Here is a 70,228-nt window from a genome sequence, read left to right as displayed (position 1 = left end):
GCTGCAGTGCTAACCACTGCGCCACTGTGCTGCCCAAGTTTCTTCTGTTACATGCCATATGATTAGTGTGAACTGTTACCTCCTGAAGACATAATAGCTCAATAATATGTCCGCTTAAACAGCAGGGGAAGAGTTTATCTGAACACCATTATAGGATGAGCATATTAAAGTTGTTCAGGGTCCCAAACTCTCCTTCCAGATGGAACTGTGACTGACTTGTATTCCTGTCAATTTAGTGACTGTTTGCTGGTCACGATGTGGCCTCCTCTACAGTGGAGAGACCAACCCAGACTGCGGGTTTAATTTGTTCAACACTTGTGTCTAGGCCACAAGCATAGCCCTGAGCTTCCATTCGAGTTCTCCACCCTTCTCCCTCCCTGTCCTCAGCCTCCTACATTCCTGAAAAAGCTAGTCTAATGGTGACTATGAAACCATGTTGATTGTGTTTATATAAAAAAAAAGTCTGGTTCATTAATGTTTTTTAGGGAAGGAAATCTGCCATCCTTACCTGGTCTGGCCTACATGTGACTCCAGACCCACAGCAATGTGGTTGACTCTTAACTGCCCTTCTGAAATGGCCGAGCAAGCCACTCGGTTCAAGGGCAATTGGGGGATGGGCAATAAATGCTGGCCAAGCCAATGATGCCCACATCCCATGAACAAATTTTAAAAAGATAAATGGGCATTTTCTGGTTGGCAGGCTGTAAATGGTGGAGTGCTGCAAGGATCAGTGCTGGGGCCTCAGCTATTAACAATCTATATTAATGACTTAGATGAAGAGATAGAGTAATGTATCTAAATTTGCTGATGCATTCTCCCCTAGCTTTGTATGGTGTGGGGACACAGACATAGACAGGTTAAGGAGGTGGGCAATGCGGTGGTAGATGGAGTATGATGTGGGGAAGTGTGAGGTTATTCACTATAGTCATAGGAATAGGAAAACAGAATTTTTTTGAAAAGGTGTGAAACTCTTAAACAATGATCAGAGAGACAGGGTATACTCATAAAGAACAAAGTTAGCATGCAGGTTCAGCAAGCAATTAGGAGGGCAAGTGGTATTGAAAGGGGATTTGAGTGCAAGAACATGGGAGTCTAACTAGAATGGTACAGGGCTTTGAGACCACATCTGGAGTACTGTGCGTGGTTTTGGTTTCTGTATGTAAGGAAGGGTTTAGTTTAGAGATACAGCACTAAAACAGGCCCTTCAGCCCACTGAGTCTGTGCCGACCATCAACCACCCATTTATACTAATCCTACACTAATCCCATATTCCTACAACATCCCCAATTTACCTATTCATGGCCAATTTACCCATCAACCTGCAAGTCTTTGGCATACTTGCATTGGAGGAGGTACAGCGAAGGTTTCCTAGATTGATCCCCGATGAGGGACTGTGTAAATTGGACCTATACACTCGAGTTTAGAAGAATGAGGGGTGATCTCACTGAAACATACCAGATTCTTGAAGGGACCCCAAAGCAAAATGCTGGAAATGCTCAGAAGTCAGGCAGAATCTGTGGAGAGAAAACGTTTGATTTGTTGGTGTGAAAGGTTTTTCTCTGCACAGATGCTGCCTGGCCTGCTGAGTATTTCCAAGATTCTGAAGGGGCTTGACAGGGTTGATACCAAAGAGGTTGTTTCCTCTGACGAGGGTATCTCGAACACTGGGCACAGTCTCTGGTTAAGGGGGTCGGTGATTTAAGACTGAGTTGAGGAGAACTTCCTTCACTGAGGATTGTGCATCTTTGAAATTCTCTACCTCCAGGTTGGAGATGGTCCGTTAAGTTGAAGTAGATCAGCCATAATTGTACTGAATGGCAACACAGGCTTGACTGGCCCTACGGTCTACTCTTCCCTCCTCTTCCCTCTATTTCTCGCCTCACCCACTCCGCCCCAAACAGTTTTCTCCCTTTGTCCTGCAAAGGAGTGGGCCGCCATGTTACAACAGTAATGTTTACACAGCAGGCTGTTAACTGGTTCTTTCCTCACTTTGGGATGTGGGAAAGGAAGAGTGGGCGCCATTATTGGAGACTAGCTTTGTCCTGTCCTCTCCTGCTGTCCGTGCAGTTTCAATCTGTTTTCTGGGTTGACCACGAGGGTAGCCCCCACCCTAGTGGAACTGTGTATAGCACCCATGTCCCAACGCAGATCGAGGTGGGCTAGCTCTGTTCAGATCGAGCATTGGGCTGTGTTTGGGTTCAAAAAACTCTTGGGCCGCATAGAGTGGTGCATTTCACAGAGTGAAGAGGTGATTTGATTGCACTGTGACCTAGGAGTGGAAAGCATTTGAGGAGTCTCTTTCTGTCATTTACAAAAGAGCACAAGAAATACATCACGGAGTTCATTTTTGTTTTCTTGTTAATCTCGTGCATTCATTCTCAACATCAGTAGAGATACAGTCAGTAACACAGGGTGCTGGGGGGAGAGGGGTTACTGAGTGACAGTGTGAGGGAGCTGGATTAACATCAGTAGAGATACAGTCAGTAACACAGGGCGCTGGGGGGAGAGGGGTTACTGAGTGACAGTGTGAGGGAGCTGGATTAACATCAGTAGAGATACAGTCAGTAACACAGGGTGCTGGGGGGAGAGGGGTTACTGAGTGACAGTGTGAGGGAGCTGGATTAACATCAGTAGAGATACAGTCAGTAACACAGGGTGCTGGGGGGAGAGGGGTTACTGAGTGACAGTGTGAGGGAGCTGGATTAACATCAGTAGAGATACAGTCAGTAACACAGGGCGCTGGGGGGAGAGGGGTTACTGAGTGACAGTGTGAGGGAGCTGGATTAACATCAGTAGAGATAGTCAGTAACAGGGTGCTGGGGGGGGAGAGGGGTTACTGAGTGACAGTGTGAGGGAGCTGGATTAACATCAGTAGAGGTACAGTCAGTGACACAGTGATTCCCAAGTTGTTACTTTGCCCCATAGCCAATAACTGGGCCTCTGCATACAGGGGAGTGTTGTCAGTATAAAGTGCCATGCCCACACTCCTCACAAGCCCACACTAACACCACAGGGTAGCAGTTCACGAGCCTCGCCATCTTTTTATCCTGGACTTTTGTTTGAGTTTAACATGAGGATGAGGAAAAAGCCCCTTTAAACTATACCCACCGCCCAATTCCCGAGCCATGTTGGAGCTTTGTGTCTCTGAAACCCATTGCCACGCTGCACCCTGTCGATTGAGGAATCTCTCTCGCTCTCTGCCCCTCAATTGAAATTGTTGGATCGTTTGGAACAATTCCCAGCAGATGATGACCCTGGCTCTCCTTGTCTAGTGACTGGATAAACCTACCTCTCTGACCGAGCTTTTGGTCACCTGTTCTAATATCTCTTTCTGAAGCGAATTGGGATATTTTACGAGGTCGAAGGCGCTATGCAAATGCAAGTTGCAAGGAGGAGAGTGCGGTGGAGGAGTTTGAGGGAGGGAATTCCAGACTTTACGAACGCATGGATTAGGAGCTGGAGTAGGCCATTCAGCCCCTTTGAGTTTGCTCCCCCCATTCAATAAGATCATGGCTGATCTGATTCTGGCCTCAACTCCACTTTCCCATCTACCCCTGATACCCTTTGACACCCCCCCCCCCCCTTGTTAGTCAAGAATTTATCTGCCACTGCCTTAAAAATATTCAATGACCCAGCCTCCACCACTCTCTGGGGAAGATAGTTGCACAGACTCAACACTCTGAGAAAAATATTTCTCCTCATCCCCATCTTCAATGGGAGACCCCTTATTTTTAAACTGTGTCCCCTCGTTCTCGTCTCTCCCACAAGGGGAAACATCCTCTCAGCATCCATCCTGTCAAGTCCCCTCAGTCTCCGAGATGTTTCAATAAGATCACCTCATTCTTCTAGACCCTTCTAGACAATGGATAAAAACCCAACCTTTCCTCAAAGGATAACTCTGTCATCCCAGGTATCAGTCGAGTGAACTTTCTCTGAAATGCCTCTAACGCATTTATATCCTTTCTTAAATAAGGAGAATGAAACTGTACACAATCCTCCAGATGTGGTCTCACCGATACGGCAGCAAAACACCCTTACTTTGATATTCCATTCCCCTTGCAATAAATGATAACATTCCATTTGCCTTCTTAATCACTTGCTGTACCTGCGTACTAACCTTTTGTGATTCATGTACCAGGACACCCAGATCCCTCTGTACCGCATAGTTCTGCCGTCTCTCTCCATTTAAATAATATACAGCTTTTCTACTCTTCCTGTCAAAGTGGACAAGTTCACACTTGCCCAAATTATACTCCACTTGCCAAATTTTTGCTCACTCACTTAACCTATCTATAATCCCTTTGCAGACTCCTTATGTCCTCTTCGCAACTTACTTTCCTACCTATCTTTGTGTCTTCAACAAATTTAGCAACCATACATTGGGTTTTTTGAAGTTTTTGAGATAAATTGTAAATACTAGGGCTGATCCCTGTGGCTTAGGGTCCCCAGGCAGCTGAAGGCACGGCCGCCAATGGTGGAGCGATGGGAATAAGGGGGAGCACAGAGATCTCAGAGGGTTGTAGAGCTGACGCACTCCCCTTCCCGTTTACTCATCCCGTCGCCCATCCCGAAGGTGCTGACTCACGTCGTTGAGCGGGCCGGGGGTAAGGTGGTTGAGAAAGTATTTGTGCTGTTCTGTGCTGGCAGTAGTCCAACCTCCAGGGCCACGTGACTAAGACAAACTCACCAGCTGTCCTTGGGGGCCTTGTGTGAAAGAGGACAAGTAATTAGCACCATTTCGAGCTGAATGGAGGCCAGGTCTCTGTATTACGAGCCGTCGTGGCCAAGTAATGGGTAGAACCATAAACAGCTGCTGGATAAAGATGAACCAGGGACACCATCTGTTGGGCATTGTTTAGATCTACCCAGGCGTTTAAAGTGAGGAAGAGAGAGAGATTCCGCAATCAACAGGGTGCAGTGAGGCAATGCGTTTAAGAGATAAAAGGCCCAAAATGTTTCAGGAGTTGGGCCTTGGGTTCGCTGCGTCGAACTCAAGCAAAGGTCAAAGACCAAAAGGAGGCTCGTGAACCCGCCGACGGGTATTGTGCGTGTGGGTTTCTGAAGGGTGTGGGGAGGGCAATGCCAAGACAACCCAGCTCTACCTCACCACCACCTCTCTCAACTCCTCCCGTCTCTCAATTATCAGGCTGCTTGTCCGACATCCAGTACTGGGTGAGCAGCAATTTCCTCCAACTAAATATTGGGAAGACTGGAGCCATTGTCTTCGCTCCCCAACCACGAACTCCGCTCCCCTCGCCACTGACTCCATCGCTCTCCCTAGCAACTGTCTGAGGCTGAAACTTAGCAACCTCGTTGGCGTATTTCATCCTGTGAAGAACTTCTGACCACATATCCGTGCTGTTGCTAAGACTGCTTATTTCCCCGTTCCTTCGCTGTCGCTGGGTCCAAATCCTGGAACTCCCTTCCTAACAGCACTGTGGGTGTACCTACCCCACATGGACTGCAGCGGTTCAAGAAGGCAGCTCTCCACCACCTTCTCAAGGGCAATTAGGGATGGGCAATAAATGCTGGCCTGGCCAGCGACGCCCACATCCCATGAAAGAATAAAAAAGGACTCCAATCCTGCCTCAGCTCATCTGCTGCTGATACCCTCATTTGTTACCTCTAAACTTGACTATTCCATATGCTGCTGGTTGGTCTACCCCCTAAACTCGAGCTCATCCAAAACCTGCTGCTTGTGCCCCAACTCGCACCAAATCCCAATCACCCATCTTCCATGTGACCAACATTCACCCCCAGTTCAGCAACGCCTCGATTTTAAAATTCTCATCTTTGTTTTCAAATCCCTCCATGGTCTCGCCGATCTCTGCAACCTCCTTCAGCCCGACAACCCTCCGAGATCTCTGTGCTCCTCCAATTCTGACCCCTTGCGCATCCCCCGATTTCCATCGCTGCACCTTTTGGTGGCCGTGCCTGGAATTCCCTCCCTAAACCTCTCCGCCGCTCTCTCTCTCTCCTCCTTCAAGACGCTCCTTAAAACCGACCTCTTTGACCAAGCTTTGGGCCACCTGTCCCTAATATCTCCTGATATGGCTCGGTGTCAGATCCTTGTTTTATATGTTCCTGTGACATGCCTTGGGATGTTTATAAATGTTTAGAGATACAGCAATGAAACAGGCCCTTCGGCCCACCAAGTCTGTGCCGAACATCAACCACCCATTTATACTAATCCCATATTCCCAACAAACATCCCCACCTGTCCCTATATTTCCCTACCACCTACCAATACTGGTGACAGGTAAATTGGCCATTATAAATTATCAACCTGCAAGTCTTTTGGCTTGTGGGAGGAAACCGGAGCACCCGGAGAAAACCCACGCAGACACAGGGAGAACTTGCAAACTCCACACAGGCAGTACCCAGAATCGAACCCGGGTCCCTGGAGCTGTGAGGCTGCGGTGCTAACCACTGTGCCACTGTACGACGGTAAAGGCACTATATAAATATAAGTTGTTGTTGCTTAAGCAGCATTTTAAAGTAGGGGAGAGGTGTCATGGGAGTGTTTCATGGGGGACACTGCAGAGGAAGCTTTACTCTGTATCTAACCCCCCGTTTTTTAAAAATTTTTTTCCAAGGTGGCCTTTATTCCTCAGGCCCCCTTTATATACATACTTATATTTTTAAAATAACTTTATTAAAAACAGAAATAAACAAAAACTCAAATTAAAATGCCATTTTCTGCGTCGACAATGCACTCCAGTCCCTGCGGTGCCCACCGGTCGCGGAAGGCCTCAAGCGTACCGGCGGACACCGCATGTTCCTTCTCCAGGGACACCCGGGCGCGAACGTAACCGCGGAAGAGGGGCAGGCAGTCGGGGAGGACGGAACCCCCGACGGCCCGCAACCTGGACCTGTGAATTGCCACCTTGGCAAGGTTCAGGAGCAGACCGACGAGGAGATCCTCCTCCCGGCCCAAGCCCCTCCGCTCCGGGTGCCCAAAGATCAGGAGCGTGGGACTGAAGTGCAGCCAGAATTTGAGGAGCAGCCCCTTCAGATACTCAAAGAGGGGCTGCAACCTCGCACACTTATACGTGGAACACGGACTCGTCCAGGCCGCAGAAAGTACAGGCGGCCAGGGAGTCCGTGAACCTACTTAAAAGCCTATTGCATGGGACTGCTCTGTGCAGCACCCTCCACCCCAGGTCCCCGATGTAAAGGGGGAAGACTCCCGCGTAGAGAGACCTCTATCGGGGTTTCCCCTTGCCGCCAGATGGCAACGCGGACCGCCAGGGCGTGTCCGGCCGGCTGACGAGGGCGAGGAAGTGGAGAGTGTGCAGGAGCAGCCCGTACAGGAAACCCCTCCGCTCCGATTGGAATGGCACGGAGGGCATTTCTGAGAGGCGGCTCGGGTTGTGCGGGACCGGCTCCCGAGGAGGGTTTCGGGGCCTGGGTCCGATGAGCAGTTCTGGCCGAGCGGGGGTCAGCTCGGCCGGGATCGCTCCGCACTCCCGAGCCCCCTCGCCACCCGCAGTGAGGGGCGTCCCAGGGGTTTCGGCTACTCCTCCGCCCGCCGGACCGTCCCCGGAGTCGGCTGCCCGGACAGCCGAGGCGCTCTCCTCCGCCGGCGGGGGAACACCATGACTGGAGGCGACCATGTTCCAGACTCAGAATAGATCCCGGTAAAAGACAGGCAACTCCCTCAGAGAGGTGCAGCTAACGAACTCCACCGGGAGCTGCGTGTCGTCTTGAAGGCAGTGACACTGGCGGAAAAAATACGTTGCCAGCGCACACCATCTGGGAGGACGCTCGACGTACAGGTATCTCTGCAGGGTCCGAAGGCGGAGAGTCGCAGCCTGGGTGCGGACGCACACCAGCGACTGACCGCCCTCCTCAATCAGGAGACTTAGGACCGCGGCAGAGACCCAGTGTTTCCTCTTGCCCCAGAAGAAATCGACGAGTTTCTTCTGGATCTTGTTGGTAAATGCAGGGGGCGGGGCCAAAGTGACCAACCGGTTCCACAACATGGAGGCCACCAGTTGGTTTATGACCAACGCTCGGCCCCTGTAGGAAAGCACTCGGAGCAGTCCTGTCCAGCGCCCCAGCCGAGCGGTGACTTTCGCCTCCAACTCCTGCCAGTTTGCCGGCCAGGCTTCCTCAGCGGGGCTAAGGTGGACTCCCAGATAGAGGAGGTGCGTGGTGCTCCACGCAAAAGGTGTCATCTCCTCCGGCAGGGAGTCCACCCGCCACTGACCCACCAGGAGTCCGGAACATTTCTCCCAATTGATCCTCGCGGAGGACGCGGCAGAAAAGGTCTGCTGGCAGTCGCGCATCCTCCGCAAGTCAACGGGATCTGTGACTGCGAGGAGCACGTCGTTGGCGTAAGCCGAGAGGACGACCCGCATGGCCGGCTCGCGCAGAGCCAATCCCGTCAACCTCCTGCGAAGCAGGCACAGGTAGGGCTCCACGCAGATGGTATACAATTGGCCGGACATGGGGCATCCCTGACGCACTCCTCTCCCAAAGCAAAGGGGCGCTGTCAAGGACCCGTTAACTTTGACAAGACACTCTGCGGCGGCGTGTAAAAGTCGGACCCGGGCCACAAAATGCGGCCCGAGTCCGAAAGCGCGCAGAGTCCCGAAAAGGTAATCGTGATCCACCCTGTCGAACGCCTTCTCTTGATCGAGGGAGAGAAAGGGGACCGACTGACCAGTCCTCTGGGAAAGATGGATCAGGTCCCGGACCAGGTGGATGTTGTCCTGGATGGACCGGCCCGGGACCATGTAGGACTGGTCGGGGTGGATCATGTGGTCCAGCACGGGGTCCAGCACGGAGCCCAGGCGGGTAGACATAGCCCGGGCAAAGATCTTATAATCCGTGCTGAGGAGGGAGACCGGACACCAGTTTTTAAGCAGGCGGAGATCGCCCCTCTTCGGCAGCAGAACGATGACCGCCCTGCGCCACGAGAGGGGCATCTCCCCGGTCGCTAGGCTTTCCCCCAGGACCCGCGCGTAATCGTCCCCCGGGACGTCCCAGAACGCCCCGAGGAACTCCACGGTCAACCCATCCAGCCCTGGGGATTTGCCGCTTGAGAGCTGGTGGAGGGCATCAGTCAGCTCCGCCAACGTGAGCGGAGCCTCCAATCCTTCGGCGCCCTCCGGGCTGACCTGCTGCAGGGCTTCCCGCAAAACTCTGCGCGCATCCTCGCTGGACGGATCCGGAGAGAACAACGCACTGTAATAAGTACGGACCAGGAGGCCCATTCCCTCCGGATCCGTGATGGAGGATCCGTCGTTGGCCAGCAGCTCAATGAGCTGCTTACGGACCCCCCGCCATTTTTCCAGCGAGTAGAAGAAGGGTGAGGCGCGGTCCAAATCTTCCAGGATCTGGATCCGCGACCTCACGTACGCACCTCGGGACCCTATGAGCTGCAGGTCCCTCAGCGCGCCCTTCTTCTCTTTGTACGCCTGCCACAGGGCCGGGTCCACGACGGCATGACCGAGGCGGGACTCCAAGTCGAGCACCTCCCTCTCAAGGCGCCCAATCTCGGCTTCCCGCCTCTTGGTCGACCCCTTCGCATACTCCTGACAGAAGACGCGGATGTGAGTCTTGCCCACATCCCATCATAGCCTCAAGGAGGGGAAGCCCCCCTGCTTCCTTCTCCAGTTGGCACAGAATCGACAGAACGAGTCCCGAAATCGCTCGTCCTCCAGCAGCCGGTTGTTAAAGTGCCAGTATGCGGACCCCGCCCGCGTGCGGAGCGGAGTGAACTCTGCCCACACCAGGTGGTGGTCTGAGCACGGCACCAGCCGCATGGAGGCCGCCGAAACGCGGGAGATGTACGCCTGCGAAAAGTAAAGGCGGTCGATTCGCGACCCCCCTCCTCCAGACCTCCACGTGAAGGCGCTGGAGTCGGGATGGAGATTCCGCCAGACGTCCACCAAGTTAAGGGAGCTGATCAGTCCCCTCAACTTCTCCACCGACGCTTGGCCGCGCTGGGGACCGGAGCGATCCCCCACCTTGAGGGTGCAGTTAAAATCCCCCCTGAGGATGATGCACTCGCCGCTATCGATGGAGCTCAAGAGAGCGGACACTTCTTCAAAGAAGCGCGCTTGCAACGCGCCGGGCCTGGGCGCTTACACGTTCACAAAGTGGAGCGGCACGCTACCCAGGCGAACGGCGAGGTGGAGCGAGCGGCCCGGCACTAGCTCCTTGACCCCCAAGATCTCCGGCCGAAAAGTCAGGGCCAACAAGATAGCCACCCCACTAGAAATAGGGGTGAGGTGACTCATGTAGACCCCACCCTGCCACTCCAGGAGCCAGGTGGCTTCGTCTCCCGGAACGGTGTGGGTTTCCTGCAGAAAGCTCACCGCGTATCTCCCTTCCCTGAGGATTGAGAGATTGTGAAATCTGCGGTGAGCCCCCCTGCTGCCGTTGATGTTGAGGCTGGCTATGGTTATCTTCATGTCAAAGGTACTTAAAACCCATCACCAACACCTCACTGTGAGGAGGGCGTGGAAGTGCACCTGGCCTTCCACTCCCCCAGCAACCCATTGAGGAACACATTAAAACGGCGCCTCTCAACCAGTTTCACGCCCGCGCGCTTGCCCGCTTTCTTCAGGGCGGCACGGACGGACTGTATGATCAGCGCCAGATTCGACCAACGGCCGAGGGCCAGCTGAACTTTATCACGGCAACCCCTGCAAGCCGCGAGGAAATCCCGGAGTTCCGTCGTGGGGATGAGAGGAGATTCGGTGGGAGGCACGAGGGACTCCACCACCTCACTGGCGATGGAATCAAGGTTATCCTCCGTGCCCCACACCGAATCCCCATTCTCCTCCGGGTCGTCACTGCCAGCGGCCGACACATCCACCACACACTGTGGGGCGGACATCCCGGCCACGCCAGCTGAACCCACCCCCAGGATCGATGGCGGAGGAGTCCTCTCTGGGTTTTACTGTGAAACTGGAGCCTGTGGGCACCAGTAGTCCAGGACCCCCCTCCACCTCCGTCCCCAGGCCAATAAGTGGTCCAGGGGAGACAGAAGATCCCGACTCCGGAAATCCAGCCAGAGCCAAGATCGGATGCGGAGAGAGGAGGCCATCTCCCGCTCCGCCAGCACCCACAGGCCCAGCAGATGGGGCAGCATTCTCAGTTTTCACCAGGTCGGGTGTCTCCTGGTTGGTGGTGGACTCTGGCTGGGAGGGCTGACCCTCTGGGGCCTCGCCCTCCCCTTCACTCAGGGCACCCGACCCAGTAGCAGTGGCAGAATGGGCGGCGTTCCCAAGCTCCCCCACAACAAGCAGGGCTCCACTGGCTTCCCCTGGAGTGGCCACATGTACAGGTGTCTCCCCATCCACTCCATCCTGAGGAATAGGGAGCTCCTGCCCGGACCTTGCAGCCTTGATGTTGGTGGTGGTGGTAGGGGAAACCTGGGGACCTGAAACAAGAAACAGCTCCCCTCCAACAGATGGACCCTGCGCCTCAGGGCCCCTTGTCACCTCTGTGGAGGGGTGCCATCTCCTCTTTTCCCCAGTTGGGTGCAGAGGCTCAGAGACCTCCATGTCATCAGAGGCCTCCGCCTCCGCACTCTCTTTTTTTCTTATTCACCCTGGGCCTGAGCCCAGCCCTGGGGCAAGTTGACTCCCCGAGATCGGGCTTTGTGCTAAGCTCAGACTCGGGTTGTGTCAATACTAAACTAAACTAAACAATATGTCCTCTTGACGTTTATCTTTCCTCCGCGCCTTCCTTCCACTTGGACGTGCACTCTCCTCCCTGCCGGAGGCCGTGAAAACCACAGCCTCCGGTACCGACTGAATGGTATCTGGTGTAGGGGGGGGGGTGGGAGGAGGTGCAGCGTCGCCACCCTGGGCCGCCGAGTTGGAGTTGGCAGCCGGGAGGTTGCGGCAGTTCTAACGAACATGCCCCACCCCCTTACAGACATGGCACCACACCCCATCCAAGGTCCAGAAGACGCGGTAGGCCGTCCCCTGGAACTCTGTATTGAAGTGGCCCTCTGTAACCTCCTCCTGCGCCAGCTGCATGAATAGCTGGCGGCGGAAGGAGTACACATGCCGGAGGCTGTTCTCCCGAAGACCGAGCGGGACTGGGGTGAGCCCCGTCTTTACCTCCCCCAGATGGTGCAGGTGGGGAAGGAGGAGCTCACCAGGAATGAAGGGCGGGACGTTGGATAAAATGAGCCTTTGCGCAGTGGCCTCCAGGGGGTCCACTGGCAGAAAGGTCCCGCCCACGGTGAGCCCCTTGCTCAGAGCCAGGGACACCGCCCCCTCGGTCTTCAGGAAAAACACTGCCTTCCCATACATTCTAGAGGCTGCAACAGTGGCCGAAGGGCCGACAACCTCGGCCATTGCTTTCACACATGCCTCTATAGTCTTGTTCGGGTGGACGTAGCTCTTGACCCCATGCTTCGAAGTTAATAAAGCAAACGGTGACGGGGCAACAGGTGCAGCAGCAGCAGCCGCAGCAGCATATGAACGGGAAGGCCCCGCCACCGGCGAAGGAGGGCTTGCCATGGGTCTAAGAGCCACGTCCACCCCCAAGAAGCAAAGCAATTTTACTCAATTGAAACAAAACAAACAAACTTTAAACAAAGTGGAGTGGGAGTAGAGGAGGATAGGGGTAGGAAGGTAAAGGAAAAAGGGGGGATAGGTGACTGAGGCGACTGAGTGGAGGAAGGGAGAGAAAGGCTGAAAGGGATATTTGATCCAACTGCCAGTTGGAGCACCTTTGTAACAATTAGTCCAAAACTGTTTGTTGTCTTCCAGTTGGGGGAGGCTTCTTCGCCCGGGACGGCTGGAGCCGCCCGGTACTCTCCTCTTCTGCTTTTAACAAAAAAAGTCTTCACCCGGGCAACTCCAGCTGTCCCGAGCAGGCAGTTGGGATGGGGAGGGAGTTGTATACAAATACAGGGGCCCCCTACCGGATTTGGCAGCCCCACCCAAGTCTTCCGGCCTCTTCTCCCTCCCCCAAACAGTCCAAACTTAAGAGTTCTTCAGGTGCCCTGACACCCACCTCTGCAAAACAATTGCAGCCTTCCTTGCTGGTTTCTCTCCACTCTGCATTCACCTCTCTCCACTTTCTCCAATTTCTCCAGTCTCCTCTCTGCAGTTGCTGCAACACAGGTGCAGCTGCTCCCCCTGATTGCTGGCAGGAAGTGCTCCAAATTGCCCAGCCAATCCCCGTTTTTTTTTTTTTCGTTTTTTTTCTGGCTGCTGTCATCGGCTCTACCATCACCTGGCACGTTTCACAGCTCAGAATATCATTGTCGACTGATATAACTCTGTGTCCTCTCGCAGGGAGCTTTACTCTGTATCTAACCCCCATGCTGTACCTGTCCTGGAAGTGTTTGATGGGACAGTGTAGAGGGAGCTTTACTCTGTATCTAACCCTGTGTTGTACTTGTCCCAGGAGTGTTTGATGGGGACAGTGTAGAGGGAGCATTACTCTGTATCTAACCCCGTGCTGTACCTGTCCCGGGAGTGTTTGATGGGGACAGTGTAGAGGGAGCTTTACTCTGTATCTAACCCTGTGCTGTACTTGTCCCGGGAGTGTTTGATGGGGACAGTGTAGAGGGAGCTTTACTCTGTATCTAACCCTGTGCTGTACTTGTCCCGGGAGTGTTTGATGGAGACAGCGTAGAGGGAGCTTTTCTCTGTATCTAACACAGGTCAGACACAGAATTAAACCTTCCATTCTTCAAAACAGAATGACAGCAATAATCAAAATACCTGGTGCGCGGCACTGGGATGATCTCAAGGTGAACTCGAGCTCTGGGCAGCTTGTGACCCTCGATTACCCCCACACTTTGCCATGAACAGATTTCTCTTTCTGATTCTTGTAGAGGGCTCACGTTTCAGTGCTGCTTCTGAAGACGGGAAAGTTAATCAGGAAAGGTAATTAAACCTTTGTGCGGAAAAGCTAACAGTCATGAACCTGACACTTTGCATTGTCATCAAGCAGAAGGCTGACTATTATTAATCAGGCTGACAGATGTGAGCTCGGATTTACACGCCAATGATACAAGATGATCACAGACAGAGCTGTGAGTCAATGAGAAACACTCTCACCTCTGGGTTTGAGTCCCACTTGTCCATAAAATCAAGGTTGAAAACTGCCTGTGCCAGTGCTGAGGGAGTGCAGCACTGCCAGAGGTGCTGCCTTTCGATGAAATGTTCAACCAAGGCTCCCCCACCCCCCGTCTGTCCTCTCAGATCCCAATATTGGAAGGAAAGCAGGGGAGTTCTCCCTGATCTCCTGGCCAATATGTACCCTGCAACCAGCAGCACCAATTATCTGGTCCTTGACTCATTGCTGTTTGTGGGATCTTGCTGTGCGCAATTTGGGTGCTGTGTTTCCTACATGACAACAGCGACCACACTTCAAAAGAACTTCGTTGGCTGTAAAACACTTTGGGACGTCCTGAGGTTGTGAAAGGTGCTATATGAATGCAAGTCTCTCTCCTCTCATCTATCCCCTTGTAATATATTCTCCCGCTAACTAGTAAGTTTCTTGTGGCTTTGCCCGGGGGGGTTTATTGATAAACATCATTTTTCTTTACGTGCACAATGAGACGACGGAGATGGAAAAGGGATTTCAGAAACATGCTGCACAGCACCACATACTGGCTAAAGCTTATAACTACATTGTGACTGTTGACATAGCAAAATACAATGGGGAATGTTGGCAAATTAAGAGCGACCACAAACTGTGACAACAGGAAGTGAAGTTTGTGGGGAGGAAGCGCATACGTTTTTTTAATTGTATATAGATTTTTCTTCTCTCCAAGGGGCACTGATGCCTGAAATAGAAGCAAAGTACTGCAGATGCTGGAAATCTGAAATCAAACAGAAAGTGCTGGAAATATTCAGGTCTGGCAGCATCTGTGGAGAGAGAAACAGAGTAAACGTTTCAGGTCAGTGACCTTTCATCAATCTCAGTTTTGAAATTTTCAACTGACCCCCGGCCTCAGCAGCTTTTTGTGGGGGGTGGGGAGAGAGTTCCGGATTTCCACTCCCCTTTGTGTAAAGAAGTGCTTCCTGACATCACCCCTGAACAGCCTGGCTTTAACAGTTACTCCAGAGGGGATCTAACTAGAGTTTATTACCCCAGTCTTATCCCAACATGAGGCACTGGATAGTGGAAGCCAATGAATGATGGATTAAATTGATACAGACCCAGGTTAACTCCTGGACTGAGTTAGTGAATCTCCGCTAAACTAGAAACTCAGGGGGAAAGAGGAGAGATACTCGCCATTAATCCCGGGGCCCCTGCTCCCCAATGATCCCTGCTGGAATGTGCAATGTGTGTGCGTTTTCGTGTGGCTGCCGGGACGTTGAGGTGACTGTGATGCAGCACCTGGTCGAATATCTTCACACTTGATGGCTGGCCGCTTGGACGCGATACCAGAGGCTGATTGGAGCATGTTGAACTACTGCGCAGTTGGTAGCCTTGTAGTTGTGGTGCTGGCCCCAGCGATTGCCAGTTCGAATCCCACTGTGGCAACCGGTGAAATGGAATTCAATAAAATCAGGTCATTTTTATGCACTCCAACAACAACAATAACTTGCATTTATATAGTGCCTTTAACAGAGTAAGTCATTCCAGGGTGCTTCACAGGGCGGTTACCAGATAACATCTGACACTGAGCCACAAAAGGAGATGAAAACAAGGACAAGAATTTTTAAATCGAGGCATTGCTGGACTGGGAACCAACGTAGGTCAGCGAGCGCAGATGAAGAGGAGAGGGGGTGATGAGAAATAATGTGAGTTAGGAAAATGATATGAGCTAATGACAATCAGGAAGAGCACATCTGAACCATCCAACTTGTCTCAGACAACTGCTCTGCATTGATACTCATGATATAGACATGTGTCCTACTCTGGGGCAAAGTAACTTGGGAAATTCCTCTCAACCCCCTTATGCACTTGTCCACCCTGGCCCTGATTAATGTGATCAAGTATCTTCCTCTCGTACATGGTGACCTCTGCCCCAGGCAGAAAGAGCTCCATTTTCTCCGCACTTCCATTCAGTTTGCGTATCTTACTGTGTATCTTACCAGAAAAGAATAATAGGCAAGATAAGGGCTTATGGAGTTGGGTGTAATACATTGGTTAATGGACCAGAAGCAAAGAGTGGGCATACATGGGGCATTTTCAAGTTGGCAGGCATTAACTAGTGGGGGTGCCGCAAGGATCAGTGCTAAGGCCTCGACTATTTACACTCTATATTAGTGACTTAGACAAAGAGTAATGTATCTAAGTTTGCTGATGATGCAAAGGTAGGTGGAAAGTTAAGCTGCGAGGAGGACACAGACTGCAAAGAGATATAGACAGATTCAGTGAGTGGGCAACGAGGTGGCAGCTGGAGTATCATGTGGGGAAGGGTGAAATTATTCACTTTGGTCATAAGAATAGAAAAGCAGAATATTTTTTAAAAGGCGTGAAACTTGTAAGCGTTGATGTTCGTAGAGGCTTGGGTGTGCTTGTACAAGGAACGCAGCAAGTTAACATCCAGGTACAGCAAGTAGTTAGGAAGGCAAATGATATGTTGGCCTTTATTGCAAGGGGATTGGAGTACAGGAATAAGGTAGTATTGCTTCAATTGTACAGGGTTTTGGTGAGACCACATCTGGAGTATTGGGTGCAGTTTTGGTCTCCATATTTAAGAAAAGATATACTTGCATTGGAGGTGGTACAATGAAGGTTCCCTGGGATAAGGGGATTGTCCTATGGTGAGAGGCTGAGTAAATTGGGTCTATATTCTCTGGAATTTCGAAGAATGAGAGGCAATCTAATTGAAACATACAAGATTCTGAAGGGGCTGGATAGGGTAGACACAGAGATTGTTTCCGCTGGTCGGGGAATCTAGAACAGGGAAGGAAATCTGCCGTCCTTACCTGGTCTGGCCTACATGTGATTCCAGACCCACAGCAATGTGCCTGACTCTTAACTGTCCTCTGAAATGGCCTAGCAAGCCACTCAGTTGTCAAGGGCGATTAGGGACAGGCAACAAATGCTGGCCTTGCCAGCGATGCCCACATCCCATGAAAGAATAAAAAAAAGAGAACTAGTCAATTAACCTGCTCCTTTATAAACTAATGGCTATAAACTGAGAGAGGGGAATATGCAGCGAGACCTGGGTGTTCTCGTACACCAGTCGCTGAAGGTAAGCATGTAGGTGCAACAGGCGGTAAAAAGGGCAAATAGTATGTTGGCCTTCATAGCGAGAGGATTCAAGTACAGGAACAGGGATGTCTTGCTTCAATTATACAGGGCCTTGGTGAGGCCACAGCTGGAAGATTGTGTGCATTTTTGGTCTCCTTAACTGAGGAAGGATGTTCTTGCTATAGAGGGAGTGCAGCAAAGGTTTACCAGACTAATTCCTGGGATGGCGGGACTGACGTATGAGGAGAGATTGAGTCGGTTAGGATTATATTTGCTGGAGCTCAGAAGAGTGAGGGGGGGTCTCATAGAAACCTATAAAATTCTAACAGGACTTGACAGGGTAGGTGCAGGAAGGATGTTCCCGATGGTTGGGGAGTCCAGAACCAGGGGTCATAGTCTAAGGATACGGGGTAAACCTTTCAGGACTGAGATGAGGAGAAATTTCTTCACCCAGAGAATGGTGAGCCTGTGGAATTCACTACCACAGAAAGCAGTTGAGGCCAAAACATTGTATGTTTTCAAGAAGGAGTTAGATATAGCTCTTGGGGCGAAAGGAATCAAAGGATATGGGGGGGAAAGCGGGAACAGGTTACAGAGTTGGATGATCAGCCATGATCATAATGAATGGTGGAGCAGGCTCGAAGGGCCGAATGGCCTACTCCTCCTATTTTCTATTTTTAACTCTTCGCCCCCACTCCCTCTCTGTCCTCGGCCTCCCAAACTATTCCACTGAAAACTCAACGTAAACTCAAGGAGATACCCCTCAGCTTCCAATCAGGCACTCAGGACTCAACATCGAATTCATCAATTTCATGTCATAACCACCCCTCCCATTTTTTCAGACAGCAGCTGTTGGTATTGATTCTGCTGTTGCCATTTACACCTCCTCGAGCCCCATCTCTTCACTTGTCCCATTACTGTCTCCTTTTGCCTTACATCATTGTCTCTTTATCATTTAATCTCTCCTTTCCCCCCACCCCCCCCCCCCCAACCCCATCACAAACCTTCCCTTTCGTTCTTCCTCCACCCCCCCAACCCCTGCCAGTTTATCCCGAGTTCTACATTTGCTTATAAGCAGTTCATTTCTAACATCCTCCGGGCCTGACGAATGGTCATTAGCCTGAACTGTTACCTCTGTGTTTTTCTTTCTCTACCAGATGTTGCCTGCCCCGCTGAGTATTTCCAAAATTTTTTTTTTTGCTTTTTATTTCAGGTTTCCAGCACCCTCAGTCTTTTGCTTTTATTTAATAAACTTAATGGGCCGGGCAGGACTTTTTGACTGGGGCCCGACAGGATCTGAACTGTGTTAGATAACGTCAGTGAAAGAGAGAGAGAGAGGGAGGGAGGGAGAGAGAGAGAGTGCAAGCCTACTTGGCAGTCACCCAGAGCAGGTGAGCTGTGACCGAGAAAATCGAGATGGGCTTGTAAGTGAGTTTATTGCCAAAACAGACTTTCTATAATTACACAGCTTGTCAGCGAATAAGTTTAATTGTGTATCTTATTTAGAAGGCTTTTTGTTTCATCCATCACCACACGTCCTACCCTCCTGGAACAACGGCCCAGTTTATGAACAGGATACAATACTGTGTGTTTAGACAGTAATAAGGCCTGCATTTAGAACAAAATGTGACTATCACAACTGTGCAGGGTAAGCTCCCCCTTTCCTGAATTATGTATCTACAGCTGAGGGTTGTCACTGGCAGGGAATGAGAAACAGTCCTCATTACAGGCACCCAGTGCCACATTTAAGCAGAGTAAAGCTCCCTACACTGTCCCCATCAAACACTCCCAGGACAGGTACAGCACGGGGTTAGATACAGAGTAAAGCTCCCTCTACACTGTCCCATCAAACACTCCCAGGACAGGTACAGCACGGGGGTTAGATACAGAGTAAAGCTCCCTCTACACTGTCCCCATCAAACACTCCCAGCTTTTAAAAGAGGTTGAACCTCCCCTAAACATCTGCTGCTGGACGGGCAGGAATGAAGGGTTAATGTAATCTGTTTGCAAACGAGAATTGGGGGGAGTACACACAGGAATGAGCTATAACCCTGTGCCCGGGGTCTACGCGCTGTGCTCTTAACGTCACCTGTTAATCTGTTGCTGCCTGGGGAGCCTCTCAAATTTCACTGTTACAATAAGCCAGGAGTGTGTGCCAGAGCTGACTGTGTCACTGGGTGAGGCGAGGCTGACTGTTCTCACTCGTGAATGTGCGGCCGGGTCAGGCCACAGTGGGAGTGTTATCCAGCTGTTGGCGCGCCAGCGTGCGAGGAGGAGTGAAGACGCATCCAGCCCTCAATCTGATGAAGCATGGTGGGCTCGAAGTCAGGCGGGGGCGGGGGAGCCGGGGGGCGGGGGGGCAAGTTCTCGGTGGAGGAGCTTTACGGCTTCAACAACAACAAGAAGCCCAAGTGTGCCGGCCCGCCCATCAGGTTGGCCAAGGGGCAGAACCCCGGGCAGCGGGACGATGGCCTGCTCACTGAAGAAGCCAGGAAGGGTCTGGAACACCGGAGGCTCGAGTTGTTCCTGCAGGAGTGCCAGCTGTCGCTGGACGAAACCGTCGCCGTGCAGACGGGCATGTTGTACAGGTGAGGGTGATGACGGAAAACCAACCAGGAGGAGACCCATTCTGGACTCTCAGGTTCTGACCTCCTCTGACCTCTTGTCCATTCCTCCCCCTCAACCTCCTCACTCCGTTATTGGCAGCCGTGTCCTCAACTGCCTCGGCCTCGCACTCCGGAATTCCTTCTCCCAACATCTCCACCTCCCTCTTCTCCTTTCAGACCCTCCTCAAAACCCCAACTCTTTGAGCAAGCTTTTGGTTGCTCCTCCCCCAACATCTGCCCAATATCTCCTTTGTCTGGGTGTCCATGTTTTTTCTACGTTAAAGGGGGTATATAAACGTAAGTTGTTGTTATGAACCATTACATTGAATTCTATGGAACCTACAGTGCAGAAACAGGCCATTCGGCCCATCTGCTCCGTGCTGGTGTTTCTGCTCCACACAAACCTCCTCCCACCCCCTCTTCTCACCCTATCAGCACATCCTTCTATTCCTTTCTCCCTCATGTGTTTATCCAGCTTCCCCTTAAATGTATCGACACTATTCACCCCGACCACTCCCTGTGGGAGCGAGTTCCACATTCCCACCACTCTCTGGGTGAAGACGTTTCTCCGGAATTCCCCATTGGATTTATTAGTGACTGTCTTATATCGAAGGCCCCCTAGTTCTGGTCTCCCCCCCACAAGTGGAAACATCTTCTCTACGTCTACCCGACCGAAACCCCTTCATCATTTTAAAGCCCTCAATCAGGTCACCCCTCAGCCTTCTCTTTCCTAGAGAAAAGAGCCCCAGCCTTGTTCAATCTTTCCTGATAGTTATACTTCTCATTTCTAATATGCTTGTAAATCGTCTTTGCACCTTTATCAGTGCCTCTATTTCCTTTTGATAATATGCAGAACAGTCTTTTCACCAATTAAGGCAAAATATAAGATATGCAAATGATGGCCTGGAAAAGACCAGCAAATGCCATGAAACCTGTTCCTGAAATTAAACAGTGTGATTACCCCTTCCCCGTCCCTGCTGTCTATACTCCCCACCCACCAGCAACCGATTTCATCTCCTGACTTCAGCCACTTTCATCCTCAAATGTTCCAACACACACCGGCTCAGCCTCCCCCCCCCCCCCCACTCCCACCCTCTAAAAACCTCTGCCCACCTAAAACTCTGCACCAAGTCCCGTTCACCTGTCACTCGCTGATCTACACTGGACCCCCACCCCACCCCCCCCCCCCCGCCCCCCGCTCCCCCCAGTCTGGCAACGCCTCGATTTTGAAACTCTCATCTTTGTTTTCAAATCCCTCCATGGCCTCGCCCCTCCCTATCTCTGTAACCTCCCCCAGCCTCACCACCCTCCGAGATCTCTGCTGCTCCTCCAATTCCGGCCTCTTGAGCATCCCCCCGATTCCCATCGCTCCACCATTGGCGGCCGGGCCTTCAGCGGCCTGGGGGCCCCGAGCCCTGGAATTCCCTCCCTAAACCCTCTCCGCCTCTCTCTCTCCTCCTTTAAGACGTTCCTTAAAACCGACCTCTTTGACCAAGCTTTGGGTCACCCGTCCCTCATAATTATGTGGCTCGGTGTCAAATGTTGCCTGATAACTGCTCCTGTGAAGTGCCTGGGGATGTTTTACTCCACTGAGCTGCTATGTAAATATAAGTTGTTGTTGTTATGAGAGCCAAAACCCAGATTTTAAGGGAAAAAAACCTCCGTGAGAAAGGAAATTTGGGAAATTCACCTCCGACCCCTGAAGGCGATCAAATTTAAACAGGCAAGGTGACAACAGTGATCACCCAATATCCTGACTGCCTTTTGTACCTGGGGATAGTGAAAAGTGAGCGTGAAGCAGTCAGAATTAACTCAGTAATTTCCCTCACAAAATAATATAGTAATTACAAATAATGTTACTTGAGTAAAAAGTAAACCTCGAGTCACAGAGCCATTATGGCACAGAAGGAGGCCATTTGGCCCATCGAGTCCACATTCCAAACCTTAACTCTAGGGCACCTCAATACCTCATAGGGTACCAGCATGGTGCTGAATCATAATTATGTTATGTTCACCCCCAGTCTCCGCTGAATTTCTTCACCTCGCTCTGCGTGGCAGTAGCAATTGCCCTCAGTGCCCCCGAGGCGAGCCTTGTGGGGCAGCGGGTGGTGTTTGGCCGCGACGCCTCCCGTGGACGAATGGCCATGCGTATTGGACGGGTGGGTGGCTGCTGATTGTGCAAGGGCAGAGGCAGTGACCCCTGAGGGGAGGGCAGAGATAGACGACAATTGCGTACTCCCCTTCTTCAGCACAAGCGTTAACTCTCACACTCCGAGCCCCTCACAGCAAAAGCTAACAAGGGCGGCGCAGTGGTTAACACTGCAGCCTCACAGCTCCAGCAACCCGGGTTCGATTCCGGGCACTGCCTGTGCGGAGTTTGCAAGTTCTCCCTGTGACCGCGTGGGTTTCCTCCGGGTGCTCCCGTTTCCTCCCACAGCCAAAGACTTGCAGGTTGATAGGTAAATTTGTCATTATAAATTGCCCCTCGTATAGGTAGGGGAATTGAGGGAAGGTGGGAATGTGGTAGGAATATGGGATTAATGTAATGGAAAGGGTCATGGTCAGAGCTGGTCACTCGGATATTCGACTGCAGGAGGCAGCGCAGAGCCCAGCCACGGTCGGGGCTGTGCATCATGGGGGACAGAGAGGCTTGGGATTTTCATCTGGGGAGTCGATCTTTGTTAGACAGAGCAGGAAATGCAACAGGCTGGAGGGCGTGTAGGTTAGTTGTGTTGTGAGGGTGTGTTGTGAGGGGGGTGTAATTTGTTGCGAGGGAGTGTAGCATGTTTAGAGGGGGTCTCAGTTACACACACACACACTTTCCCACTCCCTCCCGTGCTATTTAATTGTAATTCTGAACTCAAGTGTGTCCTGACATCCTGTTTTCTTTTATTCTTTCGCTTCTAAACTGATTCTACCTCTTTCAAGATTTATTTATTTAAGCCCCTTTAAGAAGGGGAAATTTGCTACATCTTACACATGTTTCCGATGTATAAGATGCAACAAATTCCCCCTTCTTAAAGGGGCTTAAATAAGAAATTCACAAGCACTAGGAAATTGAAAGGAACTTAGCAGCACATCAAACTAAAACTCTGTCCCGGCTATTGATAATTTGATCTCTGTGTATCTCCCTGGATTCTGACAGTTTGGCGGCCGCGTGGATCCAGTAACCATGGTAATGTAGAGTAGGTAAACGGAGGATTCTCTATAACGAGTCCACAGAAATTGAGATTTTAATAAACCGACGTCTTTAACCTCATCTTACCCCAGGAGGATCTCAGAATAGAACATTGTGTTCATGGTCCTGCCGTCTTTCCCTGTCTCGTCTCCCACCAGAGGCCCCTCCAGCACCTCACAGCTCAGCCTCAGTTCCCTGTCATGTCTCTAACCCTCGAGCGTGATGAGGATCAGCGTTATCCTCACATCCTCACTGTCAGCTCCACCAATCTTCACTCAGACTCTCATTGTTTCTGCTCAGTGTGAGTCAGTGCACTCCCATTGCAGCACACAGTCTTCACTCCTGAGAATACCGAGTCCTCACTCTCGTCACGTCCTTGGCTCCTCACTATCCTCCCCATCTCCCTGCCCGCCTCCAGTCCTCTCTCCCCTCTCCTCCTCTCCATTTCCCTCCCTTCCCCTCTCCTGCAGAACTCTCTCCTCTCCTCCCCTCTGCTCTCCTCTCCTCCCTCTCTCTCTTCCCTCTCTCTCTTCCCTCTCTCTCTCCTCCTCTCTCTCCTCCTTCTCTCTCCTCCTTCTCTCTCCTTTCTCTTCTCTCTCTCTTCCCTCTCTCTCTCTCCTTCTCTGTTCACCTTCTCCTCTCCCCATTCTCCCTCCTGTCTCTCTCTCCCATTTCTCTTTCTCTCTTCCACTCTCACTCTCCTCTCTCTCTCTCATTCCCTCCCTCTCTCCCATTTCTCTCTTTCTCTCTCCTCTCTCTCCTCTTTCTCCCCTCTCCCCTCTCTCCTCCCTCTCTCTCCTGTCCCTCTCCCCCCGTTCTCTCCCTCCTCTCTCTCTCCCTCCTCTCTCTATCCTTCTCTGCAATGTATAGCTACAAGCCCCATGCCAGTGACCTGTTCACCAGCCCCCAGCGCCGGGTGCCCAGGGTTGATGGGGTGGGCACCCAGCGCAGGTTGGGTAGGGGCTCGCCGAGTGAGCAATCATCGCCCCCTCCTCGATGCCCAGCGTTGATGGGCAGAACTGTCCCACACCCAGAGAGGAATCTGGAGGAGTTCATCGCAATGCATGGGCTAGCGTCTGGAGACCCGGAGCAAGAGGGAGCAACAATGAAATACAGGTATGGGTAGAGATTAACCCCTTCCTCACTGTGAGGGCCTTTCCTGGGAACAATCTGTGAACAGGGGGGATAAAATTTGCTTTACTAATCTCCACCCTCCTACCCCTGTACCCTCGCACTATACTCCCTGTTAAAGAGGGAGTGTCTCACTATCAGAGACCTTGTTAAAGAGGGAGTGTCTCTCCATCAGGGACCCTTGTGAAAGAGGGAGTCTCCCTGTCAGGGACCCCAGTTAAGCAGGGAGTCTCTTTCCATCAGGGACCCCTGTTAAAGAGGGAGTCCCTCTCCGTCAGGGACCCCTGTTAAAGAGGGAGGCTCTACGTCAGGGACCCCTGTTAAAGAGGGAGACTCTCTCTGTCAGGGACCCCTGTTAAAGAGGGAGACTCTCTCTGTCAGAGACCCCTGTTAAAGAGGGAGTCTCTACGTCAGGGACCCTTGTTAAAGAGGGAGACTCTCTCTGTCAGAGACCCCTGTTAAAGAGGGAGTCTCTACGTCAGGGACCCCTGTTAAAGAGGGAGACTCTCTCTGTCAGGGACTCCTGTTAAAGAGGGAGTCTGTCCATCAGTGGCCCATTTTAATATGGGAATAGTTTAAAGCAGAGCAGTAAAAATCAAGGTGCAGCTCACCCCCAGACTCTGCCATGTGATGTTCAGCACTGAGATCCACCAACATGTCCTGGCAGGGAGTGTGATCATCCACCATAATCTCAACTCTGAGTGAGTGACAGAATCTGTCAGCCTCCTCTTCTGCCTTCCCTGTGTCACTATCTGTCTCTTCATGGCCCCTGGGTAGTGGGATTTGTATTTCCTCTTATGGGACTGGGGCTGCCCCAGCTATAAAAGGCCCCGATTCACAACACAGGGCCTGCAGTTCGAATAGAGGGGTTTCCATGCTGCTGTGAATTGTGGGATAGCCCTACTTCCATAATGTTCTGAAGGTCTCTAATCTCCCGTGACAGGAGTTACTGCTGGCAGCGGCGTCCCAGAAATTCAGCCTCAAATCCTGGAGACTCCAGGTGGGTGTGGGATGTCACGGGGAGTGGGAGTGGAGCTTTTAGGGTAATGGGGGTGGCATAATTCAGCTCAGAGACCCTGCTTACTGTCCAGTGCTTCCAGCTGGAAAAGGGGTGTCAGGAGTCAGCAGGGGAGCAGGCCCGACTGTGATGCCTGTGGATACAGGTGTGGTGCCGGAGGATCGGAGAACTGCTAATGTTGTACCTCTGTTTAAAAAGGGAGTGAGGGCTAGACCAAGTAATTACAGGCCAGTCAGTCTAACCTCAGTAGTGGGCAAATTATTGGAATCTATTCTGAGGGACAGGATAAACCATCACTTAGAAAGGCACAGATTAATCAAGGATAGTCAGCATGGATTTGTTAAGGGAAGATCTTGTTTGATCAACTTGATCAAATTTTTTGAAGAAGTAACAAGGAAGATAGATGAGGGTAGTGCAGTTGATGTGGTCTACCTGGATTTTAGCAAGGCTTTTGACAAGGTCCCACACGACAGACTGGTTAAAAAATAAAAGCCCATGGGATCTAGGGAAATGTAGCAAGGTGGAGACAAAATTGTCTCAGTGGCAGGAAACAAAGGGTAATTGTTGACGGCTGTTTTAGCGACTGGAAGGCTGTTTCCAGTGGTGTTCCGCAGGGCTCAGTACTGGGTCCCCTGCTTTTTGTGATGTATATTAACTATTTGGACATTAATGTAGGGGGCATGATGAAGACGGTTGCAGATGACACAAAGATTGGCCGTGTGTTAGATAGCGAGGAGGATAGCTTAGGCTGCAGGAAGATATTGATGGTCTGGTCAGATGGGCAGAAAAGTGGCAAATGGAATTCAACTTGGAGAAGTGTGAGGTGATGTATTTGGGGAGGTCAAACAAGGCAAAGGAATACACGATTAATGGGAAAATACTGAGATGTGTAGAGGAAGTGAGGGACCTTGGAGTGAATGTCCACAGATCCCTGAAGGTAGCAGGACAGGTCGATAAGGTGGTTAGGAAGGCATATGGAATCCTTTCCTTTATTAGCCGATGTATAGAATATAAGAGCAGGGAGGTTATGCTGGAACTGTATAACTCATTGGTTAGGGCACAACTAGAGTACTGTGTGCAGGTCTGGTCACCTCATTACAGAAAGGATGTAATTGCACTAGAGAGGGTACAGAGGAGATTTACGAGGATGTTGCCAGGACTGGAAAAATGCAGCTATGAGGAAAGATTGGATAGGCTGGGGTTGTTCTCCTTGGAACAGAGAAGACTAGGGGAGATCTGATTGAAATGTACAAAATTGTGAGGGGCCTGGATAGAGTGGAGGTGAAGGGTCTATTCACCTTAGCAGAGGGGTCAGTGACGAGGGGGCATAGATTTAAAGTGATTGGTAGAAAAATTAGAGGGGAGAGGAGGAAAATCTTTTCACCCAGAGGGTGGTGATGGTCTGGAACTCACTGCCTGAAAGGGTGGTTGAGGCAGAGACCCTCATTTAAAAGCAGTCTGGATATGTACCTCAAATGCCGTAAGCTGCAGGGCTACGGACCAAATACTGGAAGGTGGGATTAGGCTGGGTGGCTCATTTTTTGGCCAGTGCAGACACAATAGGCCAAGTGGCCTCTTTCTGTGCCATAAACTTTCGATGATTCTATGATTCAAAGTAAGCAGTTCAGGAGAAAAATTGTCAGGGGCACTTACAGAAATTGTGGTATTTTCACAATGTTCTTTGTACACTTTGGTTTATGAGTTCGAAAAGTCTGGGAGACGAGGGAGTAAAGACGGTTTGATTGACAGCCAACACTCAGCCAATGAGGTAATGAAGAGTCTGTTCACCTTCCAATTGGCTGTGAGAAGGCGGAGCTCTGTGAGGATGGTCGCGTCAAGCATCCAATGGCAGGAGTGAGGGGGCAGCTGTTGGAGGCACCAAGCACAGGGACAGGAGGAGGCCATTCAGCCCCTCGAGCGCCATTCAATGGTTGTATCCTAAATCTATTCATCCTTCTTGGCTCCATATATTTTTTATTTCATGAGATGTGGGCGTCGCTGGCCAGGCCAGCATTTATTGCCCATCCCTAATTGCCCTAGAGATGGTGGTGGTGAGCTGCCTTCTTGAACCGCTGCAGTCCATGTGGGGTAGGTCCACCCACAGTGCTGTTAGGGAGGGAGTTCCAGGATTTTGACTCTGCGACAGTGCAGGAACGGCCAATATAGTTCCAAGTCAGGATGGTGTGTGACTTGGAGGGTAACTTGCAGGTGGTGGTGTTCCCATGCGTCTGCTGCCCTTGTCCTTCTAGGTGGTAGAGGTCGATGGGTTTGGAAGGTGCTGTCGAAGGAGCCTTGGTGCGTTATGAATATTTAAGGTTGTAGATGGGGTGCCAATCAAGCGGGCTGCTTTGTCCTGGATGGTGTCGAGCTTCTTGAGTGTTGTTGGAGCTGCACCCATCCAGGCAAGTGGAGAGTATTCCATCACACTCCTGACTTGTGCCTTGTAGATGGTGGACAGGCTTTGGGGAGTCAGGAGGTGAGTTACTCACCACAGGATTCCTAGCCTCTGACTTGCTCTTGTAGCCACAGGTACTGTTACACACTTGACCAGCAATTTGCAACTTGCCAGCTGTTCTTTACGCCACAGATAAATGCCCTGTTAAACACTCCCAGGACAGGTACAGCACGGGGTTAGATACAGAGTCTGGGATGTGAGAGTTGCTGGAAAAGCATTTATTGCCCATTTCCATCACATTATTTGTTTTTTTTTTGCAGGAATCTGGGGAAATCTGGACTGCGAGTCTCTTGTGTGGGAATTGGTGAGTAACAGTGCACAGTGTTACATGGATGGGGGTGAGTGTGAGAGATAGGGCGGCACAGTGGCGCAGTGGTTAGCACTGCAGCCTCACAGCTCCAGGGACCCGGGTTCAATTCCGGGTGCTGCCTGTGCGGAGTTTGCAAGTTCTCCCTGTGACCGCGTGGGTTTTCTCCGGGTGCTCCGGTTTCCTCCCACTGCCAAAGACTTGCAGGTGATGGGTAAATTGGCCGTTGTAAATTGCCCCGAGTGGAGGGAGGTGATAGGGAATATGGGATTCGTGCAGGGTTAGTATAAATGGGTGGTTCTTGGTCGGCACAGACTCGGTGGGCCGAAGGGCCTGTTTCAGTGCTGTATCTCTAAATAAAAGATGAAGTAGTGTAAGGGTTAATATTAGCCACTGGAAGGTGGCAAAGGGAGGCAGGAGAGAGATTATATTCACTGAGGGTTTCGAAATTGTTCGTAAACACCTTCAGCACCACTGGAACATTCCTCCTGCAATGTTCCTTTATGTCAGACACATCGACAGGGCCTTTGATCAGGCTGCAGAACCAGTGTGGTTCTGTTAAGTATGGGAGGGTCGGAGGTCACAGGCTAGGCCGCTTGCCCACCTGGTCATCAGTTTGAATGCTACACCCACCCTCAGTGGCTCTCCGCGCAGGGATGGAGGGGAGGCGGGGATAGGGAGGGTGGATGTTGAGGTAGAGACAGGGTAGGGGAGATGGGCATGAGGTGGCAGGTCGGAGTGAGAGGAGGATTGTTGCGAGTGAGTGAGGTAGAGTGCACCCTCCGTGCCCGTTGTCACTTGGACCTGATCGTCCTGTTGTCTATTCTGTTACAGGGAGCTGGGTGACATTCGGATCCCAGATCTCGGAGCAGGTAAGTCGTTCACCAGACTAGATATCCACCTCGCTCGGGCTAATGGAGTCCCACACCTCTCCCATGCTCCATTCTGCCAATCATGGAACAGCTACAGCACACGATGAGGCCATTCAGCCCATCCAGCTCGCTGCAAGATCAACTCAGTTCTCCCCGGCCCTTCCCCGTAGCCCTGCAAATATTTCACTTCAGATAATTGTCTAATTCACTTTTGCAGGCCTCGATTCAACCTGCCTCCACCACACTCTCAGACAGTGCATTCCAGATCCTAAACACTCACTGAACCTGCCTCCACCACACTCTCAGACAGTGCATTCCAGATCCTAAACACTCACTGAACCTGCCTCCACCACACTCTCAGACAGTGCATTCCAGATCCTAAACACTCACTGAACCTGCCACCACCACACTCTCAGACAGTGCATTCCAGATCCGAAACACACACTGAACCTGCCTGCACCGCACTCTCAGACAGTGCATTCCAGATCCTAAACACTCACTGAACCTGCCTGCACCGCACTCTCAGACAGTGCATTCCAGATCCCAAACACTCACTGAACCTGCCTCCACCGCACTCTCAGACAGTGCATTCCAGATCCTAAACACTCACTGAACCTGCCTTCACCACACTCTCAGACAGTGCATTCCAGATCCTAAACACTCACTGAACCTGCCTGCACCGCACTCTCAGACAGTGCATTCCAGATCCCAAACACTCACTGAACCTGCCTCCACCGCACTCTCAGACAGTGCATTCCAGATCCCAAACACTCACTGAACCTGCCTCCACCGCACTCTCAGACAGTGCATTCCAGATCCTAAACACTCACTGAACCTGCCTCCACCGCACGCTCAGACAGTGCATTCCAGATCCTAAACACTCACTGAACCTGCCTCCACCGCACTCTCAGACAGTGCATTCCAGATCCTAAACACTCACTGAACCTGCCTCCACCGCACTCTCAGACAGTGCATTCCAGATCCTAAACACTCACTGAACCTGCCTTCACCACACTCTCAGACAGTGCATTCCAGATCCTAAACACTCACTGAACCTGCCTTCACCACACTCTCAGACAGTGCATTCCAGATCCGAAACACACACTGAACCTGCCTCCACCACACTCTCAGACAGTGCATTCCAGATCCTAAACACTCACTGAACCTGCCTCCACCGCACTCTCAGACAGTGCATTCCAGATCCTAAACACTCACTGAACGTGCCTCCACCACACTCTCAGACAGTGCATTCCAGATCCTAAACACCCACTGAACCTGCCTCCACCACAGTCTCAGACAGTGCATTCCAGATCCTAAACACTCACTGAACCTGCCTCCACCACACTCTCAGACAGTGCATTCCAGATCCTAAACACTCACTGAACCTGCCTCCACCACACTCTCAGACAGTGCATTCCAGATCCTAAACACTCACTGAACCTGCCTCCACCACACTCTCAGACAGTGCATTCCAGATCCTAAACACTCACTGAACCTGCCTCCACCACACTCTCAGACAGTGCATTCCAGATCCTAAACACTCACTGAACCTGCCTCCACCTCACTCTCAGACAGTGCATTCCAGATCCTAAACACACACTGAACCTGCCTCCACCACACTCTCAGACAGTGCATTCCAGATCCTAAACACTCACTGAACCTGCCTCCACCGCACTCTCAGACAGTGCATTCCAGATCCTAAACACTCACTGAACGTGCCTCCACCACACTCTCAGACAGTGCATTCCAGATCCTAAACACCCACTGAACCTGCCTCCACCACAGTCTCAGACAGTGCATTCCAGATCCTAAACACTCACTGAACCTGCCTCCACCACACTCTCAGACAGTGCATTCCAGATCCTAAACACTCACTGAACCTGCCTCCACCAAGCTCTCAGACAGTGCATTCCAGATCCTAAACACTCACTGAACCTGCCCCCACCACACTCTCAGACAGTACATTCCAGATCCTGAACACTGACTGAACCTGCCCCCACCACACTCTCAGACAGTGCATTCCAGATCCTAAACACTCACTGAACCTGCCTCCACCACACGCTCAGACAGTGCATTCCAGATCCTAAACACTCACTGAACCTGCCTCCACCGCACTCTCAGACAGTGCATTCCAGATCCTAAACACTCACTGAACCTGCCTCCACCGCACTCTCAGGCAGTGCTTTCCAGATCCTAAACACTCACTGAACCTGCCTCCACCGCACTCTCAGATAGTGCATTCCAGATCCTAAACACTCACTGAACCTGCCCCCACCACACTCTCAGACAGTGCATTCCAGATCCTGAACACTGACTGAACCTGCCCCCACCACACTCTCAGACAGTGCATTCCAGATCCTAAACACTCACTGAACCTGCCTCCACCACACGCTCAGACAGTGCATTCCAGATCCTAAACACTCACTGAACCTGCCTCCACCGCACTCTCAGACAGTGCATTCCAGATCCTAAACACTCACTGAACCTGCCTCCACCGCACTCTCAGGCAGTGCTTTCCAGATCCTAAACACTCACTGAACCTGCCTCCACCGCACTCTCAGACAGTGCATTCCAGATCCTAAACACTCACTGAACCTGCCTCCACCACACTCCCAGATAGTGCATTCCAGATCCTAAACACTCACTGAACCTGCCTCCACCACACTCTCAGACAGTGCATTCCAGATCCGAAACGCACACTGAACCTGCCTCCACCACACTCCCAGACAGTGCATTCCAGATCCGAAACGCACACTGAACCTGCCTCCACCACACTCCCAGACAGTGCATTCCAGATCCTAAACACTCACTGAACCTGCCTCCACCACACTCCCAGACAGTGCATTCCAGATCCTAAACACTCACTGAACCTGCCTCCACCACACTCCCAGACAGTGCATTCCAGATCCTAAACACTCACTGAACCTGCCTCCATCACACTCTCAGACAGTGCATTCCAGATCCTAAACACTCACTGAACCTGCCTCCACCACACTCCCAGACAGTGCATTCCAGATCCTAAACACTCACTGAACCTGTCTCCACCACACTCCCAGACAGTGCATTCCAGATCCTAAACACTCACTGAACCTGCCTCCACCACACTCCCAGACAGTGCATTCCAGATCCTAAACACTCACTGAACCTGCCTCCACCACACTCCCAGACAGTGCATTCCAGATCCTAAACACTCACTGAACCTGCCTCCACCACACTCTCAGACAGTGCATTCCAGATCCTAAACACTCACTGAACCTGCCTCCACCACACTCCCAGACAGTGCATTCCAGATCCTAAACACTCACTGAACCTGCCTCCACCACACTCCCAGACAGTGCATTCCAGATCCTAAACACTCACTGAACCTGCCTCCACCACACTCTCAGACAGTGCATTCCAGATCCTAAACACTCACTGAACCTGCCTCCACCACGCTCTCAGACAGTGCATTCCAGATCCGAAACGCACACTGAACCTGCCTCCACCACACTCCCAGACAGTGCATTCCAGATCCTAAACACTCACTGAACCTGCCTCCACCACACTCTCAGACAGTGCATTCCAGATCCTAAACACTCACTGAACCTGCCTCCACCACACTCTCAGACAGTGCATTCCAGATCCTAAACACTCACTGAACCTGCCTTCACCACACTGTCAGACAGTGCATTCCAGATCCTAAACACTCACTGAACCTGCCTCCACCACACTCTCAGACAGTGCATTCCAGATCCTAAACACTCACTGAACCTGCCTCCATCACACTCTCAGACAGTGCATTCCAGATCCTAAACACACACTGAACCTGCCTCCACCACACTCTCAGACAGTGCATTCCAGATCCTAAACACTCACTGAACCTGCCTCCACCACGCTCTCAGACAGTGCATTCCAGATCCGAAACGCACACTGAACCTGCCTCCACCACACTCCCAGACAGTGCATTCCAGATCCTAAACACTCACTGAACCTGCCTCCACCACACTCCCAGACAGTGCATTCCAGATCCTAAACACTCACTGAACCTGCCTCCATCACACTCTCAGACAGTGCATTCCACATCCTAACCACTTGCTGCAGGTAAAAAGTTTTCCTTTAGTTCTTTTGCCATTCACTTTAAATCATTGTCCTCTCGTTCTTGACCCCTCTGCCAATGGGAACGGTTTCTCCCTGTCTACTCTGTCTAGATCCCTCATGATTGTGAGCACCTCTATCAAATCTCCTCTCAACCTTCTCTTCTTGGAGGAGAACAGCCCCAGCTTCTCCAATCTATCCACGTAACTGAAGTTCCTCATCCCTGGAACCATTCTCGTGAATCTTTTCTGCACCCTCTCTAAAGCCTTCACATCCTTCCGAAAGTGCGGTGCCCAGAATTGGACACAATCCTCCAGTTGAGGCCGAACCAGTGTTTTAGAAAGGTTCACCATAACCTCCTCTGCCTTTATTTATAAAGCCCAGGATCCTGTATGCCTGAGAGTGTAGCCCTCTGTGTCAGAAGCTCGTAGGCGTGAGTCCATAATTCAGGCCGACACTCCCCCATGCAGTACTGAGGGAGTGCTGCGCTGTCGGAGGTGCCGTCTTTCAAACGAGATCGTAAACTGAGTGGATGCAAAAGATCCCACGGCCACTCTTACGAAGAAGCGCGAGGGAGTTCTCCCTCGTGTCCAAGGTCAATATATATCCCTCAATCAATACCTAAAGACAGATGTTCAGCTCATTAACATATTGCTGTCTGTGGGATCTTGCTGTGCGCAAATTGGCTGTCGCGTTGCCCACATTACCGCTGTGACTGAGCTTCAAGAAGTACCTCACTGGCTGTGAAGCCCCCTTGGGGTTGTCCTGAGTTTGTGAAAACCTCCTTTCGATGGTACATGATCCTTATTTTTGTTTGTTGCTTTCACACCTGCACCGGCCTCCTCTACACAGGCTGCTGAGGAAATCTTGACCGTCGCCTACGAGAATGGGGTCAACCTGTTCGACACCTCGGAGATCTACGCTTCTGGCAAGTACGTCACGCAGAATTCACACTGATTTTCCGATAGGGAATTGTGCCCCCACAGCTAGGCCCGCCTCCTTTATCGAGACGGGTCAAGCTCCATAGTGCAAGACGCCAAGGCCTAGAAATCGGTCCTTGACCCCCGCCACACCTTTTTATAGGCCCTTCTCGGCCTACCAAAGCCCCAAAATGGCGGCAGGAACCACCTGCACGTTTCCATCCGGAATTCCATGCCCGCCAAATTCTGGAAGGACAAGAGATGCTTCCTTAAGCAGGCGTTAGGCCTAAATATGGAGCCTAATACTTATTTGAGTGGCTTCCCCCACCCCCGCCGCCTCCACCTTCTGTAAGACTGGTTTGCCCTGAGGGAGCCTGCGCCATTGCAGGTGACACTGGCGGAAACCAGTCCCTGGGGTCGCCTGCAACAAAGCTGCTAAGTCACTAACCCGAATGTGGAGGCGGGAGGAGATGGCCCAACCCCATATCGGAGGATCCGGTCACCAGGCCCAATCCCTGACCCCCTGGTCTCAATCTCCCTCTGCTCCCGACTCGCCCCCTAGTCCCTGACCACGATCTTCCCTCTGCTCCCAATCCAACCCCTGAGCTTCCCTCTGCTCCCAATCTGACCCCCAACCCCAATCTTAACTCTGACCCTTGACCTCCGACCCAGACCTCCCGTCCGCTCTCAACCTGACCCCTAAACCCCCAACCTTCTCTCAGCTCCCGGTCCAACCCCTAACCCCTCCCCCTGACCCAACCCCTGACCCCCGACCCCAGGGGGAACCCTGACCCCAAACCCCGGGCCCAGTGAGTAAAGGCCTGAGGGAAGGCCTGATGTAATACTTTTCAAAATAAATTCTGGGGTGGGGGGTGGCTGCCGGGGTTGGGGGGGGGGGGGGTGCATGGCCTGCATTTATTTACCTTTTTTTGTTCCCCCTCTCTCACTCCAGGGCTGAGGTCACACTGGGAAACATCATTAAGAAGAAAGGCTGGAGGTAAGGATGACTCGGACCGTTAACTCTGAGCGGGACCTGGCATTCCTGTTTGGAATTTAACTCATCCAGGCGTTAATCCGCTTCCCAGCGGACATCACTGGGACGTTTCAGCGCCGGGGACCGTTTACCCTTGGACCGAATTTCATAAGAAAACTGTACGCGATCCAGGACCAATCCAGGGATTCAGTTGGGGGAGGTGTTGGGAGGAGGGGGTGGTTTTGAGGGTTTGAGCGATGCGCGGATCATAGCGGCCGCAGAGTGCGGATCTCTGCATCAATGGCAGTCCCTCAGAAAGTCCACTCCTACTGGTTGAAAGCAGGAGACTGACAATCCTCCCACCAATCAGAACCCATCCCCGTCGGACAGCCCCGCCCACATTATTGACCAACCGCAGAGCACGTGGCTCCTCATTTGAACCCGCGCGGCCGTTCATAGTTCTCGGGTGCTCATTCAGGAACCGGGGGCTCCTCCGGGTGCACTGTTTGCCCCGGGTCTCAGTATTCAGGGTTAAGGACCCAAGGCTGGGGTTGAGACACAGATCAGCCATGATCTCATTGAATGGCGGAACAGGTTCGAGGGGCTGAATGGCCTGCTCCTGTTCCTATATTCCTAAACCGCTCCCCCTCTCCCTCCCTGAACTCCCCTCTCCCACTATTTTCCCTGTCTCCCGAAAACCCATCCCTCGGACGCATCTCCCCAAATCTGAATGCAAAGGCAAAATGCCGCAGACGCTGGAAATCCGAGATAAAAACGGGAGAGGCTGGAAGTGGCCAAGAGGGATGATGGTGCAAGGCAAAGGCGGATGGTAATGGGACAAGTTGTTGGATTAACCCCTTATTTCCCTTTCCATGCAGACGGTCCAGTTTCATCATCAGCACCAAGCTGTACTGGGGAGGACAGTGAGTATCTGACGGGTGTCTCGCGCTCATTCCAAGCCCCGTGCGTTCTAGTTTTCCTCCCTTTACCCCCCCCCCACCCCCCCCACTCCACCTCCCACAACTTTCTCCGCCAACACCTGGCCAGACACTGAGAGTGCCCGCAGCCCTCTCGGATCCCAGCATGATCTGTGGGTTGGGGTAGAGTCTGACGTTGTGTGTCCAAGCCGCGACCCTTGGGGTAGGTGGTGGGGGGTGGGGGGGGGGGGGGGTCCCTTGCTGGATGTATGTTTGTCTGTCTATTTGTGTATTGTCGGGCGAGGACAAGGTCAAGCTTGGCGTGATGCCCGCTGCAGTCGAATAACCCTTGCGGTTGGAGTGTGGTCGCAAGACCCGCTCTCGGGGTTTAGCGGCCGCTCGCCCGAGGTATTGGAGTGGGTGGCGGTCGTGCAGATGCCGAGCCCCAAGCAAGGGGTCCCGAGAGCAGGGGAGGTAATTGGGGAGCATAAAGACGCATTCAATGTGTCCCCTGTGTCGTCGGCCGAGGCCCCACCTTGGCCTCGTCGTTCAGAAAACATTTCTCTTTCTTCTTTCCACAGAGCAGAGACAGAGAGGGGACTCTCCCGCAAGCACATTATTGAAGGTACCCACACTCTATCCCAATAAAGACTTGCATTTATATAGTGCCTTTCACCACCGCAGGGCGTAGTGTCAGCCACGTTGCGCACAGCAAGGGTTGTTTGGATTTAAAGGGACCGGGAGGTGCGTGGGTTGGGGAAGAACTGGGGGAGTTGATAGCACTGACAGGGAGTGTCCACAAACAGTCTACAGCCAGCTTTTATTTATTCTTTCATGGGATGTGGGCGTCACTGGCAAGGCCAGTATTTGTTGCCCATCCCGAATTGCCCTTGACAACTGAGTGGCTTGCTGGGGCCATTTCAGAGGGCAGTTGAAAGTCAACCACGTTGCTGTGGGTCTGGAGTTACATGTAGGCCAGACCGGGTCAGGACGGCAGATTTCCTTCCCTAAATGACATGAGTGAACCAGATGGATTTTTACAACAATCGATGGTAGTTTCATGACTAATTTTCAATTCCAGATTTTTATTGATTAAATTTAAATTCCACCAACTGCTGTGGTGGGATTTGAACCCATGTTCATTAGCCTGGCCTCTGGATTACTAACCCACTGAGATTACCAGTGCACCACCATCTCTCCTGACTAAGGAGCCTTGATGAGTTGCTGCAGTGCATCTTGTAGATGGTACACACTGCTGCTACTGTGCGTCGGTGGTGGAGGGAGTGAATGTTTGTAGATGGGGTGCCAATCAAGTGGGCTGCTTTGTCCTGGATGGTGTTGAGCTTCTTGAGTGTTGTTGGAGCTGCACCCATCCAGGCAAGTGGAGAGTATTCCATCACATCCCTGACTTTTGCCTTGTAGATGGTGGACAGGCTTTGGGGAGTCAGGAGGTGAGTTACTCGCTGCAGAATTCCCAGTCTCCGACCTGCTCTTGTAGCCACGGTATTTATGTGGCTACTCCAGTTCAGTTTCTGGTCAATGGTAACCCCCCCGGATGTTGATAGTGGGGGATTCAGCGATGGTAATGCCATTGAGCGTCAAGTGGAGATGGTTAGATTCTCTCTTGTTGGAGATGGTCATTGCCTGGTCAAAACCAACAAGACGCACAAACTTGGCCCACATTAATAATGATTCCCAAGTGTGGGGTGTCTGCAAATCCTATTTCCTGAGCCAGTAGTTTCCGGGGATCCCGTCCCCTTCAGGGTAGCAGACAGGCCAGTACCGAGACAACGAGACACACACACAGGCTGCTCTGTACCAGACTGGCGTGTTCCCGCTGTGTGCTGGACTGAACGCTATAAGACAGCTGTCTGTTGGCATCCGACTCATTCAGCTCTGTTTATGCTCAGGACTGAGGGGCTCCCTTCAGCGGCTACAGCTTCAATATGTCGACATCGTCTTTGCAAACAGGCCTGATGTGACCGTCTCGTCAGAGGGTATGTAACAATGGTACAATTATCGGCCCTTAGAGACAGAGAACGATAGGTCCCATCCCCTCCATCGCTGAGTCACCCGGTCTACGGGCAGGGTCCAAGGCTGGTCTATCACTGGCTTCTGTGCCCCTGGTGCCAATTAATCAGGGTTCCTGCTTCCGGGCAGTTACCAGTAACCCCTGCTCACACACGCGTGGGTATGTTTGTGAGTGGGCGGGAGCAGGTGTGAATGTGTATGCGTGTGTGTGTGAGCATGTATGCATGAGCGTGTGTGTGTGTGTGTGTGCGCGCGCGCATGGGTGTGTGCGCGTGCGCATGGGTGTGTGAGCGTGTTTGTGTGCATACGTATGCAGGTGGGAGTGAGTGTGAGGGAATTGATAAACTCGGCGAACTTGGCGAAGGTAAAAAGCCCTGATCTTTGCCTCGCGTAGATCAAAAGAAATTTGGGAAGCAATATCAGCGGCAATGTTACTTATAAATTCACCAGAAACGGGAACAGTGTCAGAGAACTGGCAGACAGCTGATGCGATTCCTTTATTTACAAAGGGAGTTGAACAAAGCACAGGAGCTGTCAAGACTTGCATCAATTCCACAACCGCAGTGTGTCTCAAAGTGCTTTACAGCCAATGAAGTACTTTTACTTGGAGTGTAGTCACTGCGGCAGCCAATGTGCGCACAGCAAGATCCCACGAACCTTCGTCGTCGGATCTCCAGGCTGTTGCCGACGAGTCGTCTTAATCCTTTTGTCTCTTGTCTCGGCAGGTAATTATGCTCCCCGGTCAAGAATCTTCTTTGTGGAAGGTATGTATTCATGAGTGACCCGTTCTGCTTTATTGTGCCTTTGTGGGTCATCTGGGAGGGGCAGTGAGGTGGGGAACAATTTGACTGTAATAGTGGCCACTCGTTCGCTTCTGCCATTTACAGCAAAAGGCATAAAATAGTCAAAACAAAACTCTACTCACAGCGAACGATTCGACAGAGGAGACACAGGCAAAAAGGATAAGGTGGGTCAAAGTTCAGCCATTACCTGGTGCTTGGCCATCAGATCTTTTTAGCCAACCTAGGTTAGCTCAGAAGGAGTTGACCCCTTTTCGTGCCATTACAATTTCCCACCCAATGAGTCTCATAGGGTCCTACTGTTGATGCAACCCACTGTCTCCCTCCGTCCCTCTCTCCCCCTCCCCCCCCCCCCAGGACTAGAAATGGACAATGCGTGCAGACGAGGTCAACATCAAGCTCTCGGCCGTGATGCCTCATGTGGTGCAATAGCCTTGTTGTCTACTTGGCGAACGGTCGCTCGGCCGAGGTACAGACTTCAGGAGAGGGGAGGTTCGAATAGTGTTGGGAAAAGGAGAAGAAGAATTCTTGGAGAGCCAGCGGAGAGACAAAGGCCTAGGGGCAGGCTTTTTGTCCGATCTTGTCCAGGGAATGTTGCACTGGGCGAGGAGGAAACTTAAAGAAGGGAGGCACGTTAAAAAAAAAATCAGTGGGGGAAAAAAACCAGAGGGCCTAGGAGCAGTTTTCCCATTCAGAATCCTCTCCTGCGACATGCTCAGCAAGTTCACAATTGCAACTGCAGTAATGACAACAGGAGTGTAAATCACAATTAAAGTTCATTGTTCAGGCTTTGCACCATAGTAACAGAACTTCCTGTATGACCCAGGAAGTAATTCAAAAGAACTTCCTGTAGTTCTGCAGCTCAAACTCTCGCAAAAATAAACCAGGACGAGGCCTAAGGCCTAAGGCCTCCATTTCATCCTCCCTGATTCCAGGACCTCTGTTCAATTTGGATGACAAGGATGATTATAGTTATGGCTAACTGTTTCAGCCTTCCAACCCGATCATTCGTTTTTCATTTAGATTCTTACCTTTTTGATTCATTAGCTGGGATATTGTCAAAGAGGATAGCTCAGGAAATCCGTGACAATTATAGAAACAAGGTGAGGCCATTCAGCCCCTCGAGCCTGTTCCACCATTCATAGAAACATAGAAAATAGGAGCAGGAGTAGGCCATTCAGCCCCATCGAGCCTGCTCCGCCATTCGGCTGATCATCCAACTCAATAACCTGTTCCCTCTTTGCCCCCATATCCTTCGATCCCTTTCGCCCCAAGAGCTATATCTAACTCCTTCTTGAAAACATACAATGTTTTGGCCTCAACTGCTTTCTGTGGTAGCGAATTCCACAGGCTCACCATTCTCTGGGTGAAGAAATTTCTCCTCATCTCAGTCCTGAAAGGTTTACCCCGTATCCTTAGACTATGACCCCTGGTTCTGGACTTCCCCACCAACCAGAGGAAATAGTTTCTCTCTATCGACCTGATCGAATCCTTTAATCATCTTAAAACCCCTCGATTAGATCACCCCTTAATCTTCTAAACTTGAGGGAATACAAGCCGAGTCTGAGCAACCTGTCCTCATAATTTAACCCTTTAAGCCCCGGGATCATTCTGGTGAATCTGCACTGCACCCTCTCCAAGGCCTATATATCCTCCCTGAGGTGCGGGGCCTAGAACTGAACACAGTCACTCCAGATGAGGCCTAACCAGAGCTTTATATAACTGAAGCATAATTTCCACCCCTTTGTAATCAAAGCTTATGAGGCCCTAGTGCATTCACTCAAATCCCACCCCCAACCCAAATCCCAAGACAATGTGGCACCCCTTACACTGTCAGCACTTGTCCGATCAGGAGGCCTGATGTTTCAGTCAGGCCTCAGATGAGCAAATGCAGCCCCAGGCCAGAACAAACTTAATGCTTTTCCTGTCATTAGTGCTCCGCGATGAGTTTCCTTAGACCAAAATGGAAATATTGAGGTACAATCGACTAAAATTTCAACGAACACTAGCTTTGAGACCTGTTACCACTAGGCCTCAACATTGTCAACGCTCTTGCCTCTCAGGCCTATTATTACCAGGCCTCACTGCTATTGTTAATTGTTGCCTTTCAGGCCTGTTTCCACTAGGCCTCCAACCCCTATTATCACTGTTGCCTCTTCGGCCTGTAACTACGCCTTGCTTCCCCTATTGTCATGTTGCCACGCAGGCTTGTTACCTCTAGGCCCTCATTCTGTGGCTAATGTTGCATCTCAGGCCCAGCTGTTGCCAATAGGCCTCACCCCTATTATCATGTTGCCTCTGAGGCCTGTGTCCTGCTGTTGATGCGTAATTTAGCCCTATTGTAGTGGTGGCTCTTGTCATTTCTGGGGCCTGAATTTTCAGGCCTATTATTCAGGCCTGTTGTCAGGCCTGAACACAGAATTGTGTTGCCAATGGTGGAGGGATGAGGTTGCCTGTTGCAGCATTTCTGTAGCTCACCAGCAGCATCTAGAGTTCCTATTGCAGCAGTGCAGTGCTGGGGGTGGGGGATTAATCTTTTCGCAAAATGTCTGCAAATTCTGACACTGTCAAACACAACAATTTATCTTCAAAGTAACTCTCGGCCTCAGATTAGTGCTGCTCCTCAATGTTAACAGTACCTTGTGATAGTTTTGAATTGATTTCAATAATGATCCAAGGAGAAGCGAGGTGCAGGGTTAGAGATCAATTAGGTTCATCCGCCATGAGGGATTCCCCTTAAAGAGGGAGTCTCTCCGTCAGGGACCCCTGTTAAAGAGGAGTCTCTCCATCAGGGACCACTGTTAAAGAGGGAGTCTCTCCGTCAGGGACCCCTGTTAAAGAGGAGTCTCTCCGTCAGGGACCCCTGTTAAAGAGGAGTCTCTCCGTCAGGGACCCCTGTTAAAGAGGGAGTCTCGTCTTCAGGGACCACTGTTAAAGAGGGAGTCTCTCCGTCAGGGACCACTGTTAAAGAGGGAGTCTCTCCGTCAGGGACCCCTGTTAAAGAGGAGTCTCTCCGTCAGGGACCCCTGTTAAAGAGGAGTCTCTCCGTCAGGGACCCCTGTTAAAGAGGGAGTCTCGTCTTCAGGGACCACTGTTAAAGAGGGAGTCTCTTCGTTGGGGACCCCTGTTAAAGAGGAGTCTCTCCATCAGGGACCCCTGTTAAAGAGGAGTCTCTCCATCAGGGACCCCTGTTAAAGAGGAGTCTCTCCGTCAGGGACCCCTGTTAAAAAGGGAGTCTCGTCTTCAGGGAGCACTGTTAAAGAGGGAGTCTCTTCGTTGGGGACCCCTGTTAAAGAGGAGTCTCTCCATCAGGGACCCCTGTTAAAGAGGAGTCTCTCCGTCAGGGACCCCTGTTAAAAAGCGAGTCTCGTCTTCAGGGACCACTGTTAAAGAGGGAGTCTCTTCGTTGGGGACCCCTGTTAAAGAGGAGTCTCTCCATCAGGGACCCCTGTTAAAGAGGAGTCTCTCCGACAGGGACCCCTGTTAAAAAGGGAGTCTCGTCTTCAGGGACCACTGTTAAAGAGGGAGTCTCTTTGTTGGGGACCCCTGTTAAAGAGGGAGTCTCTCCATCAGGGACCACTGTTAAAGAGGAGTCTCTCTGTCAGGGACCCCTGTTAAAGAGGGAGTCTCGTCTTCAGGGACCACTGTTAAAGAGGGAGTCTCTTCGTTGGGGACCCCTGTTAAAGAGGGAGACTCTCCGTCAGTAATCCTGGTTATAGAGGGAGTCTCTCCGTCAGTAATCCTGGTTATAGAGGGAGTCTGTCTACCATCAGGGACCCCTGTTAAAGAGGGAGTCTCTCCGTTGGGGACCCAGGTTAAAGGGGAGTCTCTCCATCAGTAATCCTGGTTATAGAGGGAGTCTCTCCATCAGTAATCCTGGTTATAGAGGGAGTCTCTCCATCAGTAATCCTGGTTATAGAGGGAGTCTCTCCATCACTAATCCTGGTTATAGAGGGAGTCTCTCCGTCAGTAATCCTGGTTAAAGAGGGAGTCTCTCCGTCAGTAATCCTGGTTATAGAGGGAGTCTCTCCGTCAGTAATCCTGGTTAAAGAGGGAGTCTCTCCATCAGTAATCCTGGTTATAGAGGGAGTCTCTCTACCATCAGGGACCCTGATTACCACAGGCCAAGTGATTTATTTGAAAGTCCCTCCTATATGATGTCATCTCTGCTCCAGTCAGGAACCACCCCAGCTTCCTCTTGACGATGAGACAGAGTCTGGCCCGACTGCACGAGCCAATAGAACATTCCAGAGGCTTATCCTCCCTGGGAAAAGAGGAACCGCCCAAGCATTCCTACTCTTAGACCTTTTAAACGCATATCGCCTTATTCTCGCCAATGTGTTAATTTGGATATTCGATCTATTTTATAGACCTCGATCAGGTCACCTGTAAGTCTACTGTTCTCGGAAGTAAATAAATGTGCTATCAGTGTAGCTGAGGGTCTTTAAGTTTGTTGAGACCAAACCCCCCGGGAGTGCACTTTGGGGTAGGGAGCACCAGAGAAAAACAATGCAGTTACATATAATTACATGGAATATATAGAAACGGCCATTCGGCCCATCCTAGCCTGTGCTGGTGTTTATAATCCTAACGCGTCTCCTCCCGTTCCATCTGCCTTTTAGCATATCTTTCTATCCCCTCTTCTCTCATGTACTCCTCTAGTTTCCATTAGAAAGCGTCTAAGCTACTCGCCTCAACCACTCCCTGTGGTAGCGGGTTCCACATTCTCACCACTCTCCGGGTAAAGGGGTTTCTCCCTATTTCTCTATTTGGATTGATGAGTGACTATCTTGTATTTATGGATTCTCCGGCAAGGGGGAAACATTCCGTCCATACCTACCACGTTTAAAAGTAGGCAGCAAGGAAGGTCTATGATGGTTTCAGTCTGGGTTCCTTCGATGGTACGATGCTCACTCTGCAATTCCCTCCATCCTGTGCAGAGATTGTCCGAGCCATGACATTCCTGATAAACCACGGCGAAGCAATGTACTGGGGCACCTCACGGTGGAACACGGTGGAGATCATGGTGAGTGACGTCAATTAAAAAAACACGCCCACTAGTGTTCCTCCCCAAGGCGCACGCACAAGGCTCATCCTGAAAGCGTTTGAGAAGGGGACACAGAGAAGGAATATTTCCATTGGTCACTGGATGAGATACACCAATAGCAAGTTGCATTTATATAGGGAGGGAATTCCAGAGCTCGGGACCCCAGGCTGCTGAAGGCACGACCACCAATGGCGGAGCAATGGAAATCGAGGGGATGCTCAATCGGGCAGAATTGGAGGAGCCCAGAGATCTTGGAGGGTTGCAGAGATAGGGAGGGGGAGAGGGATTTGAAAACAAGGATGAGAATTTTAAACTCAAGGTGTTGCCAGACCAGGAGCCATTGTAGGTCAGCGAGCACGGGGGGGGGTGGGGGGGGGGGGGGGGGTGGGTGGTGATGGGAGAGCGTGACGTTGTGCAAACGACCCAAGACATCGTCAAAGAGGTGGGTTTTTAATGAGGATCTTAAAGTCGTAGGGAGAGAGGGGGGGGTTGTGCTTTAAGGAGGGTATTACAGAGTGTGGAGCCTAGATGGCTGAAGGCACGGCCGCCACGGATGGGGTGAAGGGAGGGACGATTGGACAAGATGTCAGAAACGGAGGAAGAGGCAGTCCCAGCAGTAGGAGGGTGTTGTCGGACTGGAGGAGGTTATAGAGATCGGGAAGAGTGAGGTTATGGAGGGATATGATCACACGGATGAGAATTTTAAATTGGTGGTAGAACATAAGCGAAGAGGGACTCCGTTTAGTTTTAGTACCGGAATGATAATGATATTAGAATGTATTTTTCTGACAGATTCATTAGTATACCAAATGCACCAGCGCAAGGTGGTTAGCTGAAGGCAAGCTAACTTAAGAAGGAGTTGGATAAACATCTTTTTGAGAAAAAGCTACATCTGGTTTCATGTTTTTGTGTCACGTTTTTCCAGCTTAAGTTCCCATGTCCACTTTTATAATGAGTACTCCCTATGTAAACGTGTCACGCTGTAATTACACCTTCCCACCAGCGGTGGTGCTGAGGCACTTCAGTATTTCACCTCCCAGCTCCTCCAACTGTAATGCAGGGAAACTCGCACACTCCAACCAACTCCACTTTCCGATCAGTTTGAGCCCCCCCACTGTCTACCCTCTGGGGTGGACGTAAAAGACAATAAGTATCGGAGGAAGAGTCAGGGAGTTCTCCCGGGTGTCCTGGCCAATATTTATCCTTCGTCCAATGTCTCTAAAAAAAAAAATAGATGATCTGGGTTATCTATCTCATTGCCGTTTGTGGGATCTTGCTGTGCGCAGATTGGCAGCCGTGTTTCCCTACATTACAGCAGTGGCTACATTTCAATAGTACTTCATTGGTTGTGAAACGCTCTGGCCGTCTTTTGGTTGTGAAGGGCGTTATAGAAATGCAAGCCTTTGTTTCACCGTAATAAGAATAAAATCCAAGTATTATGTATAAATAAGGACAGAATGTACGGCTTTAACATGGGGAGTGGGGCCTGTATCTTTAGGCCTTTAGAACATAAGAAATAGGAGCAGCAGTCGGCCGTTCGGCCCCTTGAGCCTGCTCTGCCATTCAGTACCATCATGGCTGAACTTTGACCTCACTTTCCCAACCCTATCCCAATATCCCTTGATTCCTTTAGTGTCCGTAAAATCTATTGATCTCTATCTTGAATATACTCATCGACTGAGCATCCACAGCTCTCTGGGGTGGAGAATTCCAACGATTCACAACCCTCTTGAGTGAAGAAGTTTCTCCTCGTCTCAGTCCAAAATGGCCGACCCCTTATCCTGAGACTGTGACCCCCGACCCCTCGTTCTAGACTCTCCAGCCGGGGGGAAATCAGCCTCTCAGCGTCGACCCTATCAAAACCCTCTCAGAATGTTATAGATTTCAGTGAGATCTTCTCAATGCCAGAGACTACAGGCACATTCTTTTCAATCTCTCCTCATCGGGCAACCCTCTCATCGCAAGAATCAGTCTAATGAACCTTTGGTGCACCCCCCACCTAGGCAGGTATATCCCAATCCTTTGGTAAGGGGACCAAAACTGCACTTTACGTCACCGCATCACTGTTCCTCCCTTCCCTTTTAATTAACCCCCGGGGCCAATCTACATTCCTGGGCCTTTAGTTTAGGCCTCTTGAAAGGCTCAAGGGAGAAAAAGGGGGGTGTGCCTGCCCCCTAATGGTGAAAGGTGGTATTGATGCCGGGAATAATGCAGCCTTGTCGTTCGTCTGGTCTCCAGAACAGCAGTGAGACAGCAGGGCTGCCTCAATAAGGGAAAGGTACTGAGGCTTAGAGTGCAACAGGCCCCAGGTTTGAGCTTAAACCCCACCCCCGCCTCAGCTGATGTCAGCTGCGGGCTGAGAAAAGGCAAAAGCGAATGCATAATTGGCGTCCGTATCTCCTTTCCACTAACTCTGTCTCTCTCTCTCTATCTCTCTCTCAGTCCCCCCCTGACCCTAGCTGTGTCTCTGTCTCTGACTCCCCTCTCTTAATGCAGTGGGAGGTGTGCGTGTGAGGACAGACAGGTACATGGCTGGTTGTGATGCCCCCCATGGTTCAATATCCTGCCAGCATACACTGTGTAGGCTCCTGGGTGATGGGAGTTCAAGAGAAAGAGGAATTAAATTGGAGGTAGCGGGGTCAGAACTAGTTGTCCTGTTGTGACAGGATTCAGGCCATTTTACCGCACAAACCTCCTCGATGTCCCTCTTGTCTTTTAGGAGGCTTATTCCGTGGCCCGGCAGTTTAACCTGATCCCTCCGTCGTGTGAGCAGGACGAGTATCATCTCTTCCATCGTGACAAGGTCGAGGCACAGCTTCCCGAGCTCTACCACAAGATCGGTCAGTGCTGACATGATGTGACTCAGCTCAAGCACACCTCAACCTCCCTCTCTCCTTCACTATCTATGTCTCCCTCGCCCTCTCCCCCTCCCTCTGTGTGTGTCTCTCTTTCGCTCTCATCCCTGAAAACACCCCCTACCCACCTCCCCCCCCACATCTATTTCTCACTGTCTCCCTTTCCCTTTGGCCCTCTTTCTGTCTCTCCCTCTCTCTCACACTCAGTCTCTCCCTCATTCTCTCTCTCTCTCTCTCTCTAACTCAACCTCAATCTCTGTCTCTCTCTCTCTCTCTCTCTCTATGTATCTTTGTTTCATTATCACCCCTCTTCTGTCTTTCTGTGTCTGCCTGTCTCTTTCTCTCTGTCTCTCTCTCTTCCTCCATCTCTTTCTCTGTGTCTCTCCCTCTCTCTCTCTCTGTCTCTCTCTATCTATCTCCCTCTATCTCTCTTTCTCTCTCTCATATCAGACCTAACCTAGAGCTCTATCCCTTTCTCTCTATCCCTCTCTCTCTAACCCTCTCTCTCTAACCCTCTCTCTCTATCCCTCTCTCTCTATCCCTCTCTCTCTATCCCTCTCTCTCTATCCCTCTCTCTCTATCCCTCTCTCTATCCCCCTCTCACAAATCAGTCCTAACCTAGAGCTCTATCCCTTTCTCTATCCCTCTCTCTCTAACCCTCTCTCTCTATCCCTCTCTCTCTATCCCTCTCTCTCTATCCCTCTCTCTCTATCCCTCTCTCTCTATCCCTCTCTCTCTATCCCTCTCTCTCTAACCCTCTCTCTCTATCCCTCTTCCTCTATCCCTCTTCCTCTATCCCTCTTCCTCTATCCCTCTTCCTCTATCCCTCTTCCTCTATCCCTCTCCCTCTATCCCTCTCCCTCTATCCCTCTCCCTCTATCCCTCTCCCTCTATCCCTCTCTCTCTATCCCTCTCTCTCTATCCCTCTCTCTCTATCCCCCTCTCTCTATCCCCCTCTCTCTATCCCCCTCTCTCTATCCCCCTCTCTCTATCCCCCTCTCTCTATCCCCCTCTCTCTATCCCCCTCTCTCTATCCCCCTCTCTCTATCCGCCTCTCTCTATCCCCTTCTCTCTATCCCTTTCTCTCTATCCCCCTCTCTCTATCCCCCTCTCTCTATCCCCCTCTCTCTATCCCCCTCTCTCTATCCCCCTCTCTCTATCCCCCTCTCTCTATCCCCCTCTCGCTATCCCCCTCTCGCTATCCCCCTCTCGCTATCCCCCTCTCGCTATCCCCCTCTCGCTATCCCCCTCTCGCTATCCCCCTCTCTCTATCCCCCTCTCTCTATCCCCCTCTCTCTATCCCCCTCTCTCTAACCCCCTCTCTCTAACCCCCTCTCTCTAACCCCCTCTCTCTAACCCCCTCTCTCTAACCCCCTCTCTCTAACCCCCTCTCTCTAACCCCCTCTCTCTAACCCCCTCTCTCTAACCCCCTCTCTCTAACCCCCTCTCTCTAACCCCCTCTCTCTAACCCCCTCTCTCTAACCCTCTCTCTCTAACCCTCTCTCTCTAACCCTCTCTCTCTAACCCCCTCTCTCTAACCCCCTCTCTCTAACCCCCTCTCTCTAACCCCCTCTCTCTAACCCCCTCTCTCTAACCCCCTCTCTCTAACCCCCTCTCTCCAACCCCCTCTCTCCAACCCCCTCTCTCCAACCCTCTCTCTCTATCCCCCTCTCTCTATCCCCCTCTCTCTATCCCCCTCTCTCTATCCCCCTCTCTCTATCCCCCTCTCTCTATCCCCCTCTCTCTATCCCCCTCTCTCAATCCCCCTCTCTCAATCCCTCTCTCTCAATCCCTCTCTCTCAATCCCTCTCTCTCAATCCCTCTCTCTCAATCCCTCTCTCTCAATCCCTCTCTCTCTATCCCCCTCTCTCTATCCCCCTCTCTCTATCTCCCTCTCTCTATCTCCCTCTCTCTATCTCCCTCCCTCTATCTCCCTCCCTCTATCCCTCTCTCTCTATCCCCCTCTCTCTCTATCCCCCTCTCTCTCTATCCCCCTCTCTCTCTATCCCCCTCTCTCTATCCCCCTCTCTCTCTATCCCCCTCTCTCTCTATCCTCCTCTCTCTCTATCCCCCTCTCTCTCTATCCCCCTCTCTCTCTATCCCTTTCTCTCTATCCCTCTCTCTCTATCCCTCTCTCACAGATCAGTCCTAACCGAGAGCTCTGTCTCCCCCAGGTCTAGGAGTGATGACCTGGTCACCACTGGCGTGTGGCTTAATCACTGGAAAGTATGAAGACTGCATTCCGGAACATTCCAGGGCTTCGTTGCCGGTAAGCTGCAGCCCCCACAGCAAAGTTTTACCACAAAACTTTCATGTCTGGAAACGTAGCCTGAAAATTCAGCTCCATGTTAAACATCCTGTGTCAGGATTAAACAGGGTTAGATATAGAGTAAAGCTCCCTCTACACTGTCCCCATCAAACACTCCCAGGACAGGTACAGCACGGGGTTAGATACAGAGTAAAGCTCCCTCTACACTGTCCCCATCAAACACTCCCAGGACAGGTACAGCACGGGATTAGATACAGAGTAAAGCTCCCTCTACACTGTCCCCATCAAACACTCCCAGGAGAGGTACAGCACGGGGTTAGATACAGAGTAAAGCTCCCTCTACACTGTCCACATCAAACACTCCCAGGACAGGTACAGCATGGGGTTAGATACAGAGTAAAGCTCCCTCTACACTGTCCCCATCAAACACTCCCAGGAGAGGTACAGCACGGGGTTAGATACAGAGTAAAGCTCCCTCTACACTGTCCCCATCAAACACTCCCAGGAGAGGTACAGCACGGGGTTAGATACAGAGTAAAGCTCCCTCTGCACTGTCCACATCAAACACTCCCAGGACAGGTACAGCACGGGGTTAGATACAGAGTAAAGCTCCCTCTACACTGTCCACATCAAACACTCCCAGGAGAGGTACAGTACGGGGTTAGATACAGAGTAAAGGTCTCTGTCCCAGCAATCGCCTTGAGTTTCTATGGACCAGTCCATATACTCACTTCCCAGATTAATGCTGTGTGGCCTCCCTGAGTTGCCAAATGAGGGCTCGGAGAACGAGGCTAAAACAAGCCCAACCTTTCACCTCTGACCTATCCCGCCACCTTCATCCCATCGGTCTGGGCTGGACTGGGACTGAGGTGAGAGGTCAGGGTGCAGCCCAGCCCTCTTGCCGACCTCTCACCTTCTGCTTTCACCTAGCGCGTGTGCCATTTCCGAGTGTGACCGCCCCTGTCTTCGCCTGCAGGGCTACGAGTGGCTAAAGATCAAGATAACAAGCGAGGAAGGCCGATCGCAGCAAGCCAAGATCAAGACACTGCAGACGATCGCCGAGAGGATGTCCTGCACCCTTGCTCAGCTGGCGATTGGTGAGCCTGTGCACTCTCCGTTGGGGGTGGGTGGCGGGGGCGGGGGGTACGTTAATGAACCGGACGGTGGGGAAGCAAGAGTTTTCACCGTGCAGTATCTCAACAAACTAACAGCCCCAATAACTGGGCCGAGCCATGGCCGACTCTTGCCAAGAATGTCATAGCCTGGCTCAGTGCACTTGACGGCTGACCGAGCCTCGGGCCTAACCTCTCTGGGTTTGCAGTAATTGGGGTGTAAGTTGCTGAGGGAGCGAGTTGTGGGGGTGCCTTCTCCTCACCGGTCTGTGCAGGCTCAAGGTGGGGGCCCAAAGCCATCTTCTCGAGGGGCACCAAAGAGGCCAACAATCAACGCTGGCCTTGACAACATCCTGAGCGAACTAATCCGGAAATATGGCCGTTACCCTGAATCCCGGCTGAGACCGGGAGTCCCGAGAGGACCGAAGGTGTAAACAGGGAGCAGAGCGTGCTCTCAACTCGATCTGTGGCCAAGGCAACGCTGACTCCCAGCTTGCACGTGGGCTGCCGTTTCCGGCAGACACGGCGTCACATCCCACGCCCAATGTGCCGCAACTGCAACAGACGCATAATCTTGGCGTCAGAAGGTCGGGGGTTCAAGCCCCCACTCCAGAGCCCATAGTCCAGGCCGACGCTCCCAGCGCCAGTGCTGAGGGAGTGCTGCAGTGTCAGAGGTGCCGCCTTTCAGATGAGACATTGAACCCGAGGCCCCGTCTGCCCTCTCAAGTAGACGTAACGGATCCCACAGCCCAACATTTACCCTCAGTTAATGTCCCTGCAAAGAGATTATCTGGTCATTATCACATTGCTGTTTGCGGGATCTTACTATGCATACTTTGCCTGCCGCATTTCCTGCATTACAACAGTGGCTCTAAAAAGCACTTCATTGGTTGTGAAGCACTTTGCGACCTCCAGATGCCCAATTGTATGAGTGTTGCACGAGCCACAGCTGATCTCCTCTGGCCTGTCCATGGTCTGGTCACCAGCTCCCCGAGGGGTTTTTATTGTATAATGCACTGGCACAGCCCGTACCCATCCCTAGCTGCCACAGGAAGCAGCTCGCACCTCAAGGAATAAGCACCTGCTCCAAACCAGTGACTCACCTCACTCCCAGTTAAGACCTGGGCCTGTCCCTGCTAGTTATTATATCCAGTCAGTTCCAGAACTGCATCAGTCCATAGATCTATGACGTTGATCCATTGGGATTGTGTACAATGGGAGTGAATGGGAAGAGGTTTGATCCATTGGGATTATGGACAATGGGAGTGAATGGGAAGGGGTTTGATCCACTGGGACTGTGTACAATGGGAGTGATGAGAAAGGGTTTGATCCATTGGGATTGTGTACAATGGGAGTGAATGGGAAGAGGTTTGATCCATTGGGATTTGTACAATGGGAGTGAATGGGAAGAGGTTTGATCCACTGGGATTTGTACAATGGGTGTGAATGGGAAGGGGTTTGATCCATTGGGATTGTGTACAATGGGAGTGAATGGGAAGAGGTTTGATCCATTGGGATTATGGACAATGGGAGTGAATGGGAAGGGGTTTGATCCACTGGGACTGTGTACAATGGGAGTGATGAGAAAGGGTTTGATCCATTGGGATTGTGTACAATGGGAGTGAATGGGAAGAGGTTTGATCCATTGGGATTTGTACAATGGGAGTGAATGGGAAGAGGTTTGATCCATTGGGATTATGGACAATGGGAGTGAATGGGAAGAGGTTTGATCCACTGGGATTTGTACAATGGGAGTGAATGGGAAGAGGTTTGATCCATTGGGATTGTGTACAATGGGAGTGAATGGGAAGAGGTTTGATCCATTGGGATTATGGACAATGGGAGTGAATGGGAAGAGGTTTGATCCACTGGGATTTGTACAATGGGAGTGAATGGGAAGAGGTTTGATCCATTGGGATTATGGACAATGGGAGTGAATGGGAAGAGGTTTGATCCACTGGGATTTGTACAATGGGAGTGAATGGGAAGAGGTTTGATCCATTGGGATTGTGTACAATGGGAGTGAATGGGAAGAGGTTTGATCCACTGGGATTTGTACAATGGGAGTGAATGGGAAGAGGTTTGATCCATTGGGATTGTGTACAATGGGAGTGAATGGGAAGGGGTTTGATCCACTGGGATTTGTACAATGGGAATGAATGGGAAGGGGTTTGATCCATTTGGATTGTGTACAATGGGAGTGAATGGGAAGGGGTTTGATCCACTGGGATTTGTACAATGGGAATGAATGGGAAGGGGTTTGATCCATTGGGATTATGGACAATGGGAGTGAATGGGAAGGGGTTTGATCCACTGGGACTGTGTACAATGGGAGTGATGAGAAAGGGTTTGATCCATTGGGATTGTGTACAATGGGAGTGAATGGGAAGAGGTTTGATCCATTGGGATTATGGACAATGGGAGTGAATGGGAAGAGGTTTGATCCACTGGGATTTGTACAATGGGAGTGAATGGGAAGAGGTTTGATCCATTGGGATTGTGTACAATGGGAGTGAATGGGAAGAGGTTTGATCCATTGGGATTGTGTACAATGGGAGTGAATGGGAAGAGGTTTGATCCATTGGGATTATGGACAATGGGAGTGAATGGGAAGAGGTTTGATCCATTGGGATTGTGTACAATGGGAGTGAATGGGAAGGGGTTTGATCCACTGGGATTTGTACAATGGGAATGAATGGGAAGGGGTTTGATCCATTGGGATTGTGTACAATGGGAGTGAATGGGAAGGGGTTTGATCCACTGGGATTTGTACAATGGGAATGAATGGGAAGGGGTTTGATCCATTGGGATTATGGACAATGGGAGTGAATGGGAAGGGGTTTGATCCACTGGGACTGTGTACAATGGGAGTGATGAGAAAGGGTTTGATCCATTGGGATTGTGTACAATGGGAGTGAATGGGAAGAGGTTTGATCCATTGGGATTATGGACAATGGGAGTGAATGGGAAGAGGTTTGATCCACTGGGATTTGTACAATGGGAGTGAATGGGAAGAGGTTTGATCCATTGGGATTGTGTACAATGGGAGTGAATGGGAAGGGGTTTGATCCACTGGGATTTGTACAATGGGAATGAATGGGAAGGGGTTTGATCCATTGGGATTGTGTACAATGGGAGTGAATGGGAAGGGGTTTGATCCACTGGGATTTGTACAATGGGAATGAATGGGAAGGGGTTTGATCCATTGGGACTGTGTACAATGGGAGTGAATGGGAAGAGGTTTGATCCATTGGGATTTGTACAATGGGAGTGAATGGGAAGAGGTTTGATCCACTGGGATTATGGACAATGGGAGTGAATGGGAAGGGGTTTGATCCATTGGGACTGTTCCCAATAGGAGTGAATGGGAAGGGGTTTGATCCACTGGGATTATGGACAATGGGAGTGAATGGGAAGGGGTTTGATCCATTGGGACTGTTCCCAATAGGAGTGAATGGGAAGGGGTTTGATCCATTGGGATTGTGTACAATGGGAGTGAATGGGAAGGGGTTTGGACAATTGGGATTGTGTACAATGGGAGTGAATGGGAAGGGGTTTGGTCCATTGGGATTGTGTACAATGGGAGTGAATGGGAAGGGGTTTGATCCATTGGGATTATGGACAATGGGAGTGAATGGGAAGGGGTTTGGTCCATTGGGATTGTGTACAATGGGAGTGAATGGGAAGGGGTTTGATCCATTGGGACTGTTCCCAATAGGAGTGAATGGGAAGGGGTTTGGACAATTGGGATTGTGTACAATGGGAGTGAATGGGAAGGGGTTTGGTCCATTGGGATTGTGTACAATGGGAGTGAATGGGAAGGGGTTTGATCCATTGGGATTATGGACAATGGGAGTGAATGGGAAGGGGTTTGGACAATTGGGATTGTGTACAATGGGAGTGAATGGGAAGGGGTTTGGACAATTGGGATTGTGTACAATGGGAGTGAATGGGAAGGGGTTTGGTCCATTGGGATTGTGTACAATGGGAGTGAATGGGAAGGGGTTTGGACAATTGGGATTGTGTACAATGGGAGTGAATGGGAAGGGGTTTGGTCCATTGGGATTGTGTACAATGGGAGTGAATGGGAAGGGGTTTGATCCATTGGGATTATGGACAATGGGAGTGAATGGGAAGGGGTTTGGACAATTGGGATTGTGTACAATGGGAGTGAATGGGAAGGGGTTTGGTCCATTGGGATTGTGTACAATGGGAGTGAATGGGAAGGGGTTTGGTCCATTGGGATTGTATATTTTACTTGGTTCTGATTTGATGTGCTGACCAGCCGAACCTTCTGAACAAAGTTAGAAGATAGGATTTATCTTCATTTATTAGCCATTGAGATCTCCATTTCTCGTGTCCTCCCTCAGCTTGGTGCATGCATAACGAGGCAGTTAGTTCAGTCCTGCTCGGAGTGTCAGACGCAGCTCAACTGCGGGAGAACCTCGGCGCCATTCAGGTAGGTGTCCCATAATGATGACATCATCAAAGTTGACAACCGCCTGTCCAAGAGCCTAAAAAACCCAGAGAGACTTAAGTCCACTGTCTAACACACTATGTTTTCACATTCTAGAGCAGCAGGTATCTGTTAGTGATGTGAGGGAATAGGATTCCAAGACAGTTTTACTGGCTTATCTGTCGGGTACAATTCTGCTCACCCATCACCCACTGTGTTCGCTGACCTACACTGGCTCCCAGTTCGGCAACCCCTCCATTTGAAAATTCTCAGCCTTATTTTCAAACCCCTCCACGGCCTCGCCCCTCCCTCTCTCTCTAACCCTCCTCCAGCCCCACAACCCTCTGAGACCTCTGCGCTCCTCCAATTCCGCCCCTTCCCCATCCCTGACTCTATTCACCCCACCGTGCCTTTTATATTTTCATGTCGAGGGGGCCTTTATTCCTCAGGCCCCCTTGATATACGTATTTATATTTTTAAAATAACTCCAGGGATCTGGGTTCAATTCTGGGTACTGCCTGTGCGAGTTTGCAAGTTCTCCCTGTGACCGCGTGGCTTTCCGCCGGGGGCTCCGGTTTCCTCCCACTGTCAAAGACTTGCAGGTGATAGGTAAATTGGCCATTGTAAATTGTCCCTAGTGTAGGTAGGTGGTAGGGAATATGGGATTACTGTAGGGTTAGTATAAATGGGTGGTTCTTGGTCGGCACAGACTCGGTGCTGTATCTCGAAATAAATAAATAAATAATCATCCCCCAGGACGTCCCAGAACGCCCTGAGGAATTCCACGGTCAACCCATCCAGCCCTGGGGATTTTCCCCTCGAGAGCTGGTGGAGGGCGCCGGTCAGCTCCGTCAATGTGAGCGGAGCCTCCAATCCTTCTGCGCCCTCCGGGCTGACCTGCGGCAGGTCCTCCCACAAACCTTTGCACGTGTCCTCGCTGGACGGATCCGGAGAGAACAACGCACTGTAATAAGTACGGACCAGGAGGCCATTTCCCTCCGGATCCGTGATGGAGGAACCGTCGTCGGCCAGCAGCTCAACGAGCTGCTTACGGACCCCCCGCCATTTTTCCTGCGAGTAGAAGAAGGGTGAGGCGCGGTCCAAATCTTCCAGGATCTGGATCTGCGACCTCATGTACGCGCCTCGGGACACTACGAGCTGCAGGTTCCTCAGCGCGCCCTTCTTCTCTTTGTACGCCTGCCACAGAGCCGGGTCCACGACGGCATGACCGAGGCGGGACTCCAAGTCGAGCACCTCCCTCTCAAGGCGCCCGATCTCGGCTTCCCGCCTCTTGGTTGACCCCTTCGCGCACTCCTGACAGAAGACGCGGATGTGAGTCTTGCCCACATCCCACCATAGCCTCAAGCAGGGGAAGCCCCCCTGCTTCCTTCCCCAGTCGGCCCAGAATTAACAGAACGAGTCCCGGAATCGCTCGTCCTCCAGCAGCCGGTTGTTAAAGTGCCAGTAAACGGACTCCGCCCGCGTGCGGAGCGGAGTGAACTCCGTCCACACCAGGTGGTGGTCCGAGCACGGCACCAGCCGCATGGAGGCCGCCGAAACGCGGGAGACGTACGCCTGCGAAATGTAGAGGCGGTCGATTCGGGACCCTCCTCCTCCAGACCTCCACGTGAAGGCGCTGGAGTCAGGATGGAGATTCCGCCAGACGTCCACCAAGTTAAGGGAGCTGATCAGTCCCCTCAACTTCTCCACCGACACTTGGCCGTGCTGGGGACCAGAGCGATCCCCCACCTCAAGGGTAAAGTTGAAATCCCCCCCGAGGATGATGCACTCGCCGCTATCGATGGAGCTCAAGAGAGTGGACACTTCTTCAAAGAAGCGCGCTTGCAAAGCGCCGGGCCTGGCGCGTACACGTTCACAAAGTGGAGCGGCACGCTACCCAGGCGAACGGCAAGGTGGAGCAAGCGGCCCGGCACTAGCTCCTTGACCCCCAAGATCTCCGGCTGAAAAGTCGGGGCCAACAAGATAGCCACCCCACTAGAAATAGGGGTGAGGTGACTCATGTAGACCCCACCCTGCCACTCCAGGAACCAGGTGGCTTCGTCTCCCAGAACGGTGTGGGTTTCCTGCAGAAAGCTCACCGCGTATCTCCCTTCCCTGAGGATTGAGAGATTGTGAAATCTGCGGTGAGACCCCCTGCTGCCGTTGATGTTGAGGCTGGCTATGGTTATCTTCATGTCAAAGGTACTTAAAACCCGTCACAAACACCTCACTGTGAGGAGGGAGTGGAAGTGCACCTGGCCTTCCACTCCCCCAGCAACCCTTTGAGGAACACATTAAAACGGCGCCTCTCAACCAGTTTCATGTCCGCGCGCTTGCCCGCTATCTTGAAGGCGGCACGGACGGACTGTATGATCAGCGCCAGACTCGACCAACAGCCGAGGGCCAGCTGAGCTTTATTGCGGCAGCCCCTGCAAGCCGCAAGGAAATCCCAGAGTTCCGCCGTGGGGTGAGAGGAGACTCAGGAGGCACGAGGGACTCCACCACCTCACTGGCGATAGAATCAAGATCATCCTCCGTGCCCCACACCGTGTCCCCATCCTCCTCCGGGTCGTCACCGCCAGCGGCCGACACATCCACCACACACTGGGGCGGACGTCCCGGCCTCGCCAGCTGGTCCTGCCTCCGTCACGATCCTACCCCCAGGATCGATGGCGGAGGAGTCCTCTCTGGGTTCTAGGATGGAACTGGAGCCTGTGGGTACCAGCGGTTCAGGACCCCCCTCCACCTCCATCCTCAGGCCAATCAGCAGTCCAGGGGAGACAGAAGTTCCCGACTCCGGAAATCCAGCCGGAGCCGGCACCGGAGGCGGAGAGAGGAGGCCATCTCCTGCCCCGCCAGCGCCCACCGGACCAGCAGACAGGGAATTACACAGATTGGCCTCTGGGTCGGGCACATCCCGGGCAGCAGCGTCAGGCTGTTGGGAGGGCGGCCCCCTCACAGGTCTCGCTCTCACCCAGGACACCCGACCCATCGGCCAAAGGAATGATTTCTCCCGTGGGGTCCACAGATTCCCCTACCAAGGGCCGGCCCCCCACCTCAGGAGTTGACAAGATCACAGGGGCATCTCCCGCACCTCCGTTCCGAGAGGTGGAGGTCTCCCGCCCAGGGCTCAGGGCCCTGATCGTGCTGGTGGCAGGGGGAGCCTGAGGACCCACGCGAGGAGATGGACCCCATGTTTCAGGGCCTTCGTCAGAGGAGGGACATCTCCTCCTGTTATTTCGGGAGTGGTGCTGAGGCCCAGAGACCCCCATGTCATCAGGGGTCTCTGCCTCCGCACCCACCTTTTGCCTGGTTACCCCGGGCCTGAGCCCAGCCCTGGGGCAGATGGATGCCCAGACGCGGGTTGTGTCAATGTGTCCAGACTCGGGTTGTGTCAATGTGTCCGGGGGACGAGCCTCTCGATGTTTATTTTTCCTCTGCGCCTTCCTTCCACTTGGACGGGCACTTCCCACCCCTCCGGAGGCTGTGAAAACCATAGCCTCTGGCACCAATTGAACGGTATCTGGTGGAAGTGTGGGGGGGCGGGTGGGAAGAGGTGCAGCAGCGCCATCCAGTGCTGCCGAGGTGGAGTTGGTGGCCGGGAGGTTGGGGCAGTTCTAACGAACCCCCTTGCAGACATGGCACCGTGCCCCGTCCAAGGTCCAGAAGACGCGGTAGGCCGTCCCCTGGAACTCTACATTGAAATGGGCCTCCAAGACCTCCTCCCGCGCCAGCTGCATGAATAACTGGCGGCGGAAGGAGTACACGTGTCGGAGGCTGTTCTCCCGAAGACCGAGCGGGACTGGAGTGAGCCCCGTCTTTACCTCCCCCAGATGGTGCAGGTGGGGAAGGAGGAGCTCACCAGGGATGAAGGGTGGGACATTGGATAAAATGAGCCTTTGCGCAGTGGCCTCCAGGGGGTCCACTGGCAGAAAGGTCCCGCCCACGGTGAGCGCCTTGTTCAGAGCCAGGGACACCGCCCGCTCGGTCTTCAGGAATAACACTGCCTTCCCGTACATTTTAGAGGCTGCAACAATGGCCGAAGGGCCGACAACCTCGGCCATTGCTTTCACGCATGCCTCTATAGTCATGTTCGGGTGGACGTAGCTCTTGACCCCATGCTTCGAAGTTAATAAAGCAAACGGTGACGGGGCAACAGGTGCAGCTGCAGCAGCCGCCGCAGCATATATACGGGAAGGCCCCGCCACCGGCGAAGGAGGGCTTGCCATGGGGTCTAAGAGCCACGGCCACCCCCAAGAAACAAAACAAATTTACACAATTGAAACAAAAAAAAGCAAACTTTAAAGAAAGTGGAGTGGGAGTCGAGGAGGATGGGGTAGGATGGTAAAGGAAAAGGGGAGGATAGGTGACTGAGGCGACTGAGTGGAGGAAGGGAGAGAAAGGCTGAAAAGGATGTTTGTTCCAACGGCCAGTTGGAGCACCTTTATCAAAATTAGTCCAAAACTGTTTGTTGTCTTCCAGTTGGGGGAGGCTTCTTCGCCCGGGACGGCTGGAGCCGCCCGGTACTCTCCTCTTCTGATTTTAACAAAAAAGGTCTTCACCCGGGCAACTCCAGCTGTCCCGAGCAGGCAGTTGGGGTGGGGAGGGAGCTCCCTGTGTGCGAGCACCAATACAAATACAGGGGCCCCTACTGGATTTGGCAGCCCCACCCCTGAGTCTTCAGGCCTCTTCTCCCTCCCCCAAACAGTTCAAACTTAAGAGTCTTTCAGGTGCCCTGACACCCACCTCTCCAAAACAATTGCAACCTTCCTTGATGGTTTCTCTCCACTCTGCATTCACCTCTCTCCAGTCTCCTCTCTCCACTCTGCATTCACCTCTCTCCAGTCTCCTCTCTCCACTCTGCATTCACCTCTTTCCAGTTATTGCAATTACTCCAGTCTCCTCTCTCCACTCTGCATTCACCTCTCTCCAGTTTCTCCAATTACTCCAGTCTCCTCTCTCCACTCTGCATTCACCTCTCTCTAGTCTCTTCTCTTCACTCTGCATTCACCGCTCTCCAGTCTCCTCTCTCCACTCTGCAGTTGCAGCAGCACAACTGCAGCTACTCCCCCTTATTGCAGGCAGGAAGTGCTCCAAATTGCCCAACCAATCCCGTGCTGTACCTGCCCTGGGAGTGTTTGATGGGGACAGTGTAGAGGGAGCTTTACTCTGTATCTAACCCCCGTGCTGTACCTGTCCTGGGAGTGTTTGATGGGGACAGTGTAGAGGGAGCTTTACTCTGTATCTAACCCCCGTGCTGTCCCTGTCCTGGGAGTGTTTGATGGGGACAGTGTAGAGGGAGCTTTACTCTGTATCTAACCCCGTGCTGTACCTGTCCTGGGAGTGTTTGATGGGGACAGTGTAGAGGGAAACTGTTCCCTTCCCCACCACAATCATCTCCCCTTGACGTACCAAAAAGAATTGCCTGTCTATCAGATTTGTGTAAGTGGTGCGTTTTGGTGCAGGGCAGTTGATTTCGAGTGAAGACCTGGCTGGTGTTCTAGATTCCCTGCCATGCTCACATCTCTTCGAATCTTCCTTTCTTTCTCCTCCCAGGTCCTTGCTCAGCTGACACCGCAGATTATCAGCGACGTGGAAGCCATCCTGGGAAACAAGCCCAACAGCCGGAGAGACTCAAAGGCCTAGCGGGAATGCCTGAGCCTGAGAAGGTCCCTCCGACCTTCTCCAACCTGCTTCCATGGCGCGTCTTTCCTTATTACTTGACCTTCTTGACATCGGCTTGCTCCGATCATCTACAGGCTCACCTCACCAGCATCCACTCCTATACCTGCTGCTGTGTTCCAACAACCCAATGGATGAGTTCCTGGTTCCTCACCATCTGTCACGGTGTACGGAGGCAGCATCATAACTGCGACAGACGCAGGGTGCCCATTTGGGGGCATGGGGAAGGGTCTTCAAAGCACCATGCACTTGTGGGGAGCTCACTGCCAAATACAACCTCAACGTCGGACAATGAAACCGCCTTGTTTTAAAATTCTCCTCCCCGTTTTCAACACAACTCCATGGCTCTCACCCCCCCCCCCCCTCCCTATCTCTGTAACCCCCTCCACCAGCCTCTCAACCCTCCGAGACCTCTGCCTTCCTCCAATCCTGGCCTTTTGCAAATCCCCGATTTTAGTCTCGGCAGCAGCCGCCTCTCCCAGTGGGTGTAGCCAGCCCCTGAGTGGGCCAGCAGTGTGGAAGGACCGCCTACCATCTTTCATTGGCTGCCGCTTTCGATTGGCACCTCCTGGCATGTGGCCAGGCAGGACCCACCTCCCGCCCAAGCATGCCAGCCAACCCAACAAACTCCACTGCTTGGCAAAATCTTGCTCTAGTCACCTCAGCCACTCCCTGTGGGAGCGAGTTCCACATTCTCACCACTCTCTGGGTGAAGAAGTTTCTCCGGAATTCCCAATTGGATTGATTAGTGACTGTCTAAGATCGAAGGCCCCCTAGTTCTGGTCTCCCCCCACAAGTGGAAACATCTTCTCTACGTCTACCCGATCCAAACCCCTTCATCATTTTAAAGCCCTCAATCAGGTCACCCCTCAGCCTTCCCTTTCCTAGAGAAAAGAGCCCCAGCCCGTTCAATCTTTCCTGAAAGTTTTCACCTCTCAGTTCTGGTATCATCCCTGAGAATCTCTTTCACACCCTCTCTGGTGCCTCTGTGTCCTTGAAGTAATATGGAACCCAGAACAGTGCACGGTAGCTCCAAGTGAGGTTTAACCAAGGTTCCATCCCGCTTTAACATAACCGCTGTGTTTTACAATTCTATTCCTTTCGAAATGAAGCCCAGTGATTTTGCTTTGTTACAGAGTGCAACAGAGCCAAGATGTTTAATGCATGACCTGTATATTGGGCAATATCGGGAATATTTGCACCACTGCTATCCATGCTCCAGAGGGCAACTAACCCGGACAGCAGCCGTTTATCTCTGGTACCGATGGCATTCAGGCAGAACCCACGTCCTGAGGCGAGTCCCAGGGGACAGCATAGCTGATAGCTAATAGCATCGAGACAACAGAAATTGGGCCGAGAGCAAATCCTCCCCTGTGCTGTAAAATTCTGGGACTTCCCAGTCAGATTTTTCAGGGCCTTGGAGAGGGGTGCGGAGGAGATTTGCTGGAATGGGACCAGGGATGAGGGACTTCAGTTAATGTGGAGAGACTGGGAGAAGCTGGGATTGTTCTCCTTAGAGCAGAGCAGGTTAAGGGGAGATTTAATCGAGGCGTTCAACATCACGAAGCATTTTGATAGAATAAATAAGGAGAAACAGTTTCCAGTGGCAGGAGGGGTCGGTAAGCAGAGGGACACAGATTTCAGATAATTGGTAAAAGAACCAGAGGGGGAGAGATGAGGAGAATTTATTTTAACGCAGTGAGTTGTTGTGATCTGGAACGCGCTGCCTGAAAGGGCGGTGGAAGCAGATTCAATAGTAACTTTCAAAAGGGGAATTGGAGAAATATTTGAAGGGGAAAAATTTGCAGGGCTGTGGGGAAAGAGCAGGGTGGGGAGTGGGATTAATTGGAGAGCTCTTTCAAAGAGCCGGCACAGACACGATGGGCCGATTGGCCTCCTGCACTGTATGATTCTGTGAATGGGAATGTTCTTTATGCAGTACTGCCATTTTGCCAGCAGGTGGTGGCTTTGTGCTGTGTAACAGTCCGAATCGTTCAGTGTAAATCTCCTGAATTTCTCATTTGTTTTCTGAATTCATTCTCAGGATCTGGGTGTTGTTGACATTTGTTGCCCATCCCTAATTGCCCTTGAGAAGGTGGTGGTGAGCTGCCTTTCTGAACCGCTGCAGTCCATGTGGGGTAGGTACACCCACAGTGCTGTTAGGGAGGGAGTTCCAGGATTTTGACCCAGCGACAGTGAAGGAACGGTGATATAGTTACAAGTCAGGATGGTGTGTGACTTGGAGGGGACCTTGCAGGTGGTGGTGTTCCCATGTATTTGCTGCCCTTGTCCTTCTAGTTGGTAGAGGTCGAGGGTTTGGAAGGTGCTGTCGAAGGAGCCTTGGTGAGTTGTTGCAGTGCATCTTGTAGATGGTACACACTGCTGCCACTGTGCGTCGGTGGTGGAGGGAGTGAATGTTTGTGGATGGGGTGCCAATCAAGCGGGCTGCTTTGTCCTGGATGGTGTCGAGCTTCTTGAGTGTTGTTGGAGCTGCACCCATCCAGGCAAGTGGAGAGTATTCCATCACACTCCTGACTTGTGCCTTGTAGATGGTGGACAGGCTTTGGAGAGTCAGGAGGTGAGTTACTCACCACAGAATTCCCAGCCTCTGACCTGCTCTTGTAGTCACAGTATTTATGTGGCTGGTCCAGTAAACAATGAGTGTCGAGGGAGCTTTACTCTGTATCTAACCCCATGCTGTATCTGTTTTGGAATGTTTAATGCTGGCTGTCTGTAATGGAAAGTAATAGCAGAGTTTTAGAACTTTTAAAAATTCATTCACAGGATGTTGATTCCAATGTCCAGGCTGGCATTTATTTCCCGTCCCTAATTGCCCTGGAGAAGGTGGTGGTGAGCTGCCTTCTCAAATATGACTGATTGGCTTGCGAGGCCATTCCTGTTAAGATTCAACCACATTGAGTCACATGTAGGTCAGACCAGGTCAGGAGGGCAGATTTCCTTCCCTGCAGGACATTAGTGAACCAGATGGGTTTTTACAACAACCGATGATGGTCACCATTACTGAGACTAGCTCTCAATTCCAGATTTATGTAATTAATTGAATTTAAAATCCCTCCGCTGCCCTGGTGGCGGGAATTGAACCCATTTTTCTGGATCATTAGTCCCAGCCTCTGGATTATTAATCCAGCAAGATATCCAACATGCTACTATACCTCCTTATTAAAATTATCGCTTTGAAGCTTGTTTCCCCCCTGCCCCCCTCGGTTGAGCAGCGTGTGTGTGACAGAGTGCAGTGTGTATAAATCAGAATAAAATTAAACATTGATCTCAAACGATGATTCATTACTGACAAGGATTTGGATCAAGAACCCACAAACACAATGGCCACCCTTTATAATCCTCTGCGGGTGGGTGCACAGTGGGTGTGGATTGAATCCCAGCCCCAGTCTGTCCTTAACCCCTCATCCTCCTGCACTCACTGACGTTACACTGGTTCCCCGTCTGGCGAAGCCTCGATTTTCATACTTGTCAAATCCCTCCATAGCCTCGCCTCCTCCCCCAATCCCTATCTCTCTAACCCTCCTCCAGCCCTACAACCCTCCGAGATCTCTGCGCTCCCCCAATTCCGGCCTCTTGCGCATCCCCCGATTCCCATCGCTCCACCATTGGCGGCCGTGCCTTCAGCTGCCTGGGGGCCCCGAGCTCTGGAATTCCCTCCTTAAACCCTCTCCGCCTCTCTCTCTCCTCCTTTAAGACGCCCCCTTCGCCCCTACCTCTGTGACCAAGCTTTGGGTTACCCGTCCGAATATATGGCTCGGTGTCAAATGTTGTTTGATGAGGCACCGTGGTGACATTTTCTGTCCCTCGCTAAAGGCGCTATATTAATGCAAGTTATTGTTGTACAGTGCGCCGTTTGGTGTCGGCAGTTTCCGGGGGCTGGGGTTCACAGTTCCAACATTACTGCCCACTTTGTCTCAGGCGACTCGCCAGCCGCCTTTGTGGGTTGCACTCCTGATCCAAGAGAGACTGCAGGTCCGAGTCCCACTTCGGAGACCTGAGCCCATAATTCAGGCCAAGACTTCCCCCCCGCCCCACCCCCCCCGTGCCAGTCCTGAGGGGGAGTGCTGTGCTGTCAGGGGTGCTGTTGCACTTCAGAAAAGTACTCGTTTGGATGGAAAATGGGTGGTGGGTGAAGGTCGCTATATAAATGCAAGTCTTTCTTTTCTGCACTGTTTGAGGTGACCCAGGTACAGCCTCCCTGGTGGAGGGTGGGCTGTGGGGCAGGGGGGGGGGAGGTGGGGAGCAGTTCCAGCAGCTCGGAGAGTTAAGGGAGCGAGGCTGAAAACTGGCAGGCCCTGACTTGTTGCAGCACAGGGCACAGGAGGCAGCTGCGAGGGTGGTTTTTGATGGATAGTCCCTTAGCTTCTCGTCTCCTTTGAGTTTCTGTTTCTATTTTTGCTGGGCTGTCTCTCTCTCTCACACACACACACAACCCGTGCCCTGAGCTCTACCTCACGGGACGCCCGCCCTAGCCGCAGGGCCGTCTCTGATGTCTGGATGATCACATGGTCCTGCCAGGACCATCCCCCTGCTCCCTCCACACACAGCCCCCACCCCCGCAGGCAGTCAACGGCACCGAGCAACCCCGTGGCGGTGAGTCCAGATCCTGTCAGGACATGTTGTGTTCAATTAATCTGCTCATTTATGGGCAGGCATAAAAGGGGGGTAGGAGAAAAAAAAACAAACTCACCCTGGAAGCTTCCGGAATGTCGTCAAAACAAAACCCCAACCGGTTCCGTACTGTCCTTCGGGGCAGGGGAAACTCCCTGCGCCATTCCCCCATCCCAACCAGGTCCGAGGCCTACACGTGACTCCAATCCCTGTCCAGTCTTACCGTCAACCGAGTGAGTCACCCACCAGGAGAAACAAGAAGTTACGTTAAGATAGCGCCTCTCTCGTCCGCAGGACACCCCACAGCACTTTTGGACGTGTCTTCGCTCTTTTAATGTTGGAAACGGCGGCGGGCAATTTGCGCACAGCAAGATCCCACAGACAGCGATGCGATAAATGACCAGATCATCTTGTTATTTTTTTTTCCCCCCCTTGAAGCGATGTTGATCGAGGGATGGCTATTGGCCCTGGACACTGGAGAGGGGTGGGGGGGGAACACCCCCTCCTCCACCCCAGCTCTTCTTCGAATGGCGGCCTTCGCCTCCTTTATGTCCACCCGCGAAGGCCTTGCTTTAGCGTCTCGTCCGAAAGACAGCACCTCTGGCAGGGCAGCACCCCCTCAGTACTGCCACTGGGAGGGTCAGCCGGGATTACGAGCTCACATCTCATGGGAGTGGGGCTTGAGACCGATTTCAAAATTCTCATCCCTGTTTTCAAATCCCTCCAAGGCCTCACCACCCCCTCCCTATCTCCGTAACCCTCCTCCAGCCCCACAACCCTCCGAGATCTCTTGTGTTCCTCCATTTCTGGCCACTTGAGCAGCCCCGAGGATTTTAGCAAGGATTTTGACAGGGTCCCTCAGGGCAGACTGATTGGTAAATTAGAAGCTCATGGGGAATCCAAGGGAAAGGGGCAAGTTGGATCCAAAGTTGGCTAAGTGACAGCAAACAAAGGGTGATGGCAGACTTTATGACTGGCAGTGGGGTTTCCAGTGGGGTTCCGCAGGGCTCGGGACTGGGTCCCTTGCCATTCGTGCTATAAATAATTTAGACTTAAATGTAGGGGCCACGATTAGGAAGTTTGCAGATGATGTGAAAATTGGCCGTGTGGTTTTTTTTCTCTCTCTCGCGAGGAAGAAAGCCGTAGACTGCAGGAAGATATCAAGGGGCTGGTCAAAGTGGGCAGTAAAGTGGCAAACGGAATTCAATCCGGAGACGTGTGAGGTTAAGCGTTTGGGAAGGACAAACAAGAAAAGGGAATGTGCCATAGATGTTAGGATAGTGAGGAGTGTAGAGGAACAGAGGGACATTGGAATGCATGTGTACAGATCCTTGAAAGTAGCAGGACTAGTAGATAAGGTAGTTAAGAAGGCAGATGGGATGCTTGCCTGTATTGGACAAGGCCGAGAGTATCAGAGCAGAGAGGTTATGCTGCAACTGGATCAAACACTAGTTAATTTGCAGCTCAAGCACTGTATACCGTTCAGCTCACCCTATTACAGGAAGGATGTGATAGGTACAGAGAAGATTTACGAGGATGTTGCCAGGAATGGAGAATTTTCGCTGTGAGGAAAGATTGGATAGGCTGGCATTGTTTTCTTTGGAGCAGAGGCGTCTAAGGGAAGATTTTATTGAGATGTGTAAAAATTACGAGGGGCCTAAATAGAGGCGATAGGAAGGACCGATTTCCGTTAGCAGAGAGGTCAATAAACTGGAACATGGGGGCATGGATTTAAAATAATTGGTGAAAGGATTAGAGGGGAGATAGGCCGGCACAGACACGATGGGCCGAATGACCTCCTGTGCTGCAAGATTCTATGTAACAAAACTTTGATTAAAAACAAGCCTTGAACAGTTTCAAAATATATGATTCAGAACCTGAAAGGAATAATGAGGAAGAGACAAATTCCTTTATATATTTTCATGGTTGGGAGGGTGGGGGGGGGGGTGGGTGCGTGCAAGTTCTGTTTTAGTTCCCCATTATTTTCATTTTCATTTTCATGTAACTTTGGCTGAAAGCACAGACGGGAACTTGCCCTCCACGACGGAACCTCTCTCCCAAACGACGCCCGGCTCACGGTGATGGCCGGGGGGGTGGGGGGTGGGGGGGGGGGGGGGTTCCACCTTTTCAGGGTGCCAGCCGCAGCCCGGGGACGGCCACTGCTGACCTGCTACTCGGCCACCGAGGCCATCGTGCCCATGCCCAGCTCCGCCCTTACCTGACGTGCACGGGGTACGCGCAGTGGCCAGCGTGGGCCACAGGGTGGAGGTCAGGAACGTCGACCCTGGCGGAATTTCGCCTTTCTTTCCCGCTCAAGTGCACTGAAGTCCAGTTGAGGCCGCGCCCCCTCCCCCCGCCCCAACCCCTCCCGCTCCCCCATGTCCTACGGGCGGTCCCGGAAGGGTTGGCAAACTCTGCTCAGAATGGCGATCGAGCCTGGGACGCCCTTTTGGCCTGTGTGCCTCAGGACCACTCCAAGCACGGCATTGGCGCTTTGGGTCCTTGAGGAACTAAATTGACCATTTCATGTAATTGTACTTGAGTGTCTTCAATATTGCTCGGACAGCAGATAAAAGTGTCTGAGATTTTGAACACCTTTTCCTCTTTAGTTTTGGGTTGCACTGTGAGTTGAGGTACAGCACAGATTAGGGATAGGTTCCGCTGCACGTCCCCAGCAGTATACCTGTCCTGGGAGTGTTTGATGGGACAGTGTAGAGGGAGCTTTACTCTGTATCTAACCCCGTGCTGTACCTGCCCTGGGAGTGTTTGATGGGGACACCATCTGAAATGGCAGCTGCCACTTTAAGAAGCCCAAGGATTAACTGACATCAGAAAAGGAGTGTAACATTTGTCCTCAGTACCCCTGGGTGGTGGAGCAGGGGTGGGGGAAGGGAAGAATTCCTGGACTGGCTACAATGCCCTGTACTGGAAGCCGAGCTTGTACATTGACGTCACCATCAGTTGAGGCTGAAACTCGCCCTCAGGCCTCTCGCCCGAAGACGGGGGTTCACATGGGTGAGGTACAGGAACAGCTCCTCTCCCCACCACTACCTCAGATCGCTAACTCTGATTGGACGTATTCCTGGAGCTTACATCAGATGATAACAACAACCTGCTTTTGTGTGGCGCCTTTAACCATTATAAAACATCCCAAGGTGCTACACAGGTGCGATTATCAAATACAGCTCAACACCAGGCCACATATTAGGGACAGGCGATCAAAAGCTTGGTCAAAGAGGTCGGTTTTAAGGAGCGTCTTAAAGGAGGAGGGTAGAGAGGAGGAGAGGTTTAGGGAGGGAATTCCAGACCTCGGGGGTTCGGGCAGCTGTAGATATGGCCGCCGATGGTGGAGCGATGAGAATCGTTGGGGTGACATCCTTTAGTCTCATCACCAAAACTCTTGCAAACTAATAAACAAGTGTCTTCGCAAAAAGTGAAAAAGAAACGCAATTGTTTTTCAACACCCACCCCCATGATTTCTCTGCTCCAAGTTGCTTTCAGCAGAGTCTTAGAAATTGACTTTCAATTCCTGGAGACTCCCAGGGCCTATCCTGCCAACCTGGCAACACTTGATCTTCTATCCCAACCCGACAAGGACCCAACTGCTCCAGGAGATACAAGGAGAGTGATCTGAAATGAAAGTCTCCTGTTTTGAAACCAAAACCAGCTCACTTGTGAAACTGGGAGGAGTCATCGAAGGCATTTGGCCTGTTAGATTGAGCTCACGGGGACCTGAAGAAGCGTATTTAGTCATACACTCACAATGACTGTTGACTTGTAGAGTCATAAGCTGATCTATAAATGATCGTAAACATGGGCCTTTACTCAAGGATTGAAAAAAAAGGTGTTGCCAAATTAGCATGAAAATAGAAAATGGAGAAGTACGAATTTAGATTGTGCCGGGCCTTGTCGCCACTGCATTTTGGTGCCGCCTTTTCCGGCTCTCCTGGCTGGTGTCCCATGCTCGACCCTCTGTAAACTTGAGGTCATCCAAAATTCTGCTGCCCCGTGTCTTAACTCGTTCACCTATCACCCCTCCCTCACCCTGTGCTCACTGACCGACATTGGCTCCCGGGTCAAACAACATCTTGATTTTAAAATTCTCATCCTTGTTTTCAAATCCCTCCAAGGCCTCGCACCCCCCACCCCCCCCAACCCCTCCCTATCTCTGTAACCCTCCTCCAGCCCCACGACCCTCCGAGATCTCTGCTGCTCCTCCAATTCCGCCCGCTTGACCATCCCCCCGATTCCCATCGCTCCACCATTGGCGGCCGGGCCTCCAGCTGCCTGGGGGCCCCGAGCTCTGGAATAAAAACGGAAAGTGCTGGAAATACTCAGCAGGTCAGGCAGCATCAGTGGAGAGAGAGAGAGAGAGAAGCAGAGTAGACGTTTCAGGTCAGTGACCTTTCGCCAGTTGTTGTTGTCATTCCAACACTACGATAGGATTATCTACATTCTGCCCAAAAACTCTTAAACACTCAACTTCCTCTTGATCCAATCCCGTTTAGATTGCAGAGTGGGCTTCAAATCCATCAATAAAACAAACATCGATAAAGTAAGCGATTATTCCCCCACCCCCGGACGGGGAGATCGTCTCCAACTTGCTTCTTTTTAAATATGTGTCAAATATATTAACTTTTTGTATCTAGTTAAAATATTCACATTACAAAACGGTGGCCTGCTCAATTTAGCTTAGCTGAAAAACACGTTCGACAAACTAATTTTGAAAGGAAAATAAGCCAGGGAGACACACAAAAAGGGACAATTTTGGAGAGTTGACAGTGAAGGAGGTGTTAAACTGAGCTGCAGACCGGGCAGCAGTTTACAAACAGAAAGGCTTGCATTTCTATAGTGCCTTTCACGACCTCAGTGTGACCCAAAGCTCTTCAGAGCCAATGAAGAGCAGTCATTGTTGCAGTACAGGAAACTCGGCAGCCAATTTGCACACAGCAAGATCCCACAAACAGCAATGTGCTCATGACAACAACAGAACTTGCATTTGTATACTGCCTTCGATGTAATAAAACCCCCCCCGAAGGTGTGTTACCTCTGTGCTCTGTTGAATATATTTTTTGAGGATTCATTTCTGAAAGATTGAAGAAATGTTAAACTTTGGGGTTTTCAAAGTGGGGGGGGGGGGTCATGTGAAGGCCACATGCCTTTGAAAAGCAGTCCCTGGAAATGTTTTTAAAAGGGGCACTGAGACGCCTTGTGAGGAAAACAAGCCTTTCCGGGAAACCACCTGACTTCCAGCTCAATAAACAACAGAGAACTTTGGACTCCTGGAGAACTTGTTTACAAAGACATGACAGGTCAAGATTGATGGAGGTCAAAAAGTTGCCAGTTTCGCTTTTGAATTGTTTAGAGTAGGGATTGAACTGTATAAAACGGAAGAGAACTTCCATGGAGAGAAAAGAATTCCCAAGGAAGGAGAGACGGCCACATCCCAGCTCAGCTTTCTAGCACCTCTCTAAAAGATCCTGAGAAGTCCAGTGTGTCAACTAATCTCATCTCCTGTCTTTGAAGAAAAGCCTGCTAAATTAATTCTCAACGCTGCCTGAAAAAGAACTGTTCTAAAAGATCCCAGTGACCCGTCTACGTGTACTCGGAGGCCAGACTGTATGCCAGTTTTGGAACACCACACATCTCATCTGCCGTTTCCTCAAGAATGAGCGAGTATTCAGCCCAAGCATTTATTGTCTGTAATAGAGCTCTAAAAACAAAAATCCCTTTATTTTTCCGGTTAACCAA

At 51.5% G+C, this 70,228-nt stretch overlaps 1 protein-coding gene across 1 annotated transcript; it reads left to right on the top strand.

The window, feature by feature from the left end:
- The first annotated feature begins 19,682 nt into the window (after positions 1-19,682).
- LOC137357564 (voltage-gated potassium channel subunit beta-3-like) lies at positions 19,683-62,253 on the top strand. Its single transcript, XM_068023986.1, has 15 exons — positions 19,683-19,730; positions 27,791-27,834; positions 28,672-28,709; positions 33,636-33,715; positions 34,656-34,700; positions 35,555-35,599; positions 36,175-36,218; positions 37,504-37,590; positions 38,350-38,388; positions 43,365-43,450; positions 46,191-46,311; positions 48,501-48,595; positions 49,572-49,692; positions 54,078-54,166; positions 59,720-62,253. The coding sequence occupies exons 1-15, from the start codon at positions 19,720-19,722 to the stop codon at positions 59,807-59,809; spliced, it is 1,035 nt and encodes a 344-aa protein (XP_067880087.1). The 5' UTR covers positions 19,683-19,719; the 3' UTR covers positions 59,810-62,253.
- The last annotated feature ends 7,975 nt before the right edge of the window (positions 62,254-70,228 follow it).

Source organism: Heterodontus francisci, chromosome 48 (genome assembly GCF_036365525.1).
Source record: "Heterodontus francisci isolate sHetFra1 chromosome 48, sHetFra1.hap1, whole genome shotgun sequence".
NCBI lineage: Eukaryota > Metazoa > Chordata > Chondrichthyes > Heterodontiformes > Heterodontidae > Heterodontus > Heterodontus francisci.
The sequence above is the reverse complement of the archived record's forward strand: the minus strand, read 5'-3'. Positions and strand labels throughout refer to the sequence as shown.

What these genes read in the sequence shown, in the direction of transcription:
- LOC137357564 (XM_068023986.1), top strand. An exon ending in AAGAATCTTCTTTGTGGAAG is followed by an intron (nt 38,389 to 43,364) that starts GTATGTATTCAT and finishes CATCCTGTGCAG; the next exon opens with AGATTGTCCGAGCCATGACA. An exon ending in CGAGCTCTACCACAAGATCG is followed by an intron (nt 46,312 to 48,500) that starts GTCAGTGCTGAC and finishes TGTCTCCCCCAG; the next exon opens with GTCTAGGAGTGATGACCTGG.